The 72,089-nt window shown below is 37.8% G+C and overlaps 6 protein-coding genes and 1 pseudogene across 6 annotated transcripts; 4 read left to right on the forward strand and 3 right to left on the reverse strand.

Annotated features, from left to right (window-relative positions):
* Positions 1-1,570: 1,570 nt before the first annotated feature.
* LOC113181116 (olfactory receptor 1J21-like) lies at positions 1,571-2,503 on the forward strand. Its single transcript, XM_026386497.2, has one exon. It carries the CDS (start codon positions 1,571-1,573, stop codon positions 2,501-2,503), a length of 933 nt encoding a protein of 310 aa, XP_026242282.2.
* A 3,944-nt stretch (positions 2,504-6,447) lies between these two features.
* LOC113181063 (olfactory receptor 1J4-like) lies at positions 6,448-11,142 on the forward strand (annotated as a pseudogene).
* A 7,478-nt stretch (positions 11,143-18,620) lies between these two features.
* Positions 18,621-19,563, reverse strand: LOC113181019 (olfactory receptor 1J1-like). The gene is given in 2 exon segments (XM_026386329.2): positions 18,621-19,259; positions 19,261-19,563. Coding segments are annotated over 2 exon segments (942 nt in total).
* Positions 19,564-32,044: 12,481 nt separating this feature from the next.
* On the forward strand, positions 32,045-32,986 carry LOC113181018 (olfactory receptor 1J2). The gene has a single exon (XM_026386327.2). It carries the CDS (start codon positions 32,045-32,047, stop codon positions 32,984-32,986), a length of 942 nt encoding a protein of 313 aa, XP_026242112.1.
* Positions 32,987-39,249: 6,263 nt separating this feature from the next.
* On the forward strand, positions 39,250-40,191 carry LOC144249005 (olfactory receptor 1J4-like). Its single transcript, XM_026386326.2, has one exon. The coding sequence runs from the start codon at positions 39,250-39,252 to the stop codon at positions 40,189-40,191; it is 942 nt and encodes a 313-aa protein (XP_026242111.2).
* Positions 40,192-46,224: 6,033 nt separating this feature from the next.
* LOC113181020 (olfactory receptor 1N1-like) lies at positions 46,225-47,157 on the reverse strand. Its single transcript, XM_026386330.2, has one exon. It carries the CDS (start codon positions 47,155-47,157, stop codon positions 46,225-46,227), a length of 933 nt encoding a protein of 310 aa, XP_026242115.1.
* A 19,250-nt stretch (positions 47,158-66,407) lies between these two features.
* On the reverse strand, positions 66,408-67,403 carry LOC113181064 (olfactory receptor 1N2). The gene has a single exon (XM_026386437.2). The coding sequence runs from the start codon at positions 67,359-67,361 to the stop codon at positions 66,408-66,410; it is 954 nt and encodes a 317-aa protein (XP_026242222.2). The 5' UTR covers positions 67,362-67,403.
* Positions 67,404-72,089: the final 4,686 nt, after the last annotated feature.

Raw genomic sequence — 72,089 nt, forward strand, 5'->3', positions numbered from 1 at the left:
TATCAAAATCATGACTATGCATTCCCTCCAATTCCAAGCTAAGAATTTGTATTCATGCTACAAGCTAGGAATTTGTACTCCTCATTTCAACACTCGAAAATGGTACATAATGACATATGAAGAGTGCTATTTATCTTACTGGAAGTTGCAAAATATTTTAAAAATTTGCATGCCCAAAAGATAGCTATTTAACATTGTCATCATGATAAAGTATCTGTTATTAACATGGAAATAAATCAGATAACTGGATATATAATGTACCTCAGGTAATAATATCACATCAACAGAATTTTTAGCCTAGTGGGCTAAAGGATGTGGAACATTCAAAGATAATTTCAATCAATTTGTGAGAATTGGTACATTAATGTGTACTTTAGGTAAGCCCTCCCCCCCAAAATGAGTTATGAATAACATAGGGAGGCATCTTGTCATTTCAGCACTCAAAAATGTTCAGACTAAATAAATTTTAATGAAATTTGGATTCTATATTTTACTAAATTATCATATTCTCTTTCCCCATTATTTGGCAATTTTTAAGAGGAATTAGTCTAAATTACCAAAAAAACCTGAAGGAGAAGGAGAGAGGAATAATAGCATTAGAAAAATTTAAGAAGTGGTAGAAATACAACAAGAAAGTATTAGTAAAAAAATAATTGGCAGGAAACCAAAATGAGGAACCACTTCTTTCAGGTTTGAAAGAAAAAAGCTATCATTTGTTTCTGCAGGAGAGACATGGAGAACTTCATCTTGGCCAATTCAGGATGTGGCTAGAAAAGGAAGTATTTCCTGGCATTCCATAGTCTTTAAAAAGCAAGATTTGGTTTGAGATGAGAGAATACACAAAAAAGGAATTTGGAAGAGAAACAGAATGTTTCTTCGCATTCTATGAAAATTCCTTTAGAAATGTTGACATAAGACTAAAAAGGGTAAGTGGGAAAGAGATTTCCTGAAGAATAAAAATCTTTATTACAAAGTATATCACCAGACATCTGATGTTGTTGATCGGATTCATGCCTTTAAAGGCCCTTCCCTTGACACGCTGCATATGGTTTTTTCATCAATTTTCCAGACCCAGATGTCTTATTGATTCAAAGCTCCCCACAGGGTTCTCTGATCTTGATCCAAACCATAGAAATAAAGCATCAGCCAAAGTGGGCTTCAGAGCCTGTGAAAGGTTCAGCTGGCTCAATAGACCCTTAGGGATTTTCTACTACAGTCCCATTGTCTGGTTTCTTACCTCGCCTTGCACCTAATTCCTTAATCTCTGATTTCCATCATGAATTCTTGGACTCCTCATGTTTGAACCTGGTCTGATCTAATGATGATACAGATGTTTCTTGATTTCTGCAAAAGATATTGTGTTGGTTCTTGGTGGACAAATAATATCCTTTACCCAGATCATCCATCACTAGCCAGTAATGTGGCAAAAGACTAAGGTATTCATTCAGATTAAAATGCACATATTGACTAGTTCAAAACTATGTTTTTATTATGTAATAGTAACCACGACGTCCCCTTCTTTCTTATTTCCATCTCTTCTTCATCTCCAGTAAAAGAGAACTTGAAGAACATGAGGAGGGATAATCAGAGCAGCGTGTCCGAGTTCCTCCTCCTGGGGCTCCCCATCCAGCCAGAGCAGCAAGGCATGTACTACACCCTGTTCCTGGGCATGTACCTGACCACGGTGCTGGGGAACCTGCTCATCATCCTGCTCATCAGGCTGGACTCTCGCCTGCACACCCCCATGTACTTCTTCCTCAGCCACTTGGCCCTCACTGACATCTCTTTCTCCTCAGTCACAGCTCCAAAGATGCTCATGAACATGCTGACGCACACTCAATCCATCTCCTATGCTGGGTGCATTTCCCAGGTATATTTTTTCTTATTTTTTGCAGATCTCGACAGCTTCCTTCTTACCTCAATGGCTTATGACAGATATGTGGCCATCTGCCACCCTCTTCATTACACCAGAATGATGAGACAGAGCCTCTGTTTCCTACTAGTTCTTATGTCCTGGGTCTTGTCCTTTGCCAGTGCTCTTTTGCACACCCTCCTCCTAGCCCGTCTCTCTTTCTGTGGAGACAACACCCTTCACCACTTCTTCTGTGACCTCTCTGCCTTACTCAAGCTGTCCAGCTCAGACACCACCATCAATCAGCTGGTCATCCTCACTGTAGGAGTGGTAGTCATTACTCTGCCATTTATTTGCATCCTGGTCTCTTACATCTACATTGGGGCCAGTGTCCTGAGAAGACCCTCAATTAAGGGACTTTGCAAAGCCTTGTCCACATGTGGCTCCCACCTCTCTGTGGTTTCTCTGTACTACGGAGCAATTATTGGACTCTACTTTTTCCCCTCATCCAATAGCACTAATGACAAGGATGTCATTGTGTCTGTGTTGTACACTCTGGTCACCCCCATGCTGAATCCCTTTATCTACAGTCTGAGGAATCGGGATATGAAAGGGGCTTTAAGAAACATCCTCAGGAGAGGAACAATTTGAGCATGATGGGTTGTGTCTTCCCTATTACTTGGTTGGAGACCATCTCACTTGCCATGAATGCATCCTTCCCTCTGAATTATCACCCTTAATGAGTCTTGTGGCACCTTTTCCAGCCTTTATTTTCTTTTGCCTTGAATTTAGTTTCTCTAAGTTCTTAAATTTATTATTATTATTTTTATTTTTGTGAACTAGAGTCTTGGGAAACATTTTCACATAGTATGTTTGTCCCACAATTTTTTTAAACTTTTTATAGTGAAAGTCTTTCTGGTTTTCATTTCATAGTTTGTAGTTTTTTTTATAGGTAAGGTGTTTTCCTTTCTTAATGTCACAAAAAAAATTTTTTTCTGGTAGGTTTATTATTTCTTTTAGTTTTTAACTTTATAATACACTATAAATTTATTTTTATAGATAACAATTTTAAATCTAGCTTCGTTTTGTTTTTTATTTTCTTTTAAATTTATTTTAATCTTTGTTTTTTGACATGCAAAAGTCATACATATTTATGGGGTACTATTAGATGTTTGCATACATGTATACAATGTATAATGTTCAAATCAAGGGAAGTATATCTATATCTATTTCCTCAACCATGTATCACCTTGTGGTAGGAAGTTTCAAAATCTCTTTTTCTAGCTTTCTTTAAACATATAGTGTAAGTATCCAGAGTCCACCATATTGTAAAATAGAACAACAGAATTTATTTCTTCTAACAGTAACTTAGTACCTGTTGACCAACCTTTTCCCATCCCTCTGCCCCATTTCTTCCCTGAAATTGTAATTTATTGTCCTCAATCCTAATATTCTTTACTATTGTTATAGTGACAGTGACTAGGCATACCACATCCAAATTTTTCTTGAAAATGAGAAGGTCTGTTCTCAAACTGAAATAGGTTGGCTCTTTGTAAAAGGTCAGGTACAAATCAGGAGCAGAAACTTGACTGGACTCTCTAGTCCAAGGAGGATTAAGTGGTTGTGAAAATAGCAGGGAGAGAAGAGATTTTGCAGAAGACTTTCAGGCTTTGCTGTGATTGTGAGTAATCAGTTTATTGTGCTATGGGGGTTCAGCCTTTCAGGGTGTGTGCAGAAGAAGAACTAGGCAGGAATTCAGGAAGTCCAGACAAGCCACAGTGAGCTCAACCAGGTTTTCAGTGTAGTTTAATCCAACTATATTTTATCTTTAAGTGAAGAAAGATATTTCCCTTCCAAGCTACATAATTGTAGAGTCCTAGGTTTCTGTTTGAAATGGCAATTTTGTCTTTAGTCCTGGGGAATCTGCCTGTGCTCCAAGCAAGTGTACCTAAAACTTCATTAAGTCAATTACTATGACAGATATTTCCATAGCCATTATTTCAATGGGTTGTAGAAATTGGTATGAAGGAGGAAGTTAAGTTAAGGGAGGTTTAATAACTCAACCTGTGCTAGTTTTGGAACTGGAACTCAATCTACTGTGTGTGTGTGAGTTCAAATCATGTAACTATAAACCAATTACATATTTTTCAAACATCTGCAATGTTTTCATCCATTTTACTGGAAAACTTACTTTCATTTTTATAAAAACACTGAAATAGCATGTGAACAAATAACATGTGAAGTTAAATTTACATGTGTATGTATGATGTTGTTCATACATGTGAGACATATAATCACATTTTAAATAATGTTAAGATAAATATTTATTTAGTAATCTCCAGGTTTAAATAATAATAATAATAATAATAATAATAATAATTAATAAACTATCAAAATGTTGAAGTACCTTTGGTCCTTAACTTTAACTTCTCTGTTCTCGAAGGAAACCAGTTTCTTGACTATTTTCTCAAGTCCCTTACTTTTCATTGACTTTCAATGCCTCTGCACTGATCCTTCAATTTTATTGGCTTTGTATTATATATAAATGAAATAAAACTGTATTTATTCTGCTTAATTTTGCTTGCATTTTTTATTTCTGTCTTGGAAAGGGGTATATATCCCCCAAAGATAAACTTAAAATAACCCTTTTTACTCTAAACTTTTTAAATTTAGATTCATCAGGGCTTGGTGCTGCGGAAAGGCATATGTGTCCAAAAAATGTACATAAGCCCAAGGTACTTTGGAAAGATATTCTAACAGGACAATGGAAATGTTCTGACCCAGTGATTGTCTGGAGTTGGGGGTCTGTTTGTGTGTTTCCACAGGGAGAACAGCAGCTGATTTGGATTCCAGAGAGATTATCTAAAGGGATTTCCACAGACCAAAAAGAAGATGATTTGGCTCAAATCCATAACAGCTGATATTCAGAACTCCAGTTTGGCTATTCTTACATCTTCGACAGTGATTCTCCCACACCTGGAGGCTAATGAATAATGAACACCATTAAGGCCTATTTCAAATGTAAGAAACCTTGGGGCTTGCTTGTGGGAATACTTTCAGACCCATTATGCAAGTTACAGGAAGAAGGATGGAATATCAAAAGAAGAGTCAGTGCCGCAGTCTGTCTGGGCACAAAATAACGGAGCCACCACAAAGCCTTGTAGGTTCAAACAGCAACTCTTTATCCCCCAACTCTCACCGGCCTCTACACACACTTCCCGGGAATACACTCTCTCCACCCGGCTGCACGCCAATTCTCCCAGAACCCCATGAGAACTCAATGGGAACTCCAAAGTAGCAGGAGCCCTAGGCAGCAAGATATATATATATATACATTCTGTTCAATTTTCTGTGAAACTAAACTGCTTTAAAAATAGTCTGTATATTTATATATATATACACACACACACACACATATATAAAGATATGAATTGTATGTATATGCATGCATATATATATATATATCAATTATATAGTATATATCAATATATCCCTCTATGAGTTATTCATATGTTACACTACAAAACTAGTATGAAAAGGCAAGACATGATATGAATTCAGCTACATGACATCTTGGAAAATGTGAAACTATAGAAATAATACATAAATCTGTTTGCTAAGGCTTTGTTGTAGGGGAAGAAAAAGGATGAATCAGTAGAGAAAAGGGGATTTTTCAGGGGAGAAACTTGATTTTATATGCTGCTATAACAGTGAGTACATATCACTATGCATTTGGCTGAAACAACTATAGCAAAATGTAATCACAACATACTACACAAAGCTTAAACCCCAATGTTACCTATGGACTTTAGTTGATAACAATGTATCAATATTATTCGGTTGTAACAAACATGTTACATCAGTGCAAGGTGTAGCTGGGGGGGGGGAAGTACTATATGAACACTTCCTGTTCAATTTTTCTATGAACCTAAAACTGTACTAAAAATAGTCTAATAATTAGTTTCAATTATACTAATTTAAACCTATATCCACCGAGTATAAGAGTTCTTATTAAACAACATGTGGCATTGGCAGGAGATTTTTAAGTATTTTCCAAGTATAATGAACAACAAAATTTATCTCATTGTGCTTTTACTTTCTATTTCACTGACCATCAGGGAAACAAAGTATCTTAGCCTCCATAGTATTCATGACAACCCAAATTTCATGATCTGTGAAGTTGTCACTGGTAGGGAATCACAGCATTTTCTACCCATCTAGGTGGGTCAAGATGGATCATTGTCCCAAATGGAGGAGAATGTGTGTGATTCCTGGCCAGGATTCTCAACAAGAATGTGAATCTTCTCCTCTATTGGATGGAATCAGATTCCCTTAGGTTCTCAGAATAATTGAGCCTGGTTCCTGAATTATCACATAGTTAAACTTTCTACACGAGGAGACCCACACAGGACATGAGAAACATCACCCTTACTTCTGAAGAATCCCTTCATGTGAAATACATGGTCATGCCTTTTTGCTGCTTTTCAGTTGGACCCAGTTATTTTAGCACTCCAAGTTTCCAAGATTCTGATAGTATTTAGTATTATAACTGAGTATAAACTGTGAACATTAATTTCTGGTGCTCAATAAATGCCATGCATGAGAATGTTCTTAGCAGTTATATTACAGGTAAATTGCATAAATAATTATGCACAAAAAATACATAAGAAAAACTATTTCATTAGTTTAAGAAACTGAGCATTGGGTTTGTTCATATGACACTGTCTATTCTTTTTAATAGCAAAACTTCATTTAAATATAGAATACCATGTTATTAATTAGAAGCTTTATGCTTGATAGAACAATACTAGAAGCAATCCAAGTGTCCTTCAGCTTAGAATGGTAACAAAATTGTCATTTGTTCATACTTTGGAATAATTATAATAACACATAATTTAAAAATGATCTTTCAATAAATAATTTGAAATTAGATTTAAATAAATAAATAAATACTACATAGTTATATTTGTTACCCATCTTCCCCAGCTAGGTTATGTTACAATAAAAATGAAATGTTTTTTACTCAAAAAAAATAATTATAATAACACAGCAAACAATTAGCCACTTATATATACAGCATAGGTTAACTGTTTTTGTACTATTTTTTAAAAAATTTTAAATTTGTTTTAATTAGTTATACATGGCAGTGAAATGCCTTAATGCACTTTGATATATCATACATAGATGGAATGTAATTTCTCATTTTTCTGAGTGTATATGTTGCAGAATCATATTGTTCATGTAGTCACATATATACATACAGTAATAATGACAGTTTCATTCTACTATCTTTCCTGTCCTCATATCTCCTCCGACCCTCCCATCACTTCCCTCTACCCAATCTAAGGTAATGCTATTCTTCCCTAGTTCTCCCTGCCTTATTTGTGAGCTGTCATCCACATATTAGAGAAAACATTCAGCCTTTGGTTTTCTGAGATTGGCTTATTTCGCTTAACATGAAAATCTCCAACTCCAACGATTTACTGGCAAATGCCATAATTTTACCCTTCTTTAAAGCTGAGTAATATTCCATTGAGTGTACACCACATTTTTCTTTATCCATTTATCTATTGAGGAACACCTGGGTTGGTTCCATAGTCTAGCTGTTGTGAATTGAGCTGCTATAAACATTGATGTGACTGTGTTGCTGTAGTATGCTGAGTCCTTTAAATTCTTTGGGTAAAAATCAAGGCATGGGATAGCTGGGTCAAATGGTGGTTCCATTCCCAATTTTCTGAGGAATCTCCATACTGCTTTCCATAGTGGTTGCACGAATTTTCAGTCCCACTAGCAATGTATGAGTGTACCTTTTCCCTTGCCAACATTTATTGCTGTCTGTATTCTTGATGGTTGCCATTCTGACAGGGGTGAGATGAAAGAGTAGTTTTGATTTGCATTTCTCTAATTGCTAGAGATGTTGAACACTTTTTAATATATTTGTTGATCAGTTGTATTTCTTCTTCTGTGAATTGTCTATTCAGTTCCTTAGTGTATATTCAGTTCCATTTATTGATTGGGTCATTTGTTTCTTTAGTTTTTTGTTTGTTTGTTTGTTGTTGTTTTGGTGTTAAGCAACTCAATGAGACCCTGTCTTTAAATAAAATACAAAATAGGACTGGGAAGGTGGCTCAGTGGTTGAGTGCCCTTGAGTTCAAGGTACCTCCCCCCACCAAAAAAAAAATGGAACTAGAGATGTAGAGAATGGATTTTGGATCGGTATGGCAAGGAGTTGAGCAAGAAGCATAAATTGAAAGGTTATTTATGGTATTGTGAGAAACTTAAAGCAATAGACTGTGGACACCATGGTGATAATGAGACATGTGTCCCTTCAATCCTTTGCTCTGAGAGTGTTAGAGTGCTCCTGAAATAGCATGGGGTCCAGAAACTAGGTACTTGGGTTAACAAACTCATCCTCCAGCTTGGTGTCTTATGGATTTAGAAACACATTTTGCCCAATGTGAACAGAGAAGTCAAAACACTTTGTGAACCACCAAGTTTCTAATACCAGCATTTGTGTATTATCATTATTCCTCCAGGGGCAAACTCTCTTATGGCTGCTTCAACAAGAAGTTCATCCCACAAAGGAGCCAATTGCAACGAAATCATTATATCCTGTATGTAATCTGTAGTTGGAGTAGGAGCTTTGATGCTGAGGTCCTCTTATAATTTATAAGATGAGAACTAACACCTATTTCTCAGACTGTGAACCAGTGTGTATTGATATATATTTTTTCTTTGTTTCTGAACTGATAACTCTTCAGCTTGTTGTGATGCAATGGTGAGCTCCACCTGTTTCCCTGAGCTCCATATCATCCAGAGAAAGATGGAAGAACTTTTCCATGTTCTGTAGCTGAACATATATGTGCTCATTGCCTAAGGATCCATGTCAGTGCAGGTATAAAATTTACCTTCAGTAATATGATCATGTGTGTGTGTGTGTGTGTGTGTGTGTGTGTGTGTGTGTGTGTCTGGAGTATGCTTTTGATCCCTAGAAACCCAGCCCTCCCAACACTAGAATGTGACAGACAGCTCCATATAGAGTAATTTATCTTCATATGAGTCTCCATCCAAATTTTCAGATGATAAGGTGAAACCACAATTCCATAAAGAATAATTTATCTCAAACTTATTCTTCATCTACTTTTTTTAAAACACACTGGAAAAAATGTACTTTCTTTGGTTAATCCTTAACACATATTCACATATTAAATCTTATTGGGTTAGTTTTTTTTTCAAATTATGCACCCAACCTCTGTAACTTTCTTCATCTCTGCTTCCAAAATCCAAGTGTAAACATGTATTATATGATACCTAAACTGCTGCAGTAACCTCCTTTTCAGATCCCTGATGACTCTTGTGCCTTCCTATAATCTTATCTCTATCCAGTAGACAACGAATGGTTTACATGGTTAGTCACTTCCTGTATAAATTGATTTTTTGTGTATAGGCTGCAGTGCTTTGATGAGAATAGAATTGAAACTTTCTATTGCTTCAGATAGGCCTTGTATTTCTATTACTTCAGAAAAAGCCTCTGGCCTGTCACCATTTCTCCAGCTGCATGTCTTTCCCAGGATGGCCGTGATCTTGGCTGGTTCTGCTCCTCAAGTGCCCAGCCATGCTCTCTCCAAACACTTAACTGAAGTACTTGCCTTTGTAATCTTCAGATGACAGGCTCTCATATTCTGGGCTAACTGGAAAGAGCACATAACAGTCACATTTCCCATACCCAGTCTCTTGTAATCAACAATCTATCAAAATTATGAATATACATTCCCTCCAATTCTAAAGTAGGAATTTCTCCTATGTGTATCTACATTGCAGTGTAAAGTGAAATATGGAAATTGTTATTTATTGTAATCTTATTGGTAATAACAAAACATTAGAAACAACTTACAAGTCCAACAGACAGCTATTTACCATTGTCACTACGATAAACTGTTAGTAACATGATATATATAACTGACTATGTAATTCATCTCAAGTAACATTAACAAAATTTTTAAACTAGTGGGCTAAAGGATATAGTACTTCTAAAGGTACTTTCATTCAATCAATTTGGGACAAATGGTACATTAATGTATACTTTAGGTAATCCTCCAAATGGGTTGTAAGATAGTGGGACAACTCCTCGCTTCAACTCTCTAATATGTTTAGACTGAATAAAAGTTAACGGATTTCAGATTCTATACTTAGGTAGAGCATCATATTCTATTTCCTTGTTATTTGGTGATTGTTAACAAAAATTAGTTTAAGACCAACAGACCTGAGGAGAGGGAGAGGGGAATGATAACAAATGGTAGAAATACAGGCTGAGATTAGTTAAGAACTGCTAGCATAAAACCAAGGCGAGGAACTACAAAAAGGAGAATTCATTTTTTGTTTATGAGGAAAAGAAATGAAGAACTTCTTCTGGGTCCATCCAGGATGTGGCTAGAAAAGGTGATCATTTCCTGGCATTTCATAGACTTCAAAAAGCAATATTTGGTTTAAGTTGAGGGAATACACAAAAAAGGAATTTGGAAGAGAAACAGAATTTTTCTCCATATGCTATGAAAATTCCTTTAGAAAGGTTGAAATAAGACTAAGTGATTTTGGTCTCATCTGTCACTGTCCCAAAGATGCTGGTGAACATCTGGGATAATCCATCTCCTATGCTGGGTCATTTGCCAGGAATTTTTTTATGTGTTGTTCCCAGATCTTGACAGCTTCCTTCTGACCTCAATGGCCATCTCTCACCCTCTGTAATATACCACCATCATGAATCAGAACGTCTGTTTCTTGCTTATAATTGTGTCATGGATTTTATCCTTTGCCAGTGCCCTTTTGTACACGTTCCTTCTAGCCCATCTGTCCTTCTGTGGAGACAACACTGTTCACCACTTCTTCTGTGACTCTGTGCCTTACTTAAGCTGTCCAGCTCAGACACCACTGTCAATTAGTTGGTCATCCTCACTGTAGGAACAGTGGTCTTATCCTGCCAATCATGTGCATTCTGGTCTCTTATGGCCACATTGGGGCCACAATCCTGAGAAGACCCTCCATCAAAGGCATCTTCAAAGCCTTATCTACATGTGGTTCCCACCTCTCTGTGGTTTCTGTGTACTAAGAAGCAATTATTGGAGTCTACTCTGTCCCCTCATCCAATAATACTAATGACACAGATGTCGTTATGTCTTGAGTTGTACACTCTGGTCACCCCCATGCTGAATCCCTTCATCTACAGTCTGAGGAATCGGGATATGAAAGGAGCTCTCAGAAACATCCTCAGGAGAGCAACATTTTCAGTGTAATATGCTTTATGTTCCCACTAACTGCATATGAGACCTTATTAATCCCATGTGTGCACCCTTTTCTCTCTGAATCTCTTTTCTTAATTAATCTTTAGATGGTATTTTCTTTTCTGCCAATGTTTACACTTTGAATTTAGTTATTCTGTGTAATGTTTTGTCAGTTTGTCAGACTTGGGAATATTTTTACAGATATACCTGAATATTTTTTTCTTATTTAATAGCTTGCTTTTCTTGTAAATATTTCAAATTTCCACATAGTCACAGATTTTGGTCCTTTTTCATTGGATAGTCCTCTTCCTTTTTTATCAAAATTTGTTGTTTCTTAAGATAACAATTGCATTTATTTGTTCAAGTATATTCATGTTTTTATTTTTGTTTTTACCTTGTCATATACTTGGAATTTTATTTTTGTGAATAATCTTAATCATTAATTTAGTTTATTGTTTTTATATTCTTTTTTTTTGCTTTTTTATCTTTTTATTTGATGCATAAAATGGTACATATTTACAGGATACCATGAGATGTTTCCATTCATATACACAATGCATACTGCTCAATTCTTTTTTTTTAAAAAAAAGCTATCTAATTTCTCAAATATTTATCAGTTCTTTTTGGTGAAAACTTTCAAAGTCTCTTCCAGTTTTTTTTTGGTACGTATAGCATATAATTATATATAGTCACCGTATTGTTCAATAGAATACCAGAATTAACCAGTCTAACTATAACTTAGTATTTATTGGCCAATCTTCCCCAACTCTCTCACCCTTTTCACACCAGTTATTGTAATTTCTTAGGCATTGTCCAATTTTTTTTTTTAACTTTGGTTGTGGTGATGGTGATTAAACACCTGATTTTTTTTTTTTTGCCACTCAAAAATGAGAATTTCTTTCTGTAAATGAAGAGAACATTGTTCAGATAGAATCCGACCAGCAACTTGACTAGGGAGGATTAAGTATGTGTGAAGAATAGTAGAGAGAGTGGAGGTTTTCTCCTGAAAAACTCCACTTTCCAGGAGTTGCTGTGATTGTGGGTAATGAGTCCATTCTGGTATGGGGGGTGCAGCCTTTCAGGGTGTGAACAGAAAATAACCAGGAAGGAAGTCAGGAAGTACAGGCAACCTGCAGTGAGCTCAAACAGGTGTTTGGTGTAGTTGAATCCAACTATATTTTCTCTTTCAATGAAACAAAGTTATTTCCCTGCCCAGCTGCATAAATACCATCCTATGTTTCCATCCCGAATGGCAGTTTTGTCTTTAGTCATGGAGAAACTGCCTGTGGTCCAAGCAATGTGTTAAATGTACTTACAAATGTACTTATTAAGTCAATCACTGTGGCATACATTTCCATGGCTATTATTTCAATGAGTTGTAGTAATTGATATGAAGGAGGAAGTTCAAGTTAAGGGGGATTTAATAAATAGGCCTGTGCTAATTGGTGGAATTGGAACTCAATCTACTGAGTGTGTGAGGTCAAATCATACAACTATAAATCAATTGAATATTTTTCACATTTCTGTAATATTTTTGTCCATTTCACTTTCATCTTATAATAATATTGAATTTGGATATGAACAAAATGACATATATAAGATGTTATATGCGGTTTAACTGTAGCACATATATGATGTATTTTTCCTTATAAATGTACATGTGTTAATATATATAAAATATATGATCATATTTTAAGTAATAATGTTACCAAGAGCTCAGTCCTTGTCCTGGATGCCAATTCAATAATGAAGACATGGTTTTGAGGGAAAAGAAGGTTTATTGCCTTGCTAGCAAAGGAGAAACACAAATTCTTCCCATCAGGAAGAACAGAGGGTTTTTAAAGAAGAGATTCATTCTGGTGAGCCCTGGGGCGAGTTGTGACTCACTTGTTAATTTGAGAGATAGCCTTTCTTAGATTTTCTGAAGCTATCCCTGGAGTCTGAATTACTTGGTTCCTGTGGTAGGTGGGTGCTCAAAGATAGATAACTTGGCCTAGGATGGGAAAAAGGAAATCCAGTTCCTTAGCCATAATGGCAGAGCAACAAAGGCTATATAAAAGCATGAGGGGGACTCTCATTACAATAGTATTTAAAGAATAATATTCATTCAACATCATTCACCTTTAAATAGGGAAAAAAAAGCTAACAATGTGTGGAAGCTCCTCTGGTCTTCAGCTATATTTTCCTTGCTCTTGAAGGCACCCAGTATCTTGAGTATTTTCACAAATTCTTTACTTTTCATTTAGAATTTTAATACTTCTGTATCGATCCTTCAATTCTGTCTTCTCCATACTGCACAAAAATAAAATAAGACCCTATTTACTCTGTTGAATTTTTCTTTTGTTGTCATCTACTGTTGTCCCTGTGAAATCATCTTTATATTTTCATATTCCACTGTGACGCTCTTATCTCCTCTATTTTCAGGACCATTTATTTTCCTTTGGCTTTCAACATTTTTCTATAATGATCATGCTACTACAAACATTTTTGTAATGCATCCTCTGTGTAGATTCAAGGGATTCTGTAACACATACACCAAGAAGAAGGATAACTGATTGTAGACCATGTGTATATCTAATTGAACTATCATTGCTAAACTCTCCTACAAAACAATTACACTATGAAGACAATAATGATAAGACTTCATACTATATGATCTCAACTGTATGACATTTTGGAAAAGGCAAACTATAGTGATAACAAAAATATTAGTAGTTGCTAAGTCTTTGATGCTGGGGAAAGGGAGGGATGAATATGTGAATCAAAGAGGATTTTCAGTGTAGAATTTTTTTTCTGTATAATACTATAGTTGAGTACTTCTCACTATAAAACTGTTAAAAAAAAAAGCAAAAGAAAAACCTGTAGTGAATTCTAATATAAACTGTTCATGCTAGTCAATAATAATGTATCCATATTGGTTCAATTGTAATAATTGCACTATATCAATCCAAGATGTTAATGGGAGAAACTGTGGCCAGTGGCTGGGAAAAATACATCGTGAACCCTGTCTGATCAATTTTCTATGAACATAAGCCTGCTCTAAAAATAGTCTATTAATTATAAACAATAGTGATTTAAATCTGTATCCACAGAGTTCCTATTACTTTGCCTCTGAAACAATACTCAGTATTGACAGATTTTTTTAAAATTTTTTTTAATTTTTTTTTGTTTCCAAGTAGTAAATAGCAAATTGTATCTCATTGTGCCTTTACTTTCTCTTTTGCTTATTATTTATTAAGTAAAGCATTTTTGCATATGTTTACTGGCTGTTTGTGTCAGATATGGCTATTACTAACCAAGATTTCATGATCTATGAATTGTCACTCAAAGATAGCAGTTTTATTTTCTTACAAATCTAAGTCTAGGTGACATAATGGAAGAGAATGCTTGCTATTTCCTGGCCAGATATTCAAAGAAGCAGATTTCCTTCTCTATTGGATGGAAGCAGATCACCTGCTGCCTCAGAGATAATAGTCTGGTTCCTGAATTAACACACAGGGAAATGCCTTCTGTCCAGTAGAGAGTCACAATGAACCATTAGAACAACTATCATTAGCCTTCTTGCACAGAATTCCTCTATGTAAAACTAGGGTCATTTCTTTTCTGGCTATTTCTTTTGTCTTTATCTTTTGCATTGTTGAAAGTTTTCAAATAACCTGAAAATTTATTCCTTGTTCACTGTTAATTATAAACATTATGCAAATGTCTTCCATTATTTAAAGATAGTTACTATTTTAAATATTATCTACTGTCTACCAACACCTTAATTTTAATGTGCTTGAAGTTATTCATGCATCAATTTGCTATTTTTTTTACTTTAAAGAGGATCTTTGGGTAAGTCACCCTGAAAAGGGCAAGCATTCTGATTTCTAGTAAATAAGGGAGAGATGTGCCATTGGTAAGTATTCAGAGACTGAGGAAGAGGAACTCCAATACTTTTTAATGTATTTTTTAGTTGTAGATGGATACAATACCTTTATTTTATTTATTTTTTCGTGATGCTGAGGATTGAATCCAGTGCTTCACACAGGCTAGGCAAGCTCTCTAACAATGGCCACAACCCCAGATCTCCAGTATTTTTTGACAGGGGACCATCTTATATTTGATGAATTCCCTCTAGCACAATTTGCTACAGGTAATTCAGCACTAAAAGGCTCAACCCTATGATCTTGCTTTAGCATAGAGTTACTGCAAAATAATAGCCTACAACATGGCCAATATGTACTACAGTATAATTTTCAGAGTAAATGCCTTTCAAACACAGAGATATTAATACCAATTCAACACATACATACACAGAGAGAGAGAGAGAGAGAGAGAGAGAGAGAGAGAGAGAGAGAGACAAGTACTTTATATCTAACAGCTTATGTGTGCAATACATTGTCTAGAGTCAGGAAAATACAAGTCAGGTAAAAATTCTAGAGTAAAATCCATATCTCTAATCAATACAATGAGAAATTGAGCTAGATGTCATCAGAAGTCAGAATAGTTGAATATCAATATTACTTGCTTTGATCACAATTCAGCAGGATGCAGTTATTATAGCACTTGGAGATTTCCACTGCCTCATAGGATTTTTAAGTTGGCATTGGCTAGGAAATCATGTGCTTTTTAGTGTGGTTCAAATCAAATATATCTGAATTTTTTAGTGTTTTCATTCGTGCATTATAGTTACACATAGAGGCGGAGTTCATTTTCACCCATTCAAACATGCAAAGAATATAACTTAACATCCCCAAATCAAAAAACCCAATTAATAAATGGGCATATGAATTCAACAGACAGTTCTCAAAAAGAAGAAATACCAATGGCCAGCAAATATAAGAAAAAAAATGTTCAACATCCTTAGCAGTTAGGGATTTGCAAATCAAAACTACACTATCTCACACCACTCAGAATGGCAGTCATCAAGAAAACAAGTAATAACAAATGCTGGAGAGGCTCTGGAGGAAAAGGAACACTTTTACAATGTTGGTGGGATTGTAAATTAGCACAACCACTGTGGAAATCAGTATAAATGTTCCTCAAAAGACTAAGCATGGAACTACCATATGACCCAGCTATACCACTCCTCAGTATTTATAATTCCTCAGATGAAAGTCAAAGGGAGATCAATAGAGGAGAGGGACCAGGAAGTGGGAGGGAGGAAATGCTGGAGGGTTATATTGTCCAAATTATATTGTTATACTGTTGTACTTGTATCAATATGTAACAACAAATCCCGTCATTATGTACAACTATGATGCACCAATAAAAAATCGGAGGTAAAAATAATTGGAGGTCCAGGAAGGAATCATAATGATATTTTATCTCCTATTCACTCATTTTTCTGAAGTCCGATTGCAGTGACTGAGCCCATCCTCTTGAAATGGAGTGGGGGTCAGAACAAGGAGTCATAGAATGTGTTTCCTTGATGGCCACTGTGTTAAAGAGGTTTCGCCTTTTCTTGGGTTGGATGATGGTCAAAACTGACTAGTTCTACTGTGTCCCCTCCAGGTCGGGGATATTTAGAGACTTCCAGACAGCCTTCTCATGCACCCACTGCAATGTGGTTAAAGTATATTTTCTCCCTGTGGACACTCCTCCTCAGATCCCCTCATTATATAATGCTGTGCTCCATAAAATTATCTGTCTCAGAGTCTCTTTGGCTTTCTAAAAGCTCTTTTCGGGTAGACTGAATGGCTTATACCATTCTTTATCACACAACCCACCTGTGGTATACAGGAAACTTTTGTTTAGTTTTGGTTTATTGCCCACTATGATAAGAAATGAAAATAGTTTCTGAACATATTTCTCTTGTTTTCCCACCTGTCCTTTCTTCTCATTGCTTCTTTGCAATTGTTCTTGCTTTCATAAAAGCCAGAGCTACACATACCAAACTCTTTAAATGGTTCTAGTCCACTAGCTTCTCCTGTTAAGCTTGAAATAAGGAGGAAAGTACCTTCCTTCCTATGGGGAGGATGTGGAGCTTCATCCAAAAGAACCCTATTACAAGACCCTCTCTTGTTTCCAACTTAAAAATATTTTTAGACCCACATTAGATTGAGAGGCTTAAGAGTTATAATATTGATTATTTGGAATTTTCTATAAATATCTTCATTTTCAACTTTACTATTCTATTTCAACTTACTAGACTATTTTATCTATTTTATTTTGTGTCTATCAAAATGTTGTCTCTAGGGAGACCCTGACACATGACGCTCCCTTTTTCTGATCACCAGGATAAGAGGGAATTTTGTGTGTCTGAATAATTCTTGTTTAAGACTTAGGTAAAGTAATACATGCTCTGGGAAGTCTTTAGTATCCTCCTACACCAAGCTGTGCTACTTTTTCTTCCTTTGATTTATACTGTTCCATATAAACTATTATGGTCCTCACTGAGTCACTTTGGAGTCAGACAGCCAACACTCAAATCTTCCTTTCACTAACAGTAGGGTTTTTCGGGTGTTTGTCACCTCTTTGCACCTGAGTTTTCCTAAACTATGTATTTGAGTTGTTGTCAGGATAAAATTAGATAATTTTACTGCACATGAATCCTTTAGATCAGTACCTGAGAGATTCAAGGTGACTTTGTCACTGAATACCTTTATGTGTATGGGATAAAAGAAGTATGCACTGTATTCCTGAAGGACAAGAGAGCAGTATGTTAATTCTAGATAAGTGAAGTTAAACCTTCTTTGAAAGTACTAGAAGGATTCAGAGTTCCTGGATGTCTGGATACCCTTATGATAGGGTAGCTATATCTTTTCTAAAAAAAAAAAAAAGGAAATTTTCTTAGAAATGAACGTGTGAAAGGCCATTCTGTAACAAGTTTTAAATCTGCAGAAGGACCAGTCCTGATGCCTTCTGTTTAGTGATACCAGCCAAAATATTTTCCAATCCCAATATTAAAAAAAAATAAAGTCTTACAAAACAAATTCTGCTTTACTATTTTCCTCAGGTGCAAGGATATTATCAGCAAAGCATTTTGAAAAACAAATGTAGAGGAAAACAAATGAGTCATATTTTTAATAATTTGTATTTATGTTTAGAGGAAACAAGATCATCCTGCCCACATCTTGCACAGGCAGTGGAAATGGGGTTCCCCTCAGTGGAATGGGCTGGCTGAGAAATAAAAGCTAGGAAAAACAGGACAACGAAAAAACCACAGGACACAGAAAATAATTTCAAAAATTGGGGCAGGACAGGCAAGCCCATCATATGGATCAAGCTTCCATACTATGGCAAAATGGAGTCTGCTCCTCCTTTATTTATATCAGGAAACATCAAAGTCTTCCATAGAATGTTCTTCTGCAAAAAGTTAAAGGTGGGCGGTCTAATTCCCAATAGGTTATGCTCATCTGCAGAGTACTATGAGGAATCTTCCTAATAGAGCAGAGATAAAGGTCACGTGCATTGGGCAATCTATTGCCACAGGAGAGCCATGGATAGCCAAACTAGATCCCCCTGGCTACCCTCAAGATCATACAAATGTTGTCAAAAGAAAAGTATCAGTTGGAGGAATATGTCTTCTTACTCAGGAGTTTAAATAAGGCCCCTTTCATGTCTTTATTTCTCAGGCTATAAATGAAGGGGTTCAGCATGGGGGTGACCACTGTGTACATCACCGAAGCAATTATGTTATCATCACCGGTGTTGCTGGATGAGGGAAGAAAATAAAGACCAATAATTGCCCCATAATAGAGAATCACCACTGAGAGATGGGAACCACAAGTGGACAGGGCTTTGTAGATGCCCTTGGAAGAGGGAGCCTGGAAGATAGTGAACCCAATACGACCATATGATACCAGGATGCACAGGAACGGAAGCATGATGGCTGCTAACCCTGCAGTGAAGATCACTAACTGGTTGAGGGAGGTGTCTGAGCAGGACAACTTAAGCAGGGCACCAAGGTCACAGAAGAAGTGGGGGACAATGTGGTCAGCACAGAAGGACAGCCGGGCCAGGAGGAGGGTATGCAAAAGAGCACAAGCACCAGCAATGACCCAGGACACAGCTACCAACATGCCACACAGGCTCTGACTCATGACACTGGTATAATGTAGAGGGTGACAGATGGCCACATACCTGTCATAGGCCATTGAAGTGATAAGAAAACTGTCCAAGTCAGCAAAAAATATGAAAAAAAAATGTCTGTGAAATGCACCCTTCATAGGTGATGGATAGGTGCTGGGTCTGCAAGCTCAACAGCATCTTTGGGACAGTGACAGATGAGAAAGAGATGTCAGTGAGGGCCAAGTGGCTGAGGAAGAAGTACATGGGGGTGTGCAGGCGAGAGTCCAGCCTGATGAGCAGGATGATGAGCAGGTTCCCCAGCACTGTGGTCAGGTACATGCCCAGGAACAGGGTGAAGAAGATGCTCCGCTGCTCTGGCCGGATGGGGAGCCCCAGGAGGAGGAACTCGGACACAATGCTCTCATTCTCAGACTTCATACTTATGTATCAATGTGGGGGTGAGGTACTGGGGAAGAGGGAAAAAGTATAATGTCTTGGAATAAGAAATGATGACTGTGGCGTAGAATGATAGAGATGTTCTTCTGACTTAGCAAGTGTCTTCCATATTTTCTTACATTTACCCCATATTTCACTGCAAACGTGGTAGAAAATAATGTAGGTGTAGGATGTATAACCACCTTCTTTCTTGTCTGGTCCCAGTCTCTGTAAATGATAATACTAACAGTTAATATTTACTTAATAATTTTCCTTTTACACTATTCTAACAACTTTGTGTAGGGCTGATGTAGTAGTCTTAGATATAGGAGCTAGGTAGGTACTGTTATCATTTCTACAATCTGAATGCCAAAATTAATTTTTAAAAGGAATTCTAATCTTTTCAGTGTCTCTAAAGTAGCCTATAAGAGATTGATTTCCCAGCCCAAGTCAATATGAAAATCTGTATCTCTGTTATTTAAAAAGAAGGTAGGAATTCACTATAATATATCAAAGCTTATTTTAAAGCTATTGTGATTGCAGTAAATAATGTATTTTTACAAAGAAAAAACAATAAAGCAATGGAGGAAAAGATAGAGCCTAGATATGGATAGGTCTATGGTGAATATTGACAGTTGACAGAAGTGGCATTTTAAGTCACTGAGAAAACAGAAAAGAATGGATTCTTCAATTCATGGGCAGTTGGCCATCCATACAGGAAAAAATACCATTATACCTGTGTCTCACACCATACACAAAAAGTCCCAGATGAATTTAAAAATTAAATATGAGAAACAAAATTGTAGAACCAATAGAAGAATGTACCATACCTTATATTTATGATCTTAGGGTAGAAATATAATTTTGGGGGTGTGAGGAGGTGGAGTACTGGGTATTGACCCAGGGGTTCAATAACCACGGAGCCACATCCCTAGTTCATTTTATTTTTTATTTTGAGACAACTCATTAAGTTGCTTAGGGCCTCACTAAATTGCTGAGGCTGGCCTCAAACTTGCAATTTTCATGCCTCAGGCTACCAAGTTGTCACCCAGAAACACTTTTCTTAATCAAGACCCCATAAAACAGACAACATAAATCCAAATTAGTTTGAGTGCATTAATATAAAATTTCTGAACTATACCACCTCCACCACAAGCCTGTAAAGTTAAGAGACAAGCTACACCCTGGAGAATATGCCCCAATCAGCAAAAGGTTGATATTCAGGATGCATACAGAATTCCTATGAATCAATAAAGAAAAGACCAAAATTACAATGAAATTTAGCAAAAAGTCTGGGCATGCCTATTATCCCAGTGGCTCAGGAGGATGAGAAAGGAGGATGGCGAGTTCAAAGCCAGCCTCAGCAACAGCGAGGTGCTAAGTAAGCTAAGGTCTCAGTGAGATCCTGTTTCTATATAAAATACAAAACAGGACTGGGGATGTGGCTCAATAGTTGAGTGCCCCTGAGTTCAATCCCTAGTACCAAATAATAAAAATGATAGCAAAAATATGAACTAGAAATTTATATAAAATGAAGTTCATATTACCAATAAACATATTGTAAAGAGTCTAAATGTAAGTGATAAAGGAAATGCAACTTAACACAATGAAGTGCCATTAATAAAAATTTTAACTAGGCGCCATGCATCGACAAGCATGTGAAGAAAAGAAACTCACATGTTACTGCTAAATATTTAAACTTGTTCCTCCACTTTGAATATTTCTTATAAAGTTGAAGACTAATTTTTTCTTTGATGTAATAATTTTTTCCACATATCCCCTAGGAAAAAAAATGCTTGTTTTTCCTTATAAGGGAATAGATTACATTATCTTTTGCAGCTTTATAAGAGTGAAGTATTGAAATGACTAATTGACTAATAATAAAGAAATAGGTAAACAAATGTTAACTTACCATATAATTCTATCCATCAGTAAAACTTAGTGAACTCTGCATTCCACGTGTCTCTATGTTCCCTGTGTCTCCTTTATAATTAAATTTGAGATAAAACAGATGCAAAATTCTTGCTCACAGTGAAAGGAAGAGTGCAATTATTAACCATCTCAATCCAGTAGGTGAAAATTCAGGTCAAATGTTAACTTTCAGGAACTCTAGCAATGCAGCCAATGGTTTCATGTGCAATTTAGAAGCAGAACCAGAATATTTATGAACACTTTATAATTAGGTCTCCCAGAGTCAGGTGGAAAATTATCTACTACTTAGCCATAGGAGCGAAGTTTTTGTGCACAGTCTAAAGCCTGACTCCAGAGTTTTCACTAATTTAAGAAAATGAGTGATGAAAACCTCTCTCTAACTTTCTTGAGATTCTTCAAATTATCCGAACCAGTTTTTTTTCTCATTTTTTTCTGCAAAACTACACTTGTGTAGCATGATTTCCTGTACAATATTTTTCTCTAGTTGTCATTTTAATGTCTTTTTTTTCTCTTAATGAAAAGATTTCAGATACCTGGGAGAGAAAGAGCCCCATAGCCAACACCATCAGTATGAAATGATGTGGCCAAGAGCAGTTGATTTGACGGGGGTCGAATAGCAGAACATGGGCACCAGCTGCCTCAGAGTGAGCAGGGAGAGGGTTAAGATTACAGGCAGGATGAAAGCAGAGACTATAGACATTGAGTACAAATTTACTCTCTTCCCCATTGGAAAGACTGAAATAGGACAAGGCTGGAGAAAACTTGTGTTGCTAATAAAATCTGATAGAGCAATTTGCTTTAGGTACTTTTCAAATACTATTCACTTGTCCCACAACCTTGCAACATAAGCATTCTGATCCTCATTTTAGAGAGGAGGACACCCGGACTCAGTGATGAAACTCACCCAATGTTATAGCATTAGTCTATATTGAGCCGAAGTCTATCTGACCTGAAAGACTATATTCTTCCAACTATATTTAATGCTCTCATTAAATATATGGTCCAGTAAGACAGCACTTGCTGCCTGGGAGCACTCAAGAGTTTCAAGAAGTAAATCTGAGAATTTATGAGTGAATCAGAATCTATGATTTCAAGATTTGTGCCTAGTGATAATATCAGTAATACTGTTAATAAAAATTAGTATTGTGAGTAATATTATTAGTGATTATAAATATTATTATACTATAATAATATTTGTATTATTATAGATTATAATATTATTAAAATTAGGATATTTATCATTCATTAATTACATATTTATTGTGTGAATAATACAGACCAGCTTCTGTGACATGTAACCTATATCATATCAACCTAATGGGGCCATGAAAACAGTATCATTCTCATTTGACCAATTGGAAATTAGGGCTTAGAGTGTGTAAGTAATGTGCCTAAAATCGTACATTTTGAAAATGATCGGAATATCATTCAGTCCCAGATTTTTCTGATTTCAAACCCATGCTCCTCCTAATCACTAGGCTCTCTTGCCTCTAGAAGTGTATTTTTCACAAAAGAGACACCTGTATATACAGTTCTTCATTAAGGAGAAGGTGAGATCTGTAATTTCCCAAAAGTCTTTGGATAGAAGGCTTGATTAGATGATTAGGGGTAAATAGAGAAACTAGGATACCAGCTACTTCATATAATGACAACTGAGCATAAAGTGGAATTTTTAGGACTTCAAGACAAAATCAGAAGACCCTGGCCAATGTTTTTCCTGGGCTTCCTGATTTTCATCAATGGAGAAAGGTTACAGCAACTATGGTACACTTTCAGTGGAAGGAAAAATTTGTTTTAAAATGAAGTGAATTCATGAAAACTTTATAAAATTTCTGAAAACAGATTATAGAAAATTGTACATGGGCATATTTATAACTATTTGTAAAAAAGCAGGTCATTATTGTTATTTTTTAAATTTTTAACCTGGAAGGGTATGCTCACAGCTGGAATGTAGGTCAGATATTCAGCAACGTGTGACATGGAAAAAGATAACATTTTCCTGGAAAGTGCAAACCCCAAAGAATGATCATTATTATGTCCACCCAAGTTATCTGAGATGGTCCAAAGAAATTATATAAAGTGTACCTGGCACAAGCGTACATGTGTGGACCATTACCACACATGCGCATGTGCACACACACACACACACACACACACACACACATTTCTGAATGGAGACTATAAGCATTGCCCTTACCTAGCTCAGTGAGAGATAAATTCAAACACTGTCACCTCCCTGGTTTGAACTAATTTTTCATTTTTCTCTCCAAGAGACTTGACCTAGAATAGGGAGATAAGTCACAAGCTCAGCTCAGACATGGAGAAGAGGAGCAGTCTTTCCTTTTCATTGCCTCTAAGACAATGACAAGGAGATCCCTCTTTACCAGCCAGATCAGGAACCCAGGGGACCACTGCCACAATTTTCTGGTGAGGGACAATTAGGAAGTGATTGCTGTGTTTCCCTAACTATTCCCAGTGTTTGCGTGCCTTTCCCAGATACCAAAGACAGCCAACTCCTTTGAGAATAAAAATGTAAATAATTTTTATTACTTACAGATTCATTTATTTATAAAGAATTTTAATATCTTATCTATGAACTTATTTAACAATAACAATTCTTGAGGTGGATAGTTTTTTTCCCCATTTTGTTGAGTTTGAGAATGGCTTTAAAGAAAATGGCCAAATGTGTTTTCACACCCAAAAGCATCAACTTCAAGCCTAAAGTCTAGTTCTTTTGGGCCACGATATCTCCTACAACAGTGGGCTCTGTAGCATATGGGCTTCTTCTTTCCCCCATTTAATTTGGAACCAGGAAAAAAGTTTCTACTAGGCCCTGGGGAATAAACACTTATCAAGGAGTAGAGAATTTTCTTCCTACAGAAACACTTGAATACATGCAAGAATTTTTTGGTAGTTATGTGTCATAATTAACTAGTTATAATAATTAATTATGACACATTCTCAGGGTCATGGAATATTCTTTTGACCACATGAGTAGAAGAAAACTTCAGAAAATGAAAACATTCAGATTGTCAAGAATAGAGAAGAAACAGAGATTCATGTGGAGGAGATAGCCTTTTATTCATTATTTCTTTCACTCATCATTCATCCATTTTTAAATACTAATTTAAAATATTGTGTAATGACTCCATGCATGGCAAGACTTTGTGAAGGAGAGTGAGTAAAGATTTGAAAAGCACAGTTGTTGTTTTTTTTTTTTTCCTCTCCAAGAGCTCCCAATCCATTGAGCAGGATGGTCAAATTGGTGTGTGGCAAATGCTGTAATAAAAGTAATATCTGAAGGCTGTGGGAGAACAGAAAAGGGGCATCAAACTCAAAGGCATAAGGCAAGAACCTCATGTAAGAAGTTAAAAGGAGGCAGATGATGAAAACTAACAGAAGGTGCAGTGGAGAGGAAGGGCATGTAGAAGGCAGAAAACAGGAATACAATAAGACCAGGAAAAGAAAAAGCATGACAGATTTGAAAAATATCGTCACAATAGCCAAACTATGGGACCAACCTAGATGCCCTTCAACAGACAAATGGATCAACAAAATATGGTATATATACACAATGGAATATTACTCAACCTCAGAGAAAAATGAAATTATGGGATTTGCAGGTAAATGGTTGGAACTGGAGAATATCATGCTAAGCAAAATAAGCCAATCCCCCAAACCAAAGGCTGAATGTTTTCTCCAATATGTGGATGCTATTCACAATAAGAGGGGTATATGATTACACAACTGATGTGATTCTACATCATTTACAACCAGAAGAATGAGAAGTTATACTCCATTTGTGTATGATGTGCCAAAATGCACTCTACTATCAGGTATAACTAATTAGAACAAATTTTATAAAAAAATAAAGTTAAGATAACAAAAATGTATAGTTCAACTAGGGAAAAGGTTCACGATGAACCCAGAGAGGTTAGAAAAAAATGAATCATGCAGAACCTTTCAAAAGAATGTGCTCCTTACCCAAAAGAAAAGGGAGAGCCATGAAAGGATTTGATCATAAAATAAAGAGTTCATATTAAAAACCATTAATGTAGGTAGTGAATGGATAATGAGTCTGTGTTTGCAGCGGATAAAAGATATGTCAGAAGGCGGGGCATGGACTCCTGGGGGGCAAGTCTAAGCATTTAACAAGGTCTACTTAGGAGATGGCCACAGTCATTTAGGTAAGAGATTATGAAAGTCTGTCTCAGAGAGACAATTAGAATTATATTAAATCCTCTTTCAAGGTCAGGATCTGACTATGGTAATTTTACATGCACTGATTTTTATAAAGCTGTAAACAATGAAGTGAACAGAGAAGATAAAAACCTCTATAAACTCATAACTTGAACAGCTAGTATGATTGTGCTATTCACACAGCTGGGGGACACAGAAGGAAAAAGAGATTTGATAAGTTTTAATACATAGAGAATGAGGTATCTATTGGTCATCCTTGAGGAAAAATTTCAAAAAATCATTTTAGCTAGAAGCAGAAATTCATGGACCATCAAAAAGAATTAGATTGCCTAACGTGTTAGATTTCTGTCTCTGTGCCTAAATACTTGACAAGAACAACTTTGAGGAGGAGAAGTTTATTGGAGGCTCACAGTTTCTGAGGCTTCACTCCATGGTTGGCTGGCTTCATTGCTCTGGACGTGAGATGAGACAGAACATCTGGCGAAAGGGTGGAAGGGTGTGGTGAAGGACAGATGCTCAGCTCATGGCAGCCAGAAAGAAGATAGAATCCCCAAGGGCACACCACAGTGACCTACTTTCTCCAGCCACAACCCACCACCTAGTAGTACCTTCAAACTATTAAAACACTGAGTGGATCACTTCCCTGGTTACAGGTCTGACAATCTAATCATTTCCCCTCTGAACCTTCCTGTGTTCACACATGAGCTTTTAGGGGACATCTCATATCCAAGCCATAAAACCTAAAAAGAAAAGAAATGAGTAAGAAAAACTGAGTAAATAGGAGATAGAGGGGAGAAGGGGGGGGAGGAGATGAGAAGAGTAGGAAACTGAGGAAATCGCTGAGGACAGAGGACAAAGAACATTCACAAATGGAGAAATAGCAGAGAAAGGGGGAAAGAAGGCACCAAAGAGCAACCAGAGATGTGTGAGGAAAATGCAAAAATATGGGGTCAGGGTACTAAGGGGTAAAATGATTAAGTGCTAAAACCATCCATTGAATCTCATAATAAGGTCAATCTTGATGACATGATTCAAGAATGATATCTGTGACTGGTGGGAAAGGAACCTAGATTCCAGTGTGTTGATGAATAAATGGAAAACAAGGAGGTGTGAATGGGACTAGATGGATGGAGCTAACATTGAAGATTTGCTGCATGAGTGGACGGAAGACCACCATGCCTAAGACTTGGGCAAATTGTTATGAGTGATAAACCATAAGATCCAGACTGGAGAGGTAACAGAGTGAAGGCAAAACAAATTTGGGGGAAAAAATAGAATCAGAGATTAGATAGGTTTATATCTAGTGGCCTATATGCTGGGTAAAGTGGAAAGAGAAGGAATGGAATGTCTAAATTTAATAATTTTATAGGTAAAGCTGTTCCAGGTTTTAAGCCACAACCTTGAGAAGAGTGAGTTCAATGCAATGGAAGTCATTGAAAAATGAGAGAAAAGAATAAAACTTCCACATTTTTGAAGGGTTTGTTTGTGCAAATGCACCCAAGTTGATGGAGAGAGGACAACTGTGACTGATTTGCCACAATCTATAGCAAAATAGCAGCTACTGGAGTTGGGTAGTTGATGATGTAGGTGTTGACAAAGTTTCCACTTAGCTCCATACTGAAACAGCTTTATGTAGAAAGAGGTCTAATTAAAATAGAATTTTAAGAGAGAAAAATTACAGCCTTGTTTTCATCAATAAAGGAAAGGTTATGTTGACTGTGACAGACATCCATTGAAACTATTATGACATAACCATTAAAAGAGATTTATGAAAAGCTTGTTGAGGTGGCTAGATGCTGTTAACTTTCTTTCCTGGCTTTTGCCTGAAATCCCAGCAGGATTCAACCATTCTGAGTTGAGAGAGTCTCCAAATCCCTTTGTTTCAAAGTTTTCATGAAGCTGTGTCAGTAAAACAGCATCATCATCTAGAAAGAAGCTGCCTACATAAGATCTTCACTCTACCTACCACCTCTTAAACCCAGTTTTGAAAAAGGCCAACAAACTCTCAAGGTTTATAAACTAAAATTAAAATCCTTCTCTATATTGTCTGTTATCTCACCCCTAAGAATTACAAATGATAAAATAAATAAATCACTTTTTCAAAGGATCAACTTCAAAGAACCTGAAGCTTTTCAAGTGTGAGACAATTTTTCTGGATTTTATGTGTCAGATTTTTTTTTCTATTTTCAAGTTCATTTTGGGGGTATTTTTTTTTGTTTATTTTTGACTTCCTCTCCTTCTATCCCTTCTTTCCATCCTTCCTCCCTTGAAAACTATTTTTATTTGATATAACCATACCTAAGTTTGTCAGCAAAGCAATTAAACTTCAAAATAAAAGTTATTTTCCCTCTCTCTTTCCACTTTGCATTTAATAGGATCATCAGAGTAAAGAAACACGAAGTCACATCCTCTGGGCTACCTGGTGGGAAGGGCCCAAGAAAAACCCTTTGAAAAGGATGTGGTTCTACCTAACTTCCCAGAGACCAGCCAATCACTTAGCTTTCCATTTGGACCTGGTTGGAAGCAGTTCATTTTCACTCCTCCTTGACCTCAAACCAAGTATGATTAAGGCTGGGAAGGCAGAGGGCAAAGCAGAAGAGAGGCCAAGAGCGCCTTGAGATGCTTTCTCTGTGGACTCATCCTCTCAGGTTCCCAGAACAAAAATGCCTCCCATAGGACTCCTTTCCTAGAGGAATCAAGGGGGCAAAGGGGCAATTAACTGAAGTCTGATGGATGCTTTTACCCAGAAATTACAAGGTCTACTCCCTGCACCCCAGGGGTCTTTATACTTGGTTATACTCATATTTAGATCTGGGACTGGCAAGCAGCAATGAGAATTTGAGCTTGTAGCATTTCTTCTTGATGCCTAGGATCCTGGAAACTGGTTTTTAGTTCCCACAGAGAAACTCAGGACACATTCACCCACCAAATACCTGATCATAAAAGCAGTCAAGGTCAGTAATGGGGATGAAATGGGGATGAATTTTTCCCCTCATTAATTAATGTGCTTATATATGGATATAAAAGAGGAAAATTCAGAAGACAGATTTGAGCATGGATAAGAAAAGACAATAGGAAACAGAGTAAGAAAGAGGAAATGGGCTGGGGTTGTAGCTCAGTGGTAGAGTGAGTGCCTAGCCCATGTGAGGCCCTGGGTTTGATCCTCAGCATCACATAAAAAAGAAATGAATAAAATAAAGCTATGAAAAAAAAAGTTACCTCATTTAAAAAAAAAAAGAAAGAGAAAAGAGAGAGATGGAGTGACAAAAGAATAGAGAAGAATAGAGATATGGGGACAGAGACAGTGAAGATTAGGAGAGGAAAGAGAAAAAGGTAAGAAAAAAGTGAAGCAAGAGACAAGAAGACAGGATGAGAGTAAGGAAAAAGAAAGAGAAAAGTGGATGAAGAGATAAAGACAGGCATTCATTTGCCTTGGATCCCGACCTAAAAAACCACATCTGAACAGCACAGGAAGTGAGTGTTCCCAATTGTTTGAGTGTTTCGCCAGTTTGGGGAAATCCTTCTACACTGCCCAAACATCTCTCTCCATGGTTATGGGAATGTTCTAACTGCCAACATTAGGGGTATTTTTCCTTGATGACAAAAATATCTCTCTGTTTAGGCAGAACAATCTGCAATGCCTTAACAAACCACTGCAGGGTTTGGAAATCTAGACGTTGAATGAGTGCATGGGTTTTTAAGGACAAATGTCTCTCCAAAGGGCCACTTATTTCGTTCTTAATGTCTGTCTGTGTAGGAATTGTTCAGATGTGTCATGGCCTCTGAAACAGTAATATGGGACTTTAAGAGAAAGGCTCAGTGAAGAAGGATTATCAAAGAGGGGGTGGTGTAGGAGGCCAGGGTCAGGGCAAGCACAGTCGCTTTATCACATCTTGCAGAATACCCAGCAACTCTCCAGCCTTGGCTTTGGGGTATGGTGGGCTGCTCGTGGATGGGCATTTTGCTGTCTGCTAAATTATCCAGCTCATTTGCAAATACAGTCTGGGGCACAGGAACTGCATCCAGGACCGCCTGAGTTTCCTGGGCAGTTTCCTTTCCTGGTAAATAGCACCTATATCTCATCCACCTGAATGATGATGATAATGATAATTCCAGCAAAGGCTAAGAAATCTGCTGTGGGTCAAAATACCATCATCAAAGTATGACCATGAGCCAAGCCTATTTTATTCCAAAACCTGAGCCTTTTCCCCAGTCTCATGGTGCCTCCAGTGAGGGTGGTAGAGAGGAGGAGGAGGAGGAAGAAGAAGAAGAGAGAAGAGAAAATGTTCACTCTTGGGATTCTAGACAAGGGAGGAGGTTTGAGCCTAACACTTGTAACGTTTTCTTCTGACGAGTCTCAATATGCATGTATGTAAGTTAGGATGAGGAAGCCTTCTAGGAATAGAATGAAGCCTACGGAGTTACATTTTAAAAGTCAGATGTTCTGAAACCTGTCCCTGGTTTGTCTTCTGCTGAATGTTTGCTCTTCATTAGAAAGTCATTGGATGAAGAAGAGCCCCTTCTTAGCTCTCCTTTTCTTATTTAAAAAATGATCATCTTGAGATTGTTTTGGGAAACGGGGTGGTTGACCTCTCCTTTATGATTAGAGACAAATGCTCTTGCTGAGATAGTAACTTCATTTCTCTGTGTCTCAGGTAGGAAATCGCTTTGCTGAGTGATTGCATCCTTGTGCTGTGGAGTTGTGGAAGAAGACTTTGTTGCATATTGGCACCCAGATACCCAGAACAGTTAGATGTACCTGAAGTCATTCCAGCACTAATGATATAAGTCTACTGTTAGTGCTCTAACAAATTACCCCAAATGTCATGACTATAAAATGCACCACGAGTTTACCATCTTGCAGGTCTAAAGGTCAGAATCTGTTTCCCTGACTGCTCCAGCTGCTAGCTTGCCTTCCTTGGCTTATAGCCCTTCCTCCATCTTCTAAACCAGTGACTTAATATCTTCAGGTCCGTCTGTGACTATGACCCTCCAGCATCTGCTTCCACATTTAAGAATGTGTGGTTACGTTGAGCTCATGCAGATAATCTTCTTGTTTTAAAGTCATCTGATTAGAAACCCTATTTCCATCTGCAGCCTCAATTCCCCCTTGTCTTGTACCTTAACATAGCCACAGATTTGGAGACAAGGATGTAGTCATCTTTGAGATTAATATACTGCTTACCACAACTGATTAGGAGATGCCGTGTTTTAAAATGATAGGAGCACCTAGGAGGGAGATGAAAACTTGGGATACAACTAAAATATCACTTTGTTTGCCATCACAATTCATATAGGATAAGTTTTATCAAGAAACCAAAGGAACAAAGGGGGACTAGATTGGGAAGGAATTAGAAAAATATATACCGTGAAACTTCGAATGTCATTTAAAATGATGTCAAATTAAATCATTTAAAATGATTTAATTTGACATCATTAAATTAAATCATTTAAAATGATGTCATTTAAATGATGTCACCTAACTTACCCCATGTTGACCATTAGACAATAAGGTATAAACAAAAATTGCCTAAGATATTTTCCAGGAGCCAGTCTTGTCTTTGCTTTCCCAACATGGCACGAGACCACAAAAACCATCACCAAGGAGAAGGGATCTAAATGACATTAAGTGGAAATGTGTCTTTGGGAAAGTTGAAACAGAGAAGTCAACAGTGGGGAAGGCAATGATGAAAGAGAAAATTGATGGGAAATGTAGAAGACACAGGTTTAAGAGGACTGTTAAGCCATATTAAGATTGTTACCCTCATCTTAAGATCGGTGGGAATCTTTGGATTTTTAAACAGGAGAAATCATGTTGAAATAAATATTTTTTAAAGGTCTCTTTAGTTGTAACAGAGAGAATGAATTGATAAAATCAAGATTTTTTAGGGCCCCTTTACTTAATTGAAACAAAAATGTATGCATGTTTATGACAGTTTTTTTGAAGAAAACAATATTATGCTTTGCAGCTTTTCATTTGAAAAAGCCACCTTTCACCTGAAATTTAGTAATGGATATAGAAATCAAATCTAATTGTTGCTGCACCATGGATTAATTATTTGGAATACTCCCACAGAAACTTCTTGGGGCAGTAACTTGGCTGCATTGTCTTTTCCACAATCTAATTCTCACTGGCACAGGTGCAAGAATTACATTTTGTCAGTGAACAAAAAATGCTGTCCCTCCTTAACATTTGTGATCAATAATCTTTCTAGTTCCCTATTACCAATATATAAGGAGAAATAGGTTATTTCCCACTCTCTTTAAATAGTACATGAATCTTTTTTATATGATTGCTAAAAATGATGATTTCAGAGTTCCATTCTCCATCTGGATCACGAGAAAGAGCAGCATGAGGACCAAGAACCAGAGCAAAATGGCCGAGTTCCTCCTCCTGGGGCTCCCCATCCAGCCAGAGCAGCAGGGCATGGTCTTCACCCTGTTCCTGGGCATGTACCTGACCACGGTGCTGGGGAACCTGCTCATCATCCTGCTCATCAGGCTGGACTCTCGCCTGCACACCCCCATGTACTTCTTCCTCAGCCACTTGGCCCTCACTGACATCTCCTTCTCATCTGTCACTGTCCCAAAGATGCTGGTGAACATGCTGACTAGTCACAAGTCTATCCCTTTTGCAGAGTGCATTTCCCAGATGTATTTTTTCATATTTTTTACTGACCTGGACAGCTTCCTTATTACATCAATGGCATATGACCGATATGTTGCCATATGTCACCCTCTCCACTACACCACCATCATGAGGGGGGACCTGTGTACCTTGTTGGTGGCTGTATCCTGGATCCTGTCCTGTGCCAGCTCCCTGTCTCATACCCTTCTCCTGAGCCGGCTGTCTTTCTGTGCTGCTAACACCATCCCCCACTTCTTCTGTGACCTGGCTGCCCTGCTCAAGCTGGCCTGCTCAGATATCTTCCTCAATGTGTTGGTCATGTTCACAGTCGGGGTGGTAGTCATCACTCTGCCATTTGTATGTATCCTGGTATCATATGGCTACATTGGAACCACTATCCTGAGGGTCCCTTCAACCAAGGGAATCCGCAAAGCTCTGTCCACATGTGGCTCTCATCTCTCTGTTGTGTGTCTGTATTACGGAGCCATATTTGGACAGTACCTTTTCCCAACTTTCAGCAGTTTCCTTGACAAGGACATCATCGTGGCCATCATGTACACTGTGGTCACACCCATGTTGAACCCCTTTATCTACAGCCTGAGGAACAGGGATATGAAAGCTGCCCTGGGGAAACTCTTCAGTAGAGCAACATTTTTCTCACAGTGACACTTGACTTTTATCTATTGATTTATTTATTTTTCAGAACTCCATTTTGGTTGATGTGCTGTATTTGATTTCCACTTGAATGTGTTTCAAGACAGTTTATGTCTCTAAGCTCTAAGACAAATGAAAGCATGTTGAATGTATCTTGTAAATATTCATTGACCAGAATTTCATTTTTTTATAGCATGTTCTCCTTTACAACTATATTTTTAAAATTGTTTTATTTTTTATTAACACAAAATAATCGTACGTATTTTGGGGGTACATGTATACAATTGTGTACTGAACAAACAAGATTAATTAGCATTTTCATCTCCTTTTCATTATTTTTTGTTTGGACACTTCAAGCACCTGTCCTCTAGTTCTTCGAAAATCATATTAGAGGTTATTCTGACCTATAGTCACACATCTTACTGTAAAACACTAGAATCTATCTAACTGGAATTCCTCCTATCTGGCTCTTTGATAGCTTTTTTATGACTTTCCTCCACCTCTTCTCACATTTACCTTTTCTAACCTCTAGTAATTACTATTATACTTTCCAAATGGCTTTCTTAGAAAAAGATTTGGATTAGTAAATATGAAATTAATTTTATTACTTACTTCTTCAATTTGGGAGTCATAAATAATACAATAATTCAGAGTTTGGTTATTCTTTATTTGAGATTTTTGGAAACCCATACATTTTTGACCCACAATCCCAGGCTTTAAAACAACCCAGAATCAAAGAATGTGCTGTATTATTTAACTCTTCTCTCCTGTGCAGACTAAGTGGGTTTTAATTTCATCTTTATTGGTCTACTGAAATCAAAGAACAAAATAACTTGTCACTTAAATAAGAGGAAATATATTACTCTCTGCTCATACTGTTAAATGTCAAAGCTCTGAAGAGTGAGGTGTCCGGTGGTCAATACATCCCCAAGCGCCGCCCCTCCCCCTTTGCCAATACTGTGTCATTGATTTTGTTTAGCTTCCAAACTCAATCATTAATGAAGATTTTGGCCTCTTTAGAAACATAACCAAATAAGAGTGCAAACTCTCTGAAGGTACCATCATTTTCCTACAAATGCTACTATGGATTCAGCCCTGACTAGCCTTCCTGGACATCCTGCCTTTCTAATTGTAGAATGAAAGCAAAGTCCCTCAAACTTCAGGGTACATAAGGATCCTTGGAGAGCTTGCTAAGTATGGATTCCTATGATCTACATCCATAAATTCTGATTCAGCAGTTTTGAGGTAGTAGGGCCCAAGAATTTGCATTTCTAACAAGCTCCCAGGCAGCCCTGATGCTGCAGAATTGTGAACTAGAATTTGAAAAGAACTGGTCTAAGAACTCAATCTTGGAAGTTGTTGGATGCACATTTCATGAATTCTGTTCCAGGTAGAGTGAAGCAAGAGATAGCTTCAATTATTTTAGTTATAGAGGAAACAACAGTGGTTCATGTTGATATTTTTCTATTTAATTCTGTACGCAGTAAAATTTTTAAGCTCTGATATAATAGATAATATTCTAATAAGAAATTTTAAAAATCTAATATTCTTTCCTGAGACATGAGAATTCCTTTTCTCTTTCATACAGAAGATAGACATACCAGATACCATATATCATATCTTGTATTATCACATCAAACTACAATTAAGTGAAAATAAATCCAAAGTTTTGAAAACATACATCATATATTCAACATGGTTTTTTTCATTAAATTTTGAGTAATTTTGATGTGACTTGTGACTTTATTAATGTCACTCAGTACTCTGATTTCCCCCCTCTCATTAGAACATGTTCACATGTTCTAGAAAAACTCTAAAAAAACATATTTTCTTATTTTGCACTAATAATTATTTCACACATGATACATGATATAATAAAATATTCATTAGTTATAAAACTTTAGATGATATTGAAAAAGCTATACCCCCCACCACACACACACACACACACACACACACACACAACACACACACATAAACACAGGTACTCTTGAGTTCTTGGCAGAACATTGAGTAATTTTGTGCTTCATGATGTCATTCATTTCTAAAAGGTGTCATAGAACTTGACATGTTTCTGGACACAGGACATAAATAGCACTTGTATAAAATCCAATCCACATTATTATCATTAGATACATCACATTTTTATTTTGGTCTTTACATCACTTCTGTGAGTTGTTTTTCTTGGGGGGTGATTTTGGTTTTGTTTGTTTTGGCACCTGCCTATGCAAAATACAATGTTTTCCCAATTTCACATATAAATATAAGATTAGATAGTATGTAACCAGCAGTCGGAATGACATTGAAGGCTGTAGTGATACCTACAGAGTCTGCTTGGGATGTGAGGATGCAAATCAAAACATTTTGAAGGAGTTGGATGTTTGATATTCAATATAGAATGTGAAAAAATTGCAATAGCCCTTTCTGCTCTTGCTCATAAAACTTCATTCCATAATCTTTGGTTTATACTACAGGGGAGTGAAAACAATTTGACATGGTCATCTCCTTTTCCGGAGTTCAACTGGAACTTCTATTGTTCAGGCATTTTCACAGTTGGATTGTTTGTGGCCTTTTCAAACAATCAAGCCACGGATACTGAGGAGCCCAAACAGAGAAGCCCATTACAGTTGATGCTTTTAGAAATTTTAAAGTAGCCTCAATTGGGCAACTGACACAATAGATGATTTAAAGACCTTATATAATCTTTAATAACATTGCATAGGGAATCTTTGTGTTAATTCCAGAAGAGACTGATTAAACCTTCTTTACTTTAAGTATATTTTAAAAGTAATGATGCACCTAGAAGTGGAAATATAAATGTGAGTAAAATAATTATAGAAATACTATAAAATGAATCCCACTTGCATAAATATAAATGTTTACTAATAAAAATCATTTTAGAAGGTTTAGAAATGAATAATGGATAGGCAAGGTATTTTTTGCCATCATTTTCATGTCCAGAGTATTTGGATTCACGTGATGAAGATGCATTACTTTTACAAACAGACAAACAAAAGGTACTTTGCATTTGAGAAGGAAATTCCTCTGCACATCCCAAACTATGACCTAACAGGGGCAATCCAAATCCGGCAGGGAAGGAATTTCCCCATCTCTTGACCTCAGGGCCTGCATCCTGATACTCTTCATAAGGACAATGTTTCTTCAAAGTCTGTTCTCAGAAACACCTGCCTGAAAAATATCTGGCCCCAAATCTCAAAAATGAGCATCTCTGGAGGTGGATCTGAGATCTGCATCTTTAACAAGGTCCCCAGTTGATTCTGCTGATTATTAAAGTTTAGAGACCACTGCCCTGGGGCATCTTTCCTAGAGGGAGTAAGAGGAAAACTGATAATTGAATACATGTTTAATTCAAGTCTCTAATCACAACTTGGTATCCTGTCCCATTGGGTCCTGGCCTTGGGGATAGAGTGAAGTCTTCACATCTCCATTTCTGAAGCTGGTGAAATGAAAGAAGCAAGCTCCAGGCTCATGACTTTTCTCTTTGATGTCCATGTCACGGAAGTTATATGCAAAATCTGGGTCTACTGGAGAGCAGCTGAGAAGGCAATACAAATCTCTGGGAGTAGGATAACCTGAGCATAAAGTTCAGAGCAGGACTGGGTATTCATCAGTAGCAGGTGTGTTTGCATGCACAGGTGCCCAGAGACTCCCTATGCTCTCTGTGCTGAAATAATTTTTTTTATTCCTAGTTTCTAAAGACAAGGATATAGCAACCATCACTAGTCAATAATGCTCATGCCTCTATCTCCAAGTCTTAGGGAGAGGAGGAATAGAGCCAGATGACTATATAAATTAGCCAGCACCCCCCCAAACCAGGCTGGAGGTATTGTGTCATCATTCATGTTTTAGGTATCAGGATGTGTGCTTCTTAATGTGTGTAGTGTAAACCAGTTCTCTTTAGTGTTTCTCTCCAAAGTCCCTGATCATTTGTATATCAGTCCTACTTTTATTGTATGTATGTTTGAAGTTATTTCTGGCTATAGAGCTTTGATTTCTTTTTTAGCAAAGCTCTCATAATGCAACTCCCTGTTAGAATCACCCTGATGATTTCTTTCCTATGACCCTTAGTGTAGTCTCAGACCTTCATTAAAGACATCAAACCCTGCTCCTTGGAAAGATCTACTACAATGTAATGTGTATTTCAAAATAGCTAAAATAGAGGACTTTGAATATTTCCACATAGTTACTTTTTTCTCCTGGTTTTCATTAAAGACACTGAGTATCTTCCCTAGAGATCTTTATACTCTTTATTTAATAGAAGCTAGGTCACCTCATCTAGAACAGCTCCTATGAGAGAGTTGTTTTACAGACACCATTTTACTTAATTCTTACAGTAAAATGCAGGGATTATTATTCCAGTTTTACAGAGGAAAAACTGAAATTCCAAGAGATGCAACATTTGAATCCCTTCTGTCTGGCTTAAAAACTTGGGCTTTGCCTTCTACAGCACACACCCTCACTATCAAGAAAATATCCATTATTAGCAAGCAGCTGTTAAGGTATTGAGAAGGTTGGGTGTGGTGCAGTGAGAATCTCTACGTGGTCTTTACTTAGAGCTAATACAGAACTACGACAACACAAAGGCATGGCTCAATTAGATCCAGGAGCTTTTATTAAAATCCTAAATCTCATAAACTAGATAGAATTACAGCTTTGGGAAGGAGTTATCATTTCATCATTTTATAGCATGAGGGAAACCAGAAGAGAATGGAGAAAGAGGGGGAAGTCTAGAATACTGGGACATCTCAGTTATCGTTCTGTTAATATTCTCAGGACCTAAGCTCAGTGTCTTACTTCTAACTTAAAGATGAGAAAAATGGGGTTTTGCTGCTTGCCCAGAATTCACAAGTATGAAGTGATGCTGCCCGAATTTGGAGCTATTCCTAATTGTAATGCTTTTCTCAACATACCATGCAACCCTCAGGCAGAAAGCTCTTATCTTAAAGTCACAGTTCCAAGGAAAGCCAGCATATTTAAGCGATCAGGGACAGACTGAGAACTGGGCCAGGTGTTATTATTTTCAGAACTGTCACATCTGATAGGTCAGTTGTTTTCAGTAAGTTGAAAAAGGAGATGGTACATCCATATGGGATAGGAGCATGTTCAAATCACCAACTTAGAAAAAGCAAAGAATTTTTTGCCTACCATTAACCTATATAAAACTTCTAAATTTTCCTTTAGTTAAGAACTAGTATAATATAACTGTAATGTCTTGTATTGACTTTCTGTCTATAGGCATCTCTAGTAGGCATTTAACTAATCTGGGGCTTAAAGGTAACTTTTTATTAAGACATAATTAGATCTTTTTCCCACTTGTGTTACAGGATTTAATAATTTAGTTCTTAGAGTATTTTAATGGGTAGATAGTAGTTGATGGGGAAAACTGCAAATACATTTTTAAGACACTTGACACTGATGAGTTGGGGGTCCTGGATATAACTGGATCTCGAACAGGGCCTATTAGCAAGTTCTAAAGATCAAGATTCTGGGAGCCCAATCAGGAAGCTAAAAAAAAGAGGAAAGGATATATGAGTGGCCCTCTTCTTTATCCTTGGTTGATGAAAACTCTATCATGGATTGTGTTTTCATGGTGCCACAAGAACTCATTGACTCAGAAGGTTATTATAAAATTATCTAAAACATCCTGACAAATTTATTACTTATAATAATTATGGAACTGCCAATGATGTTTTTTTCTTTTTATAGCAGTGACCTTTTAACCAGTGGATATTTTTTTCTCATCAATTTTATATATACTGGGAACTTTGGTGCTTAATTTTGGGTCCAGTTTTCTTTAGGCATATGCTATTGAAACTTCTGCGCCAGACTTTGATTCTTGATGGATTTTGAAGTCATATTTCAAAAGTTTGATACATCGCAACTTGAAGGCACGAGAAAGGCTAATGATTATTTGTTAAAGTATAGAAACAGAATAGATATTGGGACCATTTTAACCTAATATTCCTCTCCTAAGACCATGGAGGTTTCTCTTCACTGACTTAGACATGGCTGGAAATTTCGCTTTGGTCAAAGTTGCCTCTTGCCTGGATGGTGAGCAATGCCATATCAAACTCTCTTCTCTGTTGACAAATTCTATTTTAGAAGATTTTTTAATAGGGACATGGCAATGAAGATGGATACTGGTATACTGTATTCATCATTTGAATGGCTCTCGTTTTATCTGCCTGTTCTAAGTCACACTTTGTTTTTACTTTCTTCAATGGCCCTCCTGTCCCAGTAGAGAGAAGAGCAGAATGAGGATGGAGAACCAAAGCAGTGTGTCCGAGTTCCTTCTCCTGGGGCTCCCCATCCAGCCAGAGCAGCAAGGCATGTACTACGCCCTGTTCCTGGGCATGTACCTGACCACGGTGCTGGGGAACCTGCTCATCATCCTGCTCATCAGGCTGGACTCTCGCCTGCACACCCCCATGTACTTCTTCCTCAGCCACTTGGCCCTCACCGACATCTCTTTCTCATCTGTCACTGTCCCAAAGATGCTAATAAGCATGCAAACTCAGGATCAGTCCATCCCTTATGCAGGATGTATAGCACAGATGTATTTTTTCATATTTTTCACTGATCTGGACAATTTCCTTCTCACTTCAATGGCATATGATAGGTACGTGGCCATCTGTCACCCCCTCCACTATGCTATCATCATGAGAAAGGAGCTATGTACCTTGCTAGTGGCGGTGTCTTGGATCCTGTCCTGTGCCAGCGCCCTGTCTCACACCCTCCTCCTGGCCAGGCTGTCCTTTTGTGATGGTGACACCATCCCCCATTTCTTCTGTGACCTTGCTGCCTTACTCAGACTCTCATGCTCAGACACCTCCCTCAATGAACTGGTCATTTTCACCCTAGGAGTGGCAGTCATCACTCTACCTCTGATGTGCATCCTGATCTCTTATGGCCGCATTGGGGCCACCATTCTCAAAGTTCCATCTAGCAAAGGGGTCTGCAAAGCCTTGTCCACCTGTGGCTCCCATCTCTCTGTGGTGTCTCTATATTATGGCACAATTATCGGAGTTTATTTCTTCCCCTCATCTGGCACCTACAGTTACAAGGACATAATTGCTTCTGTAATGTACACAGTGGTCACCCCACTGTTGAACCCCTTCATTTATAGCCTTAGGAACAGAGACATGAAGAGGGCTGTGGAGAAACTCTTCAATAAGGCAACAGTCTTGTCTCAGTGACATTGCTTATATATTCATGTATTTCTAAATGCTAAATTCCTAATCTTGGGATCAGCATAAAATAAGTGCTCAATAAATATTTAGTTACTTGAATTGTATTCTGTTATCCTTATTCTCTCTTTTCCTTGCAACCATTTAGTATCTACTGTGATTTCTGAGTTAATATTATTGGTGATTTCTCTTGCCCACTAGAAATTATTTAGTGGTACTTAAATTTCTTCTCTTATATCCTGGGTATATTCTTACGAATGGTTGGGTGATGTTGAATAAAGAGATCCCTTGGCATAGAATTTCTAAATTATGTCTTTTCCTTCCTCCATCTTCCTTTCAGTGTTCTTAAATTTTTTTGGTGGTGGTGGTAATGATTGTTGTGGATCAGGAGAAGAGACTATATAGTACCCTTTATGGTACCAAGAAACCCTCTACCTATGGATCAGCTGCTACATTCAGGGACACAAGTCCTTGAACACTGACCACCCTTTTAGACTATAGTAACCTTCATTCAACAATTTGCTTTCAAAGCAGCTGTCTGAATCTTCCTGACTGCATGTGGGAATTTTAATGAAGAATTGACTCAATCCAGCTAGGTGATGAGAAAGACAGAGCATCCATAGTCAGGAGCCTTCTGTCGTCCCACTGAACTTGGTCCCTTTCTCATTCATTCTCTTCATTATCTATCTCCCTGAAAGTCATTTATACTCAATTTAGTGACTCTAGGTTTGTATTGTACAACTGAGTAATCATATATCTTTGTCTTCTATATCCTATCTTCTTCAGCATCCAGTGAAGGGCCCCATAGGTCTCTATCTTGGGGCCTATAATTGAGGATAAACAGAATTACCAGTGCTTCTGAGACTCAGCACCATGTAGCTGCAAGCAAGGAAAAATAAATCTCAATCGAAAGCCTTATGTACCAGAGTGGGGGCTGTGTGGCCTCAGGCCATTCACCTAACCCATCTGACCTTCAATTGCTTCTCTGGTATAGATGGAAAAATTATAAAATACCTAACACATTTTTATTTTAAATGAATTCAATAGTAAATCTGGCTTAACACTACTACTAAGAAAAATGAATGTTAGTTTTTCCTACCTAACAGAGATGAGTTTGGGAGCAGAACTTACACAGATATTGCTGAATTGTAACTACGGGCAACATGACATGTTGGCTATATTTCCAATTCAAGGCAATCAGCTGTCCTGGGAGACAGCAATACAGCTGCTGTGGCTTGAGCTAGAGCTGGATGACTAACAGAGTATGAGGGAGTTGGTGGGTGAGTAGATGAGGAAAGACAGATTGGAGGAATACCATACTGTCCATGTGTCCAGAGTTAAAACCTGAGCAGGGCTGGAACCTTTCTTGCAGGTCTACGGGAAAGCCTGCCTTAGCTAGCCGGGACACAATCGTGAACCTGCTGCGCACGCCTCCCCACGTTGGTGGTGTCGTCTGCAGGACTGAGTACTCACTCAGTTCCCCAGCCTATTCCAGCTCTGTCCCTCAGATCCCTGAAGTTCTGCCTAGTTCTGACAGGACCACTTTCCAAAGAAGTCAACACCTGTCATTCATATTCATGGGCTGGTGACACTCTTGAGTGACTTCCTCTAAAGAAATAGCCAGCCCACCTGCCTATTGGAAAGGGTTTATGACCACCTTCTCTGCTAGTCCACCTGTCCCCTAGATTGGTTTTCTTATTTGTGGACAGACCAAACCACACTGGCAAGTGTCATACTGATGTGTATAGAATTTCTGGAAATCACATTGGAAGTATACAATATACCTGGCACTTTTCTCTTCAGCCATGCCAGGGCCAAGTTTCATGACCTTCCCTAATGAAGCATCTCACTGGGTTTAGAACAAAGTCTGTGACATTTTTGAAAATCATGAATGTATAATGTGGTCACAGGTTTACAAATATAACTGGAAGTTGTTCAGATTGATATTTCAAATGACTAGTTTATATCTTTCTCAAGAGTTAATATTTATTCTTTCAAAATGTGACAAAAGAGCAAGATTTCTCAGAGGAGAGGAATCATAACATCCTAGAAGCAAAAGCATTTGCATTTCAGCTTCACTGTAGTGTGTGTGTGTGTGTGTGTGTGTGTGTGTGATTTCAACTCTGACATGAAGATTAAAGAGTAAGCAAAAAGTATCCTATTTTGCCATACGTGAAAAGTAGAAGAGGATCTAATAAAGAATTAAATTCACTTTTTGATAAAATATAAAAAAGCCATGAATTTCGCATTGATTATTATCTATGAATCTAAGATGATTTTTCATGCTTTTATTTACACATTATGGTTATACATAATAGTGGGGTTCACTTTGACACATTCATATTCCTCCCTCCCCTGATTCCTTTCCACTACTATTGAGGGAAAAGCTATAAATTAAATCAAGAACAATCTCATAAATCAATGAGATTAAATTTATTCATCACTAAGCATAAAAATTTAGAGTTAATATCAGAAAAATAGTGAGATTTTTCTTCCATTCAGTAGCTATTTAGCAAATTATCTGCTCCATGCTAGGCAGTGCACCTCTCCCTTTAGGAAAAAGATGTGACCTCCAACTAAAGAAGCTCACATTCTAGTAGTGTAGAGACAGGTGGGCTAAAAAATATGTAAGAGTACAAAATGCTTTAATATAATCATACAATGAATAATTGAGATTATTATGCCTGATTACTATATATTAGCACTATATTAAAATTTTACTATATTATCTCTTTTAATCCTTAGAATAACCCTATAAAGCACACATTATTATTATCTGTATTTTACAGTTGAGAAAATTGGTAGAGACAATGACACAATTATATGATAGTCACATAAGGAAAGATATAGTTAATGCTCACTGGATATTAGCAAAGATAGTCACCAGAGAAATAATTCTTCCATTGAAAATTGAAGGATGCTAAAGATTGATTCATAGAAGGCAAATTAAAGTCTAGACAGAAGGGACAGAGTGACCCAGAATATTAAAATAGCACAATAACTTCAGGGAAATGTTTAGGGAAAAAAAAGGTGTTCCCATGTTTATGTGTGTATGTCAAGGGAACATTAAAAGCTAAATCTAGACAAGCAGTTAAGGACTATTTTGTGAATGGGTTAGGATGCCCTCTTAGGAATTTAGATACTACCTTGCAAGTGATAGAGTATCAATGACTGGGAATAGGGTGGACTAGGGAAAACTGTGGAATGTTGTATTTGTACTGGGAAAAGATTCCTTCAGTAATCGATGTGTAAGATTGTTTGGCAATGGCTTGGGGAGCCTAGAGACAGGGAGCTCAATTGGAAAGTTATTGAACATCCAGGTGATAGGTGATGTATGCCTGAATGACGATCATGGCTTGAGGATAGAGAAGAGATTATCTTGAAGATATGCTAAACAGGTCTTGGTATGTGATGGGAAGCAGGTGGTAGAACTAAAAATTGGTTTTGGTTTCTGGCTCTATGAATGATATTTAAGAATAAAGTGAAAGGCTAGGCACTTTGGATAATTTTTTTGAGACTGTGTCCCACTATGGTCTTAAACTCATGAACTCAAGCAATCCTCCAGACTCTGTGTTCCAAGTAGCTGAGACTAAAGGGATGCACCAACACATCTGGTGCACCTTGAATAATTTTGATTACATTTAGCAATCTTAAGGAAGTGAAGGAACAGATTTCAAACCATCTGTTTTTTTTTTTCAAAACAGCTTCTAAGCAAGAGGAAACCAAATACCCTATGTATTCAAGAGGCAACAGGAAGCTGTCCATCATCCACCTCTCATCCCAGCTAAAGTCACATCCTGCTCACGTTACACTACCAAAGTGCAAAGATTTATAACTCATCTATACTTCAGAGTGAATTATTTAAATGCTAACAACACATTCCCATTGCTTGAAACAGGTGATCATAAAGAAATAGAAGTTTGAGTTTAGGGATCAGAAGTGAATGTAATGGGATGTATTCAAGGGAGGACCTTTGAATACAGTTGGGTGGAATCTAAGAACACTGGACTGTGGAACAGTGATAGGCAATAGTATCTGTTGGTGGGCCTTTATATGCTCTGAGCTGAACTAACTCCTCAGTGCCACACAATTATTTTGGTATAACCAAACTGGACACCCAGTCTCCTATCTCTCAGTTTCCCTGGGGCTTGAGGGAAAGAACTTAAATCCACCCCAACATGAAGTTCAGACATGTACTGCACTATGAATGGACTGAGAATCCCTGGGGATCAGATTGAAGAAACCAGAGGGCCACCTAGAGAAACCTCCAGGAGCAAAGAAGATGCAGCTGACTGGGGCAGTCTGAGCAGCAGGTGCAGGATAGCCCAGGGGACCTGGGCTGCAGGGGGGGGGGTGTGTGACGCTGTATCTGATACTCGCACATCTCAGTCTGCCTCAAGTTCACTAGTCATGTCATCAGGAACCATAGAAATCTGCCAGCAAACCCACTCCTGAAAAAATACGATCATGAGAAGTGAGAAGTATTTTATTGCTATTCCAAAAGACAGAAGAAAGCTGGGTGGCTTTCTTGGTGGCTCAGAGACTGTCAGTGGCCTGTGGTCAGCAGAGCAAAAGATGTCAACAGAATGGAAGGAGATAAGGGCAGAAGGACTCCAGGGCTTCTGGTTATATGAGAATGGCCTCCTCAACCCTTTCACAGACCCCTATAATGAGTGGAATCTTAGGGGCTAAGATGGAGCACGCTGCTCTAAGTGATTCACTATTGTACTTAATTGTTGCTGAAGCATGGGGTGGTTTGATTCTGTGAAGGATTTCAGTAATTATTCATTGACAAAGTATAGGGGGGGCTGGGGTTGTGGCTCAGCGGTACAGCGCCGGCCTTGCACATGCAAGACCCTGGGTTCGATCCTCAGCACCACATAAAAAGTAAATAAGTGAAATAAAGGTGTTGTGTCCAACTTCAACTAAAAAATAAATATATTAAAAAAACTATAGGGACATGAAACATTCTAAGAATGGTTGGATCTGAGAAATAAACTTCCACAAGGATAGTGGATACTTGGTCACACCAGGAGTAAGGGATCAAAACTATATGGGACTCATTTGTTTTAGTATTTTTAATATTTCTTAGGTTCTTGGAGACAAAAGAAACCTCACATGCCTGTGAACATCATTTTTTTTTCTTTCTTTACAACTAATTTAAGCCTTTTTTTTTTTTTTTTTTTTTTTTTTACAGCTGAAGGCAAATCTGCCATCAAATAAGGAAAGAGGGTTTCAGTATTCTCACCCCTTGGTCCCATCCTTCCCAAGAAGGATGCTGACATTGGACCTTTTGGACCAGCAGGGGGAAGGAGCAGCACAGGGAGCTCTAACACCGTTCCTGGTGAAATCTTGGGGAATCAGGGGAATTCAGGCAACCCGCAGAGCCACCTAAACATAGACTTTCTTTGATAGGCAATTCTCAACCTATTCCATGTTACCTGGAATGTAAACTCCATATTTTATTTCTTTCTCTTAACCTCCACTTCGTCCTATAACAAAATATGTTCCTAAAATTTTAATGATTGATGAATGAATAATCTTGAATGAAAGAGTCATGAAAACAGAGGCTTTGTCTTGTTCCGTGATATATCCAGAGCACTTAATGCTTAACAGGTTTTTGCTTTGTTTCATTGTGTTTTTCTTTTTTTTTTTTATGTCTGGGTTAGGGGAAGGATGAAGAGTGAGAACAATATCATCAATAATAATAATAATAACAACAACAACAACTATCATTTGTTAAAACCTACTATTTGCCACCGTACCACATGCATTTCGTAGCTCATCTCCGGCAATCTTCCATGTTACCTTATTAGACAGAAACTGCCATCAAATAAGGAAAGAAGGTTTCCATGTTCTCACCGTTGGTCCCATCCTACCCAAGAAGTACGCTGGCATTGGATGAGATGAAAACTAAAGCTCAGAGAAATTAAGTAAGTAACGAAAATATGGTCCAATGGCCAGTGTGTGGCAGACTCCCCAGTTGAATCCCTGTGTGATTCCAAGTCTATATATTTTCATTAAACATTGCTATTGCTATATCTAAAAAGAAAAGCTCCTGTGACCAAGGAGCCTCTTCAGGGCTCCCTTCATGTCCTTGTTCCTGAGGCTGTAGATGAAAGGGTTCAGCATGGGGGTCACTACCGTGTACACTGCAGCCGCTGCAATGCTCTTCTCTTCAGAGGCCACAGAGGGAGGGCACAGGTAGGCACTGAAAAGGGTCCCGTAGAAGACACAGACAACACAGAGATGGGAACCGCAGGTGGAGAAGGCCTTGCCCCCTCCACCAGGAGTCCGGACCCTCAGGATGGCAGACACAATGTGGATGTAGGAGATGACAATGCACAGGAAGGGGACCACGAGCACAGTGCCTCCTAAGACAAAAAGCGTCAACTCATTGACACGGGTGCTGGAACACGACAGCTTCAGGACGGGAGTTATGTCACAGAAAAAGTGAGCAATTTCCCCCACAACACAGAAGGACAGCCGGGCCATGAGGAGGGTGTGAGTGAGGGCAACCAGGTTAGTGAGGAGCCAGCACAAGGCGAGCAGCAGGACGCAGGCCCGGGGGCTCACTACTGTGGAGTAGTGGAGAGGGCGGCAAATGGCCACGTATCGGTCATATGCCATTACAGCCAGCAAGAAGCTGTCCAGGTCACCAAACATCAGAAAGAAGTACATTTGTGTGAGGCAACCAGGATAGGAGATGGTAGGATGCCGGGTCTGAACATTCACCAGCATCTTGGTGACTGTGCAGGATGTTAAACCCACGTCCACCAAGGACAGGTTGGCCAAAAAGAAGTACATGGGGGTGTGGAGGTGTGGGTCAGAGGCAATGGCCAGGATGATGAGCACATTCCCAGTCAAGGTGATAAGATACATACACAGGAAAATTCCATAGAGTAAGTGCTGTTGCTCTGGCAAATCAGATATTCCCCGGAGGAAAAATTCAGAGACGCTGGAGTGGTTCTCCATGACGGTAGTATCCGGAGGCTAGAGAAGACGGATGCTAGATTTACCATCAAACTGCTTGTGCTGACTCTCGGATCTTCCAACTCCCAAATGCAGACACAGACCACCAGAGGGACAGAGGGCAAAGGCACTCATGGCCTGATCGTCATTAAAAAGCAGCATAACCTGTTAGGTACTAAACGCTTAGCATGGGCCCTACCCATCACCCTCCAACAACCTTATCACCTTCAGAAACCAGGCGCATCGTTAGGGCCAGGGTGCTCTCGCCGTGACTCTGAGGACCAGCAACCTCAAGGATAAAAACTGTTGAGAAGACCTCGACACGGCAAATTCCTAGGGCCCACAGCTTGTTACTTGCCGTGATTTGTGCTCTCTTCCATTTCCCACCTGCGTGTTCTCAGCTACAGCAACTCTGCCCTGTCATGGGGGAGGCAGAGATGTTGATGCAGGATGTCACATTGATACGAACAGCTAACTCTCGACTCCAGGATGCCGGACTGACCACACCTTCCTTGAGTTAAAGAGCCGCCTAGAAAAAGAAAACACACCTTTAAAATGGACAGAAAGCCGGGAAACATTCCTAACCCTTAACCCACTTCTTTCACATGAACAAAACCAACTCTCCTTCTGAGAGAAGCCCTCATAAACAAGCCTCACCTGTATGTTCGCACACCTGACTTGATTTTATTTCTACTGTCACCAAGTCCAAGTCCCCATGTCCAGCATCAAATCTTCCTTTAAATTCCATGTTACCCCAGTCCTCACATTACCTTCAATCTGACCCTACTTTTTTTCTCTCATTTCTAGGAATCTCATTTTCTCTTTCCTCTCTGTTTTCCTCAATTCAAACTTTTATGGAGAGAGTACCCTTCCAACATGACCTGAGGCAAGTTCATCCCTGATATTCCCATGCCTTAGAGTAGTTCTGCAGCTCTGTAACTGTTCCTATGCTGCAATAGGATATTAACATGAATAGACTGAAGTGAACTACATCTTAAATTATTTGCCGGAGATGGTCCCAAGACACACACAATATTCTTCTTTTTAAAAATTCTCTAAGGGGTTTGGGGTTGTGGCTCAGTGGTTAAATGCTTGCCTACCATGTGCAAGGGACTGGGTTCAAGTCTCAGCACCACATATAAATAAATAAAGGTCCATCAATAACTAATAAAAAATATTTTTAAAAAATTCTCACAAGGGAGGTGGGTAGGACTTGAAGAAATACTGGGGAATAAAATCTACCAAATCTACCAAATTATGCTATCTCTATTTTTGACTCTACCATAATGATTCAAATATATGTATGTATATATATTTGAAATATATGTATGCATAATAGATATAATACATATAAGTATAATGCACTAGTACATTAACCTTTTGTTGCAGTAAACCAAATACTTGATGAGAACAACTTAGAGGAGTAAAGGTTTATTTTGGGCTGAAAGTTTCAGAGGTTCAGTCAACAACTGGCCAACTCCTTTGCCCCAGGCCCAAGTTGAGGTAGAAAATGATGATGGAAGAGTAGAGTGGAGCAAAGAGGTCAGCTCATGTCAGGCAGGACATGGGGAGGAAAAACACAAAGAGCTAGGAACAAAATATCATCACCAAGAACACATCCTAAATGACCTGCTTCCTCTAGTCATGCCCCACCTGCCCATAGACCTTGTCCAGTTGTTCATTCAAATTATTAACCCATCAAGTTGATTATTCCACTGACGAGGTTATGGTTTTCATAATCTGATCATTTTACCTCTGAGCATTCCTGCATTAATGTATGAGCTTTTTGGAGGACACCTCATATCCAAGCCATAGCAATCTGCCCCTGGCCCCCAAAAGCTCATGTTCATCTGACAATTCAAAGTGAGTTTAGTTCATCTCCCGGAGTTCCCATAGTTAACATTTTCAGAATTGCTCAAAATTCCAAGCCCAAAGTCTCCTCTGAGACTCAAGGCACAGAGTAAACATTCCTGTTACAAAGGGAGGAATAGGGGCATAGAATAAAGGAATGGAGCCAAAAATGAATGGAACCTAGCTGGATGAAGAAGCCCCATAACTCCATGTCTGGCATCTGGAGCACACAGCAGCAAGATATGATCTCCAAAGGACTCGGGCTTATCCACCCCTGTGGACTTGCCAGCTGCAGCCCACGTGGCCTCTCTCACCCACAGCTCTGTCCACAGCCCTCAGCTTCCCTTGGCAGATGTTCCATATTCTTAGACTCTCCCAATTCCGGGGATCTCCATTGCAGTTCCAGCTTCATCTTCAGAGCTTCATGCATCACCCTCTGAGTGACTTCCTGCAGGAGTTTCAAGCCTGCAACATGTTCCCTGGTCTCCCAAGCCTTCCTTTGAAATCTCAGTGGAAGCCTCCATGACCCCATAACTTCAGTGTCCTGCATTACTGCAGAACCAGTGCATTACTGCAGCACCACATGAATGATAGCAAGATCTGATGGGCCCCCTTAACCCATGGCTGCAGTGACCTCTGTGTGCCTGGGAAGATTAGCATAGTGAAACAAATTCTGAGAAATAACTTCCTAGGCACACCCTGTACAAGCAGGGTGCTCCCTTGGTCTCTTAAAGCAGTTTTCCCTTTTATGCCCGTGAGTCTGCCACGGGTAAGTCTTGCATCTTTGCTATTATCTCTCTGTAAGTACTTATTTTTAGTGGCTTGGCCATAAGTTTTTACGTACTTCTTTTCTGAGAAAACCGCAAAATTTAAACTCTTTAACCTCTTCTTTCTGCTCCCAATTCTCTCAGTAAACCTGGATAAAAGCAGTCAGCAATACCCATGCCACCACTTGAATGCTGTGCTGCCTTGAAATTTCCTCCACTTTATTTAGTTCCTCACCTTTGAATTCAGCCTCACACAAAGACTCAGGACATAGAAAGAAGTGTAGATAAGATTTTGCCAGAATGTAATATGTGCAGCCTTTAGTGCAATTCCCTATGAGTCCTCATTCCCCTCATAAATCTCATGAGCACAATCTTCACTGTCCACATTTTTATAAGCATTCTGGTTTTCTGAGCTCCCACCTCCATTACCCATTAAGCTCAGCTTATGACATTCCAAGTCTTCTCCCACCTGTATTTCAGAACTTTTTCGGACTCTTCTCACAAATCAGTTCCAAAGGCTTCTGAACCACATGGTCAGACTGGTCACAGCGAAAGCCCTGCTCCCAGTACCAATTTCAGTGTTAGTTATCTTTTCACTTTTGTGGCCAAAATACCTGACAAGAACAACTTAGAGGAGAAAAAGTTTACTTAAGGCTTATAGTAACAGAAGTTCAGTCCATGGTTGGTCAACTTCATTGCTCTGGGCCCAAGGTAAGGCAGAACATCATGGCATAAGGTGTGGCAAAGGAAAGCTGCTCAGTTCATGGCAGCTAGAACACGGAGAGAGCAAGAGAACAGGTGTCCAGGGATGAAATTCAATCCCCAAGGGCAAGACCCTTTCATTCACTTCCTCCAGCCATGTCCCACTTGCCTTCAGTTACCAACCAGTGGTTCAAATTATTAATCACAGGAGGTTACAGCTGTCACAATCTAGTCATTTCATCTCTGAGCATTCCTTCATTGCCTAACACACAGCTTTTAGGGGGACACCTCAGAACCAAGTCAAAATAACTAATTAAAATGATGATGATGATGATAAAAGGGAGATCCACAGAGAAGAGCAATTGTATCAGGAGAGGAAGGAGGGAAGAGAAAGAGAAGGTACTGAGGAATGAGTGATCAAATTATATAATGCACATATATGAACATGGCATAATGAATCCCTCTTTTAGGTATAATTATAATGCACAATAAAAATGTTTAAATCTCAAAAACACCTCATTTTAGAATGAAGGGATTGTGAAAAATATATGCCTATTTATTTCCTCATCTTTTCTTCTGAAAGAAGAAGTGAAGTCCTGCATTTGAATTTCTGTCATTGGTATCATCATCACCCTCTAATGCTTATTAGCTACTATTATTTGCCAGGCAATCTATTTAGCACTTACCTAGGTTGTCTCCTTTAATCCTTCAATGAAGCAGGATGCAGAGATTATTCTTCTTAACTATAATGAAACTGAGGGTAGGGATGTTTGATAAATTTTCACAATGACCCACCGTGTGTGTGTGTGTGTGTGTGTGTGTGTGTGTGTATGACAAATATCAAACCAATTGCATTGAACTCTAGAGACAACGTCATTAATCAATGCGTGGTGAGTTATTTTCTTTCTTTATAGTTACTCTCTCAGGATTCCTAATTGAACATCTTTAGTATCAATTGCCCTTGCTATTTTATATACTTGTTTTTGGTAGAAAAATATTGAAGCTCAATAACTGGATAAAGCCTAAAAGATCATTTGTTCCAGAGATCCTTAAGCATAATTATATAGATCAGCTTATCAAAATCATTTGAGATGTTTATTAAAAATATAGAATTCTATTCCCTACCTCAAACATACAGTCTGTGTACCGATATGTAAAACCACAATTAAATCCTCCTCAGGTATTTGGATGTTTAATTGCTATTAAGAAACATTTATTTAACCCAACTCTTCCCTTTAATTCACAGATAAATAAGTGAAGGGATTGCAAAATATTTCACTGTTCTTTGGAGGAACACAGAGTCTAAAAACTGAGGTTTCAGACTCTTATACTAGTTCCCTGTCCATTAAGCCAACTAACTTTCCATTTCATATTATTCAGAGTCCATTATTAAAGAACATCTTCCCTCCAAATAAATAGACTTGCTGAATCCCTGTGCATATTATGAAGTTAGGGATATTATCTATCCCTAAGTCCTATACAGAGTTGAATAACATCTCAGAATTATACATGTTTTTTGCATGAGATAAAAAAACACTACCTAAACTATTTTCCCCCTACTCCATCTCATAATGGGGAACATGGTGACTCACCAAGACTAGACTCTGGTAACTGGACCTATTCCTATAACCATGTCCTGGGTGGCAGGAGAGTCTCTTAAGACCCAACAGATTGTGTATCTCATCAAGAGGAGAGTGATGGAGACTGGTCAACAACTCTGTGCTTTCCTGACATCCACACCCTGTCTTTAGTGTTTCCAATTAGGCTTTAAGGAACTATAAATTACTTAGGGAAGAGCAACATCTCTTTCATTATCTATGTCAGCTTGGCCATCCTGTTAATGCCTTGATCAAGCTATTCCCATTGGAGAGTCTTCAGTCTATGGTACTAACCAGTGAATGTCAGAAAATTCCCCAAATCCACCCAAAATCAATTCATAAATAAAGCTTCCCATTGTAATCCCAGCTTTTTACCTTCTGTCCTTTTGTTCTTTTATTCAAGTACCTTGTGCTGGTATGTCTTGCTCTAGCCTTTAGTTCTTCCCTCCCCTGAAATGGTTTCTCATCTTTCCATCTTATCTGTGGCCTCAGAAAACTCGATAGATCTTTGAGACACCATTGAGGTGCTTCCAGAAATTTAGGACAACCTCTTCCTCTATCATCCAAGGTGATAATGGCTCTTTACTCACCTCCATCGCCTCTTCCTGTATTGTGTCCGTTAAGAGATAAAAGCTGACTTGAACATGATAGAAAGGAACTCCGAAGGTAGGATCTGCCTGACCACAACTGCTTGACTCACATTTCTCTATTTTGTTTTACACTGGTTACTGAGAAGAAAGTGATGCAGCTATCTTTAATTTGGGCAGAAAAGTTTAGATTCTTCCTGAGAATCTTTGTGATGGGATTAACTGGAATTAGAGTTCAGGATCAAAAATAATAAATACAACTGTCAAACAGCCAGAAGCAAAAGACAGATTGCTAACCTGAGATTAAAAATAGAGTTTGGAAGGAAAGAGAGAGAAAAAAAACATTTTAGATTCCAAATGAGGATCCCAAGACATTAAGAAAGGACTTGCAAAACCAAGTCGAGGTCATATCCGAGGGGGAGGCTGGAGCAGTCATGGTTAAGTTCATCAGGGAGAACAAAAACCTGAAAAGGGTTCTGTATGAATGTTTGGGGTGACCTGGGGAACATGGTGCTCTGATCCCACCTAACCCAGGTCTTCAGGAATTTTGAAGTACTTTATATTTATATTTAAAAGCTGAGTGAAGCTAGTCAATCTTTAAAAAACAAATACCAAATGACTCCTTTGATATAAGGGGAGGAAACAAGGACAGGGTTGGGACGAAGAGCTTGAGAAGAAGATTTACAATAACAGGGGTGAGAGGTGGGAGGGAAAGGAAGTGAGAAGGGAAATCGCATGGAAACGGAAGGTGATCCTCAGGGTTATACAAAATGACATATAAGAGGAAAGGAGGGGTAAGACAAGATAATACAAATGGAAGAAATGATTTACAGTAGAAGGGGTAGAGAGAGAAAAGGGGAAGGGAGGGGAGGGGAGGGGGGATAGTAGAGAATAAGACAGACAGCAGAATACATCAGACACTAGAAAGGCAATATGTCAATCAATGGAAGGGTAACTGATGTGATACAGCAATCTGTATACGGGGTAAAATTGGGAGTTCATAACCCACTTGAATCAAACTGTGAAATATGATGTATTAAGAACTATGTGATGTTTTGAATGACCAACAATAAAAAAAAAAACATAGGGAAATGTGGTAGAGGTGAGAAAAGCAAGGAAAAAGGTAGTTTCCCCACTTCTTCTATAAAGTACTATCTCACAAACACTTTGGTTGGATTTTGTTTGTTTGTTTGTGAAACTCAGTTTCACTTCAAGATCAGGCCTGAGACTGCACTCATGGAGCAGATCCCAAGGACAGAAAAGACTGTGAAGATATTGTGACAAACAAGACTCTAAGGTGGTCCCCCATGCTCTTTGCCTTCTGGTGTTCACAACTTGGATCTCCGTGTCTCTTTGTGTGTAGGCAGGACCTATAACTTGCTTATAAGTAATAAAGTGTTGCAAAGGTTAAAAAAAAAATAAAAGCTGAATTGACGAAACAGAGAGCTGGTAGCTCATCAAAATAATTCTAGGAGGAAACTGATCGGGCTCCACTTTGGGCATCCACAGATACAGGGAGTCTGGGGATAGAATTCCCTAGAGCCTTGTTATTGCAAACACTCAATAATTGTCCAATTTCCTCTCTATGTCTCTTAGACTGAAATAGTACAGTGTCACTTAAAACCAGAGAAGTTTTACTTCTTTATGGTAAGTGGTAGCATTGAAATGTTTAGCTATTTATACTGATTTGTAACCACAGACTATGGTCAAAACACAATTTCTGTATCAATAAATCTCCTATCTCCTTACCATGTTTTTGCCTCTAAGCTCCTTCTCTAAAGAAATTCAGAAGCTACCAACATAAACCCATTTGAACAGTTTAATAGCAGAGGACATATCTTTCTTTTTAAAAAAGCTATAAATAAATAGAAAAAAATCAGTTGACTAGGGGGAATGAATAGGGAGAAGGGGGAAAAGCGAAAGTACTAGAGAATGAATTCGAGCAAATTGTATTCCATGCTTGCATAATTATGTCAAATGAACACTTACATTATGTATAACTAAAATGAATTCTCATGCTTCCGGTTAAATGTGTTATATTCAAACTCCATGTATATACATACTAGTTTTTTTGTTTGTTGTTGGAGCCGCTTTTAATGTGCATGCATATTTCCCCCCCATTATCATCAAGTGTAATTTTAATCTTACACAAATAATGTTCATTTGAAATACCATGTGAAAAATTTGACCTACCATGTTCAAAGAGTTTAGTTACTGAAAAGAGAAGAAAGCTAAGGACACTTGGTGAGGTGATTATAATACATGCTTTGTAAACATTCTTCTTTGTCAATTTTAAAAATTTTAAATTTGGTTTCTCAATTGAAATTTAGCTTACAGAAAACTGATAAATATATCGTATTTTCTTTAGCCATTTATCTGTTGACAGGCACCTGAGCTGTTTCCATAACTTGGCTATCATGAATTGTGCTACTATACACATTGATATGCCTGATTTTAGATCTTTTTGGATAAATACCAAGGAGTGGGATAGCTGTGTCATTGATGGTTCTATTCCTAGTCTTTGAGGAATCTCCAAGTAGCTTTCCAAAGTGGCTGTACTACTTTGCAGTCCTATAAACAATGTATGAGGGTACATTTATCCCCACATCTTGGTCAGCATTTCTTATTATTTGTATGTTTAACGATTTCCATTCTAACTTGAGTGAGAAGAAATCTCAATGTAGTTTTGATTTGCATTTCCTGAAAAATTGAATTATAAAATTTGAAGGTAAATGGATGGAACTGTAGAACATCACACTTAGTGAAATACACCAAACTCAGAAAGTCAAGGGTCAAATATTTTCTCTCATATGCAGAACCTAAGAGATCAGTGGAGTAGAGGAGGAGATAGAGAGGGAAAAGGATGGATGGAAAAAGGAAGAAACTGTGAAATAAAATTGACTGAAGTATTATATATATGTATATAATATATATTATATATGTGTGTATATGTATACATATCTGTGTGTGTGTGTGTGTCACACTGCATTTCACCTTTAATAAAAATAATACCTCCATGTATTCTTGGGCACTTAAATCATAAAAAAGGAAAGAAGTATTTTCTTTTAAAAATTGAGATTTTAAGTATTCTTGAAGGAAGAAAAGTCATAGTTCATATGGGAAGGTGGATGAGTTTCTGGTAATAGTTGCCTTCTATTAATCTGGGTGATGATTATAAGATTATTCACTTTATAACAATGATTAATATTTGTATTAGTTTGTAGTTTTTAATTTTTAATTTTGTTATTTGTATTTAATTCTACAATAAATAGAATTCATACAAAAGGTTGTTAACTATATAGGTTATTTAATTGTTTTCAGTTAAAATTATGCACGTGGCAATGTCTGAAATAATCTGTCTCATATTGGATGTTGTTCAAGAAGGCAGTAAAAGAAGATAACTTATAATATACAATCTATTTTATAAACTTCTTTTATGCAATTCTTTTATGTTTGAATCTTATACACTACTTGACAAAAAAAACGTTATACTAAACTCATGCATCTTGTTTTGGAATACATAAAACCCACACAGATACAGGAGTAAAAAGAACAAACAACAGTAATAAAATTTTGAAAGTTGGAAGCCCCATGGACCAATAAGTATTGATCAAGGCAGGCTGAACTTCCCCCTTGGCTTGACTAAACTTTAGACAATTTTTTTTCTCCCAGCTGTAGGACTCTGAAGTCCCTTCTTTTTACATTGACTTTAGAAAACTTGCTATTGCAAATGTTTTTTCTGCATTTTTAAGATGTAAATCTCCCAGATTTTTGCCAGTTTTACAACCCAGGAATATTTTTTCTCAAGGATGTGGGAGCCACCCTTCAAGTGTAATCAAGAAGGAAGCAAAATTATGTCAGCAAGATGTCTTACTAGACATCTTCCCTCCCCACCACCCAAAAAAAAAAAAAGCCAAAACAAAGAAAAAATAACTGCAATCCGCTGGGTGCAGTGGTGCACGCCGGTAATCCCAGCAACTCTGGAGGCTGAGGCAGAAGGATTGCGAGTTCAAAACCAGCCTCAGCAAAAAGTGAGGCACTAAGCAACTCAGTGAGACCCTACCTTTAAATAAAATACAAAATAGGGCTGGGGGTGTGGCTCAGTGGTTGAGCACCTCTGAGTTCAATCTTCAGTACCCAAATCAAAAGGAAAAAAAGAACAAAAACCGCCAATCCCTGTAAGTGTTCTAGGGAGAGTGCTGGAGTGAAGGGGCAAAGATGTGCAGAGCACATAAAGCAGAAAATGGAACACATAGCATCTACTATTCCATCTCCCCAGGAAAGACCAGTCCTGAGAAAGAGGGACTTCACATAGTGAGCAATGGATGACAGGAAATTCCCAGGAATACCCACGAATGCCACAGATAGCTGAAGTATTTTCTACAGTCCTCACAGGCCCTGAACACAGTATGGAGAGATGCTGGAGAATCTAATGCAGCAGGGAAAGAACCCAACGCATATTGTGCCCTCTCCCCACCCCCAAGCTTCTGCTGCACAGTGCCATTTGGGACCCCATATACCTGAGGCCCAGTGAAGCACCCAGACAGTCGCCCACTCTCCTGCACACACATAAAGCAACTAGGTCGTCCTACCACCCACTTTTTAAAATGTTTTAATTTGTTCTTTATAGTTATACATGACAGTAGACTGTATTGTGACATTTAATAGCTACATGGAGTATACTCATTTGTGTGGTTGTACGTAATGTGGAGTTACACAGGTTGTGTATTCATACATGAACATAGGAAAGTAATGTCTGATTCTACCTTCTTTCCTATTCCCAACCCTACTCCCTAATCCACTGAACTTCTATTCTTCCCTACTACCCTCCCTTATTGTTTGTTAGCATCCAGATATCAGAGAGAACATTCTAGACATTTGGTTTTGGGGGATTGGCTTATTTCACTTAGTATGATAGCCTCCAGTACCATCCATTTACCTGCAAATGCCATAATTTCATTCTTTTTTATGTACCACATTTTCTTTATGCATTCATCTGTTGAAAGGCACCTAGGTTTGTTCTATAGCTTAGCAATTGTGAATTGAGCTGCTATGAACATTGATGTGGATGGGTCACTACAGTAGGCTAATTTTAGGTGCTTTGGGTATATGCCAAGGACTGGGATAACTGGCTTGAATGGTGGTTCCATTTCAAGTTTTCTGAGGAATCTCCATACTACTTTCCATAGTGGTTGCACCAATTGGCAGTCCCACCAGCAGCATATGAGTGTACCTTTTCCCCACATCCTCATCAACATTTATTGTTACTTGTATTCTTGATAATTGCCATTATGACTGGAGTGAGATTGAATCTCAGTGTGGTTTTATTTGCATTTCTCTAATTGCTAGAGATATTGAACATTTTATCATGCATTTGTTGACCAATAATATTTCTTTTCTGAAGTGTCTGTTCAATCCTTTTGCTCATTTGTTGATTGGGTTATTTGGGTTTTACAGTGTTAAGTTTTCTGGGTTCTCTATATATCCTGGAGATTAATGCTCTATCTGAGGTACAGGTGGCACAGATTTTCTCCCATTCTGTAGTCTCTTTCTTCACATTCTTGATTGTTTCCTTTGCTGTGAAGAAGCACTTTAGTTTGATACCATCCCATTTACTGTTCCTTGATTTTACTTCTTGTGCTTTAGGAGTCTTGTTGGAGAATTCAGTTCCTAAGCCAACATGGTGTAGATGTGGGTCTACTTTTTTTGTAGTAGATGAAGGGTCTCTGGTCTAAAGCCTAGATCCTTGATCCACTTTGAGTTGAGTTTTGTGCAGGGTGAGAGATAGGGGTCTAATTTCATTTTGCTATATAGGGATTTCCTGTTTTCCCAGCACCATTTGTTGAAGAGTCTATCTTTTCTCCAATGGATGTTTATGGCACCTTTGTCTAGTATGAGATAACTGTATTTATGTGGGTTTTTCTCTTTCTTCTATACATAGTCTACATGTACTTACAATAGATTGTTTTTATATATACTTAAAATAGTGAGGAATGGATGACAGGAAATTCCCAGTAATACCCAAGAATGCCATAGATAGTTGAAGTATTTTCTACAGTCTTCTTACAATAAATTGTAATATACTTACAATAAATTGTTTTTATTGACACATAAAACTGTACTTACTATAGAGTACTATACTCCAATACACATATACATTGTATAATTCTTAAATCAGGGCAAACATATATAATTCTTCAAATATTTATCATGTCTTTGTGGTGAAAACACTCAAAATACTTTCTCCTAGACTTTTTTTAATAGTCTCCTTAGTGTGCAATAGAATACTGGACTTCTTTCTCCTAATTTTAACTTTATATCCATTGGTAAACCTTCCCCAGCCCTCTCTTTCCCTACTTTTCCTAACCTCTGGTCACCACCATCCTACTCCCAACTTCTTTTGAGATCAATTTTATTAGATCCCCCATATGAGTGTGATCATGTGATATTTGCCTTTCTGTGCCTGACATATTTCAGTTAATATAATACCAGTTCTACCTATGCGGTTGCAAATGACAGACTGAATAGCATTCTATTGTGTACATGTGCCACATTTCTTTATTCATTCATCAGTTAATGGACACTTGAGTTGTTTTCATTTCTGGACTATTGTGAATAGTGCCACAATAAACATGTAGTGAAGATGTCTCTTTGACTTCATGATTCCATTTTCTTTAGATATATCTCCAAAAGTGAGATTGCTGGGTCATACAGTGGTTCTAGTTTTGATTTTCTAAGGAACCTCCATAACGTTTTCCATAGTGGCTGTACTAATTCACATTCCCACCAACAGTGAGTAAGAATTCCCTGTTCTCCACATCCTTGCCAACACCTGTCTTTTGAATTTTTAATAATAACCATTCAAATTTTAGTGAGGTGGTATCTCATTGTGTGTTTTTCTCTTCACTGACATTTAATGCTGTTGAACACTTTTCATATACCTGTTGCCCACTTGTATGTCTTATTTTGAGAGATGTCTACTTAGATCATGTCCCCATTTTAAAAAATTAATTAAATTTATTTTAAGCAGATGCATGTAGAAAATATAAAAATTGTGTGTACCAGTGTGATGTTTCAATGAATATACACATTGTGTAGTGTTTAAATCAGGATAAACATATTTATCTTTTTAATTTATTCTTTATGGTTAAAACTTTCAAATTTTTTCTTCTAGCCTTTTGAGATATACAATACCCAATTATTACTGATAGTAACCCGACTGTGCAATAGCACATAAGAAGTCTCACTCCTACCTGTAACTTGGTACCCATCAATCAATCTTTCTCCATCCACCTGCCCTTCTAAATCCCTCCCAGATTTGTCCTCCATGCTGAATCCTTTATCTATATCCTGAGAATAACCAGAAACAGGGCCTGAGGGAGCTCACGGGCAGGAAGAGAACCTTGGTACCATCCTCTTGACAAACTCACAAGTGCAATTGAAGGAGGATTCTGTTATTAATCTGACTAATAAATAAAATTAACTAATAAATTCAGTTATTTCCCTTTCTCTAACCTGTTCTTTATGAAGTTCTTCTTTCCCTCAGTTCGTCTTAAATTCCAGGATCACAGTACTGAAGATAAACATCCTGTGAAGCCAACAGAGATTGTGGGCACCAAATGGAGCTTGCTCGCCCCATCCACAGCAAGTGACTTCCTTGCCACAGATACACCTCTGTGTGCTGCGCAGTTCCCTCAACTCTCCTCCCTTTGTCTTTTCCCCCTTATAACCTGAACGTTGCCACCACCCACCACTCTGAAGACAGCCCTTAGATCTGTCTAGACAGTCCTTGGGCGTGTCTTCCTGGTGTGGCCCCAATGAAATTAAAGTTCCTTTTTCTGTTTCACTATCCACTTCACCACCTGTTTTTTCTTATGGGAAGAGTGACTGGCTCTAGTCAGTGGAGATGCTCAGAGTCAAGCTTCTGTGCTGGGACTCTGGTAACAGACCCTGTTCCAGTTGGATCTGGTTTCTACTGGTTTTTGGTGAGCAATCAGCTGCTGGAGGTTGGCATTTTTAATCCACGTGAGGGAGGCTACCTTGGGCTTTGGCACTCACAGATGCTGGCCTATGAGTTAGCCCTGTGTCTGCTTAGATCACAACACTCTTACTCTCTGTTCCTTCTCCTTCCTTCACATTCTCTGTTTTCTTATCTTCTAAATACTGTTTAAACTAACCCTTTCCCCATAAATAGTTTCTGACCAAATTTCTCAATTTATTAAGACTGATTCTCCAAAATCCTTCCCATTTCAATATAGTGCTGAAAAAAATCACACAATTTGCAGTTGTTGAATATTTATGCAAACATTTGAAGAGAGAAAAAAATGAAGAAAGGGGTAGGATAAGAATTGAGGAAAAGAGGAATAGAATGAAGAGGAGCAATTTTTAGCTAAAATTATGCTTTAGCTGATTTTCTCAATTTGAAAAGGTGTATAATTCCCTCATATGCTCTTACTAAAATGTTTTCTTGATTAAATCTCAAGTTTTTACATTTACTCCCCCCTTTTCTTTCTTTCCCCCCAGTATTATAGTACTGTGTCTTTATTTTTCTTTTATTTCCTCTTATAGTTTACCATACAATTAAAAAAAATCTAATAGAACAGAATCAAGAAAGATAACATGGAAATTTGCCATTCTACACAAAAATGTTGAAACCTTCCTTCCCTCCTAGACCTTCTTTTGCTTCTAAATTACACATTCAAATGTTATTTACACTCTAGTCTAGAAACATCCATTCCTAGGATTTCAGCCTATGGATTTATTATCATAAATGAATATTGCATAATATTATCATGAGTACACATTGAATATTGAGATATATGTGAATACACTGAAAGATGTTCCATGAATTCCAGTTTATAAAAGGTGAAAGAAAAATGGCAACCTCCTAAATTATTATCCATCTATACAAAATGTCATATAAGAGGAAAGGAGGGGCAAGACAAGATAATACAAATGGAAGTAATGATTTACAGTAGAAGGGGTAGAGAGAGAAAAGGGGAGGGGAGGGGAGGGGAGGGGAGGGGGGATAGTAGAGAATAGGACAGACAGCAGAATACATCAGACACTAGAAAGGCAATATGTCAATCAATGGAAGGGAAACTGATGTGATACAGCAATTTGTATACGGGGTAAAAGCGGGAGTTCATAATCCACGTGAATCAACCGTGTAATATGATGTATTAAGAACTATGTAATGTTATGAACGACCAATAAAAAAAAAAAGAAATGAGGAAAGATGTTATGATTAATTCCATTGAGTTTAATTATATACAATAAGTTCAAAAAATCAAATATACATCTAACTCTACCTTGAAAATCAATTAAGTAGGAAGATCAAGATAAGGAACAAAATGTAAAAATATGAGTAAATTGGGGCTGGGGTTGTGGCTTAGTGGTAGAGTGCTCTCCTAGCACGGGTATGGCACTGAGTTCAATCCTCAGCACTGCATAAAAATAAATAAATAAAAATGAAGGCATTGTGTCCACCTAAACTATATATATATATATATATATATATATATATATATATATATAGTTTAGGTGGACACAATCAATTATATATATATATAATTATATATACATACATATTATATATATTATATATAATATATTATATTATATAATTATATATATAATTATAATTATATATATATATATGAATTACTAAATTTAAAAAAGCATGTGAAACATATATGTGTGTAACCAACTGGGGTAACAACAAGAGTGCAGAGGAACAGAGAAAGTATTTCCACTTCCTTATACATATTCTCAGTGTTTAGATTCATTAAAATATACATTTGTTGCTTATGGAATTAAAAAATATTAATAAATATTTATTCACTTGATTTAATTTTAAAAATGTTTACAAACAACTCATATTTTCTATTTCTTCTTAGGTAAGATGTGTATTTTCCTTAGAAGATCTCTGTTATGCCTAAAATTTTAATTTATTTGGCACATAGATTTCAGAATAGACTATTATCTACTAAAATATCTTGTCTCCACAGAAATTATTAATAAATAAAATAGTCAACACATTGTTGAATAACTTCGAAAATTATCAGCTAAGGAGAAATTTTCCGAGTGCTTACATATGTGAAAACACATAATTTGGCACTTTTATTCCATAGATCATTTGATTATTTGGTAGGATACAGCATTGTAGATTTCAAAACTTTTCCTTCTCCTTTGGATTAAAAAAAATATATTATTGTACTACATCAGGTCTTTCCAGGGAGATACAGAAGGTCATTCTAATTGTATTCATTTATAATAGTCTCTCCTTTATAGATGTCCTACATCAAGCATGGATATGCTTCAACTACTTAGGTCTTGGGAAAGCAGACACTGACTCTACCCTCTTTACTGCAAACCTGAGTTTATGAGCCCAGTCGTTGTTCTTGACTGTGTCTTTTCCTATCAGTTTCAACATTTAACAAAACGGCAGGCAAAATACTGGAAAAATAGTTCTTAGACTTGACACCAAAAACAAAAGCATGATCTATAAAATATAAACTGATAATCTGAACTTCACCAAAATTAAAAACTTATTCTGTAAAGGATCCCGTTAAGAGTAAAAAGAGAAACTTGAGAGTGGAAGAATATATTTGTAAATCATGTATTTGACAAAGGATTAGTATCTAGAATATACGAGAACTTGCAAAACTCAAGAGTTAACGGGTAGAAAATCCAGTGGGAACATGAGCAAAAGAATTGAAGAAATATGTCATCAAAGAAGATATATAGAGGGCAGATGAGAACAGAAAGTTATTAATTATCACTAGCCACCCAAGAAATGCAAATTAAAATGACAATGAGATTTGACTAGAATCTCATTCTAGGGGTCTCATACCAGAATGACTAAAATAAAAAATAAGGACAACACCAAATGCTTATAAGGATGCAAAGAAACTGGAACATTCATATTTTTCCTGATGGCACTACAAAATAATATAGCCACCAGAAAACAGTATGGAATTCTCTTTAAAAGCTGAACATGTGACTACCTTACAATCGAGGTGCATTTATCCCAAAGACATGAAAACTTATGCTTACACAAAAACATTTATAAGTATTTCCATTTCTTGCAGTATTACTTGAAATAGCCAAAAACAAAAAGAAAGTGGGTAAAGAGTAATGAGATCTGCATGTATTATTTCTTATAACTGCTTATAAGTATATAATTTTTCTAAAAAATAATTAAAGGCTTATTTCCAATTGCACAATGTAAAATACTAGGGTCAATAATTCAAAAGTGTAAAATGAAATGCAAAACTTCCAAATTATCTGAGGAAGATATAACAAATAAAAGAGAGAAAAAGGAAAACAAAAAGCATGATATATAGAAAAAATAAAGTAAATTTAAAAATCAATTCCAAATATCCTGATGAGCACATAAATCTTAGTAGTTTTTTTTTATAAAAATAGACCATTGCAGGTCTAAAGTTAATATGGAGAGGCAAAAGACCTAGAATAGCTAACAATTAGGAAGATGAAGAAATTCAGAGTACTGATATTCCCAGACTTCAATATTTACTATTAAGCTACAGTAGAAAAATATAGTGTGAGATGGGTAAAAAGTGGGGAAAAAGACAACTAAATAAATGAAATGGAATAGAAAATCCAGAAATACAGGCACATAAATATTGTCGACTGACTTTTGACCAAGGAGGAAAAGCAATATAAAAAAGATCAGGTTTTTCTTCAGCAAATGGTGCTTGGACAACTGGGCATCTACATAAAAAATTAAAATAGACATAGATATCACATCTATTACATCTTACAGACTCTATGCAATGGAATATTACTCACCCCTCAGGGTTGCAAGTCATGATACAGAGAAATCTTCAATGTACATTGCTAAGTGAATTAAGCCAATCCAAAAAGCCAATCAACTGTACAATTCCAACTATATACCATTTGGAAAAATCCAAACTATGAGGACAGTAGGATTAATGGTTGCCAGGAGTAGTGGGATAGAGGGATGAATAGGTAGAATACAGAGGATTTTTAGGACAGTGAAACTGTATGATACTATAACAATAAATACATGTCATTATGTTTGTCAAGACCCATAGAATATACAACACCAAGAGCAAATCTAGTGGAAACTATAGGCTTTGGGTGATAGTGGTATGCCAATGGAGATTAATTGATTGTAAGATACATACCACTCTGGTGTAAGATGTTGATAGTGTGGAAGTTGTATTGCAGAGTAGTAAAGGATGTATAGGACCTTTCGGATGAATTTTTTTGTAAATCTAAACTTGCTCTAAAAAAAATTAAGTCTATTGAAAAAAGGCAATATCAGTTACTGCCTACGTGTCCGGGCTGCTGGCACCTAAAAATTTTAGTCTTGTTATTCCCCACAATTGCATAAGCTGATCCCTAGAAATAGTTACCTTTATTCATAAATACATTATTAATGGAATGGTGTGCCAGGGTGACTGGAGAGCAGAGGTAGGGATACTAGAAGTAGGAATTAGCTCCCCAAACCAGAAGTACTACTTACAAACCCAAAATTTTCCTTTTCTGACCTTTGCTTTGGTACTAGAAATTGCAGTAGTAGATTGCTATGGTCAGGACAAAATAACTTAAGTTTAAGGCCAGGATGGTCTGGTCTAGTTTCCCTAATACTCTCATTATTTCTCTCTTCCAATCCAAAGAAAAGAGAAAGAAGGGCCAAGAAAGAATGGCCAAAGTATAATGCCTGCAATGCTTGGTCTTCTTTTAAGAACAAGACCTACTGTACGCCACCAAAAATCCACACCATCCTTTTAAAAAAAACTTGGTCCAGCATGAACTTAATCTTGAGACTTAGAGATCTAGTTACATGTTTGTTTATCTCTTTTTTTTTGTTTATCTTTTTAATTATTGGAGGTTTTTTTTTTTTGGTGCCAACCCCCAAATTTCCTTTACCAATATTAAAAATAGCTACATGTTTTAAAACACATAGCTATAAAGAAGAAAATGATTATCTAATTCCATTGCATAAAGATAACCATTGTTAAGCTTTGTGTCTTATAACACCAATTCCCACGAGAGTGATTCTCATGAAATTACTGCTCTGAAAATTTCCAGCATGCATGATTAATCAGATTTTAAGAAATATTTTATGAAAGAACCCAGAAAATAAGTCATGCACTGAGTATAAAATTGGCACACATAAGGCACTAAACAAATATTGATTTCTTTTTACATATTTGTTATAAGTTAAAGGAAATAGCATGACGTATATAGCATTTTAATTATCATCTCTTGTTTTCATCATTCGATAGCCTTATATGTGCTCTCATACATTCCTGATCATGATCACCACAGTGTGACACAATACAAGGAGAACGGGTATCAGAATCAAACTCACCTGGTTTGAGCAAACTCTTTGCATCCTAAGCCACAATTTTTCAATTCTATCGCAAAGGACAGATGTGAAAAACAATGAAGAACATTGAGAAAGGTCAATAAATGTTTGCATTCTCATCCTGCCTTACCAGGGTGGAATTCCCTGATCCAGACCCCAGTATCACATGACTTATGATAATGTGCTGGTTTTAGAGGGGAGGAGTGGGGACTGATGTTCTGTTCTTAGCAGTGGTTTTTCTGCTGAGAGCAGGAGGGAGGTTGAGGCAGAACATCTCATTCCACAGCTTATAGGAGGGAAATGCCCTTTGGGTTATATCTCTAACTCAAAATCACTGAAGTGTTTGAGGGCAAGAGTTGATCTGGGCATTAGGCTTAGGCCTCAGTCATGGTAAGAAGAACGTCTTCCCGCTGCCAAAAAGTTTGCCCAAAGCCTCCTTCATGTCTCTGTTCCTCAAACTGTAGATGAATGGGTTCAGCATGGGGATAATCACCATATAGAGGACAGCAGCCCTACTTTCCCTCTCTGAGGAGTGAGTTGATGGGGGAAGTAAGTACACACCCATAAGAGATCCGTAGAAGAGCAGAACCACCGTGAGATGAGAACCACAGGTGGAGAAGGCCTTCCACCGCCCTCCGGGAGAGGAGATGCCAAACACAGCCCAGGAAATTCGGACATAGGAGAAGACGATCAGCATGAGAGGAACAGTGAGGAACATCAAACCCATGGAGATGATCATCAGCTCGTTAATGTGAGTGTCAGAGCAGGCGAGCTTCAGCAGAGCACTGGGATCACAGTAGAAGTGGGGGATGGCCGTCTGGGCACAGAAAGCCACACGGGTCAGCAACAGTGTGTGCATCAGAGCGGGACAGTTGGTCAGCACCCAGCACATACCCAGCATTAGTGCACAGAGTCGAGGACTCATACCTGTGCTATAATGGAGTGGCTGGCAGATGGCCATGTAGCGGTCATACGCCATCACGGCCAGGAGGCAGTTGTCAAGGCCACCAAACATAAGGAGGAAATACAGCTGTGCCAGGCACCCAGAATAGGAGATGGTCTGACTCTGCATATGAATGTTGGCCAGCATTTTGGGGATTGAGGCAGAAGTGAAACAGGCATCAGTTAACGATAGATGGGCCAGAAAGAAGTACATGGGAGTATGGAGGCGTGGGTCAGAACTGATGGCCAGGATGATGAGCAGGTTCCCCACCACAGTGACCAGGTACATGCCCAGGAAGAGGCCAAATAGAAGCGGCTGTTCTTCTATCCGCTCAGAGAGTCCTAAAAGGAGGAAGTCTGAAACAGCAGTTTGGTTCACTAGGCTTGGTTTTCCCATCCCTTGTCGTCCTTGTTATCTGTGCAGATAAAACCTTTCCATGTGACAATATTTAATTATCAGTATATTTAATAACTAAATGTTTAAAATATACTAATAATTAAATATTTAATTATATATGTATGTATTCTGTAAATTGTCAGTTCCCAGGATTATAGATTTTATATATATATATTTGGTATGGCCAGAACTATACCAGGAAAATAAAGGAGAGTAAATGGTCCTTGCCAATGAGAATCTCTGGATCTCATTAAAGATGTAAGAAAATACCCACAAGACATTCAGAGAACATTTAAGATACTATCCAATTATGGCATTTTCAGGTAAATGGATGGAGTTGGAGAGTATCATGCTAAGCAAAGTAAGCCAGTCCCCCAAAACCAAAGGCCAAATATTCTCTCTGATAAGTGGATGCTGATCCATAATGGGGGAGCATGGGGAAAAATGAAGGCATTTTGATTAGGCAAAGGGGAAGGAGGGAAAGGGAGGGGACATGGGGGCAGGAAAGATGATGGAATGAGAGGGACATCATTATCCTAGGTACATGTATGGCTACATATATGGTGCTACCCTACATCATGTACAACCAGAGAAATGAAAAGTTGTGCTGCAATTGTGTACAATGAATCAAAATGTATTCTGCTGTCACATACACCTAATTATATAAATAAATAAAGATAATATCCATTCCAATAAAATCATGCTTTCTGTGCTATAACAGGGTCTGGGGAATAAAAGATCAGTTTGATCAGAAAAGTCAGCGTTACGTATTTGGAGGAGATGAGAATTGAGGATGGCCTCATGGGCAAAACTAGAAAAGAAATTTATGATTTCTTTAAATTCTAAAAATTTATGAATTTTTTTTCTTATTAAAGAGAAGATTATGATCTCCATTACTACTATTCCCTCTCCCAACACACAGTCACACACATATAGGCCCACACACATAGGCACACACATGTACTTTAAAGTCTTCTGTGTGGGAGTCAAAAGGAAAAGACACTCTCCTCTCCACTTGCCTCCCACTCCCTAGAAGATGACCTCATCCGTTCAGACCAGGTCTGAACTGTTCACCATCTGGGAGCACAGGACACCAGGGCTGAGGGCAGGGGGGCTCTGCGATATCCTACATTCCGTTGACTGCTGGGATGTTCCTTTCACAAGAGGGACAGGGATTCTTACTCTTTCACGGCTCTCCTTTATCTGTGTCTTCTCTTCTGTCATCTATTCTGGGAGCTGATATTTTAGAACCCCTGTGCCTTCACCCCTACACTTGAACTGCATCTCTCTGATATTTATTTCTTATCAGATAGAGGCAAGGTGAAAAATATTGGACCTTGGCATTCTTGAATTAAAATGGATGGAGTTGGAGAATATCATGCTAAGCAAAGTAGCCTCTCTGTCTGCCCTCCTAGGATTCAGAGCAAGCCGGCATAAAAGGCCGTCTCATGTTGGCCTCACAGAATTTGAGTTCTGTTTGCTTCTGTGGTTCATAGAGAGGCTTCTGATCTTAGGCAGACTCAGATTACATAACCCAGAAACTTGTGCCTGATCATTTGGCTAGTAAAAAGGTGTGTGTGTGTGTGTGTGTGTGTGTGTGTGTGTGTGTGTGTTAACCTTCCAGATCCTCACCTGTTAGAGTAAGAATCAATTTTAGGCATCTTTAAATTCTCTCCTTTAGATGGAAAATTCTCACTGAGGAACTTTCTGAGACCTTTCTGACTCGGAGTCAGGAAAGCTGGGGCTCCACTCAGTCCAGCATTCACTAGGAGCACCTGGACGGTGACTCAATATCAGCTTTCCAGTCTTTACAAGACAGGACTGTTTCTTAGGGTTATAAAGGCTCTGGGTACACCATGTCCCAAAGTGCTCTTTAGAGTCAACCCCAGTGTCACTCTGAAAATTGTGCTCCAGCCAGCTCTGGCTGGGTCCTGGGGGATCTGGGGCATCTCTTTCCCAAGGGTTAACCTCTTAGATGTGGGTCTGGGGAGTGAGATTCTCTTGCTGCACTGTAGTGCACTTCAGCCTAACCAGCAAGTCTCCTGGGACCTCCCACCTGTGCACTGGACAATTTAGTTCCTGACCTGTGCCCTAGGTAAAACTGGATTGAAGAAGAGATGGAGGGCATAAGCTATAATATGACCATTTATGATTTCCTTACACACAGCAATTCTGAGACAAATTATCCTCCAGAAAAATCCCACAAGTTTCAAATGAGACAGTCTACATAAAGCACAGCAGCCATAATGCCACTTAGAGCATATAAATCGCCTCCTATCTCCCATGTACTTACTAATACTGACTAGTTCTTGGATACTGTCAGTACATGGTCAGAAGTAACATAAGCAGCTCAGGATGATGGAATTGTTATTATTTCTATTTTACAAAAACCTATGCCTAGTGAGGATAATCAATCACCTGATCAAAGCCATAAGACTATTATATGGAAGGAGTGAACTTCCTACTTGTATCTGCATGACTCCAGATACCATTCTCTTAACCCCTATGCTTTATTCCAGTACTATTGTTAGTTTATTAGGATCATGCTTGAATCATTAACAATTTCATCAAACTTATTTTTTTTTTGGTACTGAGAATTGAACCCAGGAGCCCACTGAGCTACATCCCCAGTCCTTTTAAATTTTTATTTAGATACAGGGTCTCACTACGTTGCCAAGGACCTTATTAAGTCTCTGAGGCTGGTCTTGAACTTGTGATCCTCCTGCTTCAGGCTCTTGAGTCACTGGGATCACAGGTGTACGCCACTGTACCTGCCAATAATCAACTGTTTTTAAACTCGTATTTCTTTCCTTACTAGTAAGAGCATTTGTTTTATCTGTTTGTTTGTTTTTAATGGTGGTGGGATTGAACCCAAGGTCTCATACATGCTAGGCAAGTGCTCTACTCCTGAGCTATACTCAGCCTGTTTCATCTGATTTGAATGAAGCAATTAATCCTGAAATAGTCCTGTTACTATATTTGCCCTTTTCCCTAGTGAAGTGTTCACGCCTTTTTAAATAGATATTAAAGACAATAAAATAAATTTTTGATTTTTTTCTGTCCTAGTCATTCCATTATGTCTAGAATGTTTTAAAATTATTTTGTAGTCAAAGTTGACAGATACTTTACATTGTAATTTTTCCCCATTATCTCCATATTTAAAATCCTTTCCATTCATAATCATGGTAATTCCACTTAGCTATTTCCTATAAGTTTTAACTATTACATTCAAATCTTTAATTTACTTGCAATTTATATTATAGTAGGAAAAAAAGAGTCTATCTGTACTTAAATATTTTTTTAATAGTCATCTGCATCTGTTCCATTTTTAGTAACTTATGCATTCTCCATTTGTTAGCTAGATCTGAGCACCTATATATAGTTTTTCCACCATCTTGGGGAAGCCCATCGCATGGGAGCAAGGTTCTGAAAGTCAACGCCTTGAAGAAATTCTGTGAGGTCAAGGTGGAAGCTGTATGGTCCACCAAAGTTTTGAACCTGGCTTATAGAAATTCCAAACCCTCACTTTCACTGCCCATGTTGTCAAGCAAGTCAATAAGTCCAGGCCAGTTACTAAGGGAAGGAAATTAAGCACTATCACTCCATGGGAAGGCTAGCAAATTAGTTTTGACCATCTTCAGTGTGTCACAGCTTGTACTCTCGCCACAAAGTGTTTACATATAACCCAAGACTCACTTCTTCCCAAGAGTCTCAGAAATTCATCCCATTGTAACATCAACTCAATATCTAAGATCCTGGCGACATCTAAATGAGGTTCAGGAGAAAATAAGTTTCTTTCTAATGCAGTTCCCTGTGTCCTCTTCCTCTTAATTGGAATTCGTAAGAACATAAGATTCCTGTTCACCCCATGCATATACCAACGAAAAGGTGATAGAGATGTGAGATGACTGTCATAGATACCCCTGATTCTTGGGGTGAGGACAGGAAGTGTTTAACTCTGCTTCGTTCCACTCTCACTGTTGCTGACAGTCAACTGATGAATAAACAGTCATCTCCCTCTTTATGGTTTTGCTTTCCACAGTTTCCAATACATGTGGCCAATTATAGTTCAAAAATATGAAATTTTAAATTATGCATGAGAGTAGCATAATAAAATCTCTAGTCATTCACTCTTCCTGCCTGGGATATAAGTTGTCCCTGTGTCCACAACATCCATACCACAGGATGCTGCCTAGTAAAATGTGTCACCACAGCTGGATCATCCTGTTCTTGTTTGTTTGTTTGTTTGTTTGTTTTTATTTCAATGTTTAAAGAATCCATCAATGAAATCATCTGTATCTTGATATTACCATTACCACGTTGGGAAGCTTTGATAGTGAATGCCACTTAAAACTTTTTAAATTAACACATAAGAATTGTACATATTGATAGGAAACCATGTGATGTACTTTGATGCATGTATAATTATGTAATGTTCATATCAGGGCAAGCAGATCTACCTTCTCAAGCATTTACCTGAATTAACTAAAAAAGAAGGAAAGCCCTTCCTGACACATAAAAATATGGTGGTGAAGTTATTAACTTGCCCCCCTACATTTTGTTTTATTATTATTATTATTAATTTAATTGTGCATATTTATGGGTCATAGTGTAATAATTCAAAAATATGTATAAAATATCTAATAGTCAAATTAGGGTAGCTAGCATTTCCACCTCCTTAAACATTAAAAAATTGTTTTTGATTATCAAGTAAAATTATACTCATGC

Source organism: Urocitellus parryii, chromosome 4 (genome assembly GCF_045843805.1).
Source record: "Urocitellus parryii isolate mUroPar1 chromosome 4, mUroPar1.hap1, whole genome shotgun sequence".
Taxonomy (NCBI): Eukaryota; Metazoa; Chordata; class Mammalia; order Rodentia; family Sciuridae; genus Urocitellus; species Urocitellus parryii.

Bases quoted from the DNA above. Each gene is read 5' to 3' on its own strand.
- LOC113181064 (XM_026386437.2), bottom strand. From the start codon at position 67,361: ATGGGAAAACCAAGCCTAGTGAACCAAACTGCTGTTTCAGACTTCCTC.
- LOC113181116 (XM_026386497.2), top strand. From the start codon at position 1,571: ATGAGGAGGGATAATCAGAGCAGCGTGTCCGAGTTCCTCCTCCTGGGG.
- LOC113181018 (XM_026386327.2), top strand. From the start codon at position 32,045: ATGAGGACCAAGAACCAGAGCAAAATGGCCGAGTTCCTCCTCCTGGGG.
- LOC113181020 (XM_026386330.2), bottom strand. From the start codon at position 47,157: ATGGAGAACCACTCCAGCGTCTCTGAATTTTTCCTCCGGGGAATATCT.
- LOC144249005 (XM_026386326.2), top strand. From the start codon at position 39,250: ATGAGGATGGAGAACCAAAGCAGTGTGTCCGAGTTCCTTCTCCTGGGG.